The sequence below is a fragment of the Rhinolophus sinicus genome, linkage group LG02 (genome assembly GCF_036562045.2).
Source record: "Rhinolophus sinicus isolate RSC01 linkage group LG02, ASM3656204v1, whole genome shotgun sequence".
NCBI classification, from domain to species: domain Eukaryota; kingdom Metazoa; phylum Chordata; class Mammalia; order Chiroptera; family Rhinolophidae; genus Rhinolophus; species Rhinolophus sinicus.
In genome coordinates this window covers 6,143,556-6,215,644 of record NC_133752.1, presented here as the reverse complement: position 1 = coordinate 6,215,644, position 72,089 = coordinate 6,143,556, and the positions used below count along the sequence as shown (strand labels likewise).

At 45.1% G+C, this 72,089-nt stretch overlaps 1 protein-coding gene across 3 annotated transcripts; it reads left to right on the top strand.

Annotated features, from left to right (window-relative positions):
- Positions 1 to 17,715: 17,715 nt before the first annotated feature.
- On the top strand, positions 17,716 to 48,443 carry HS3ST1 (heparan sulfate-glucosamine 3-sulfotransferase 1). Of its 3 annotated transcripts, none has more exons than XM_019740863.2 (2): positions 17,716 to 18,369; positions 46,458 to 48,443. In XM_019740863.2, exon 2 carries the CDS (start codon positions 46,567 to 46,569, stop codon positions 47,503 to 47,505), a length of 939 nt encoding a protein of 312 aa, XP_019596422.1. In that variant the 5' UTR covers positions 17,716 to 18,369; positions 46,458 to 46,566; the 3' UTR covers positions 47,506 to 48,443. The 3 variants fall into 3 exon arrangements, with proteins under 3 accessions (XP_019596422.1, XP_074177504.1, XP_074177502.1); XM_074321403.1 differs by having other exon boundaries at positions 18,161 to 18,482; XM_074321401.1 differs by lacking the exon at positions 17,716 to 18,369 and adding an exon at positions 18,514 to 18,958.
- The last annotated feature ends 23,646 nt before the right edge of the window (positions 48,444 to 72,089 follow it).

The following is a 72,089-nucleotide window of genomic DNA, read 5'->3' as shown; positions in this document are numbered from 1 at the left end:
TGGGCAAATGCTACAAAAAATCTCTATTGTGTGAAGTTCAATATTAGGTGGCCTTTTAACATGCTGGTATTGTGGTACATGAGACTCATCTGAGGTTCTATAAGTCGACCCAACCTGCCAAAAAGAGGCAATGGGGGTGTGTTTTCTGGGCTTCATGATATCACTGGCTTCCAACTAAATTTGGTTCCTACCGCCTAATTTCATGGACTATTAGCTCCACATTGTTGAGTAACAGTTTACAAGAAACTCAGCAGCTTAAAAAAACACACGTTTATTAAAGCCCAGGTTATGTGCCTCAGGAGTCCAGGCCTGACTCTGTTGGGCTCTCTGCTTCAGAGTCTCCTCTGACAGCTGCAATCAAGGGATTAGTCGGGGCTGCAGCCTCACTCCAAGGTGTGACTGGGGAAGGATCCCCTCCAGGCCCACGTGACTGTTGACAGCATCCATTGCTTTCAGGTTGTGGGACTGCGGACTTCCGTTTCTTGTTGACTGTCATTTAGAAACTACCCTCAGTTCCTTGCCACGTGGCTTCCTCATAGCCAGCAAGGGAGAGTCGCTTAACAAGACAACGTTATAATGTCATGTAATATAACCGTGTAGGTGCTGTCACATATAGCCTATCACCTTTGTCATACTCTAGTGGTTTCAAGCAAGGTAGTGGACACATCCACACTCAAGCAAAGGAAATTATGCAATGGCATGAATCGTAGGAGGTGGAGATCGTGGGAGCCACCTTAGAATCTGTCACATAAATAAAGCTGCTTGTTAGGACTAGATCTCAAAGTTGCTCTTCTGTTCTCCCTGGGAAATTAAACAAAGACACCATGGTGTGTGATGTAGTTCGATACGGGCTCCTGGACCAGACAATGGGGCTTGCTACTCATGCCAGAGTTGATGGACCAGATGATTTCTCCTATCTGTTGTCTAGTAGCTGAATTTCCACTCCCAGAAATAAAACCCTCCTTTTTCCAAATTAACAGGACCCATGGACCAGGTGAGATGAGGTGGAGAATTTAACAAGGAAAAAATAGCATCTGCATTTGGGTTCCCCAAACCTATCGTGCAAGTTGAGGCAGAGCCTGGTGATAAAGGCTTGTAAATAAGGCTTATGGGATTTGGTTGACTTGATATGAGTCGGCAGCGAGAAGCGGCTGCCAAAAATAGCCAAGGCTGTATTGTTAGTCAGTGTAATTAGTCCAGATGGAGGACTAATCCAAAGGAAGTGACCCTTCCTCACTTGTGCTGCCCTGACAGCACATGGAAGCTGGTGTTAACTTCAGATCCCACATTATAGGAGGGCCAGGGGTAAATCAGAGCCCCTGCAAAGGAGAATCCCCAGGTGGTTGAGGAGGCTGAAACTATGGAAGGCATCAAAAAGAATGAGGACTGGGAATATGTCATCTGTAAAGGCAAACTCCTGAGGCAGATAGTAGCATTGCTTAAAACACTCGAGAGATGTTTTGCAGATGAAATATCAGATGGTTTTATATGAGCCCCAGGAACAGAACCAATACCCAGAGTGGAAGCCCTGGCATCAGATTTCTGTTTATGGTGAAAAACACCTTCCAGTAGGCACAGCTGCCACAGCAAAGGATAGACACTTACCATTAGCACCAAACTATGCAGATACCCCCCAAAGAAGATGCATTCTCTGTCTGCAAGGAATGTCCCCTGAATAACACAAGTAAACACATTCAATGAAAGACTGGAAATAACCTACACGCCCCAAGCCTCAGACATTTATTTCTTGCTCATGTCACATGTAGGAAGTCACAGCTGCTTCTTGTGCCTACACATGCGTTCTCATTCTGGGAACCAGGATGAAGGAAGTAGGGACAGGAGAAGAGAAATAAAGCCAGTGGGAATGTGTAATGCCTTCGAAAGCTTCCCCTCTGGTGAGGTTAATCAGATCACCTTCCATTGGCTGAAGCATGTCACATTGCCAGCCCCAACATGAATGGATAAAAAAGTAGTCTTCCCACAGTGGGCAGTACACAGCAACAGGCGTGGGTGTATAGCCGTATACAGGAAAGCGGAATCAAATGACCAGGAAGATAACACTGTTTACTATAATGCCCTCAGGGACATTCTGTGGGGGTTAAGAAGACAACATTTTGTGAAAGACATAGTTGTTTCAAAGGGGCTTCAATGATGGAGAAGACCATTTTCTTGACAGTCTTAGGCCAATCAGTCTTCCTTTCTAAAATCACTCTACTCTATTCACACATATGCTTATTATATGGGATAATACATTTCAGTGTGAAGGTTTATAAATTAGTTAGCTCTGGTTTAAATGGGATAGTGTTCTTGCCTAGGGAGAGACATGAAAAAATAAACAAACTTTCCACTCCGGGAATAAAATCTATAGACATTTAAATAAGTTAAATGAAATTTAACAGTTGAGAAATTGCAACTACGAAGAACTAGGTTAATCCAGGAAGGAAAGGGAGTGAATCAAGAGAAAAATATAAGAAACTGAATTTAATTAAAGGACCTAGAAGGAAGATATTAGTAGCTGTTCTCCACGAGGAATAATAAATGAAAGACTGCCTGTCATTTTTGGTTGTAAAGGCCTAAATTATGGTTCTCCTCACGCTTCCCTTCTCAGAAAAGAATTTATTTAATCTATCTGTGAAAATTTCACAGATGGAAGGAGCAGAAGCAGGCTGATTACAGTTTGTTTATTTGTTTGTTTATAAGAAACTCTTACTTCCTTTGGCCACTGGGAGCAAAACAATTCCCAACAGAGCAAAAGAGAAAAATGGTCCTCTTTTTCCTAAGTGTGGCTGGTGAACCAAGGGAAGTCGGATGAGGCAGAAATGAGCACTTAGCCTAAAACACTTCATTGCTCACACGGCACGTCCTTTAATTTTTAATACATTTTACTTTTGTGTTTGGGGAGGTTTTGTGTTTGTTAACCTCCCGGTACAACAGTATTCTGTTAAAACTTTTGGAATTAACATGCCAAATGCCAGCTGCACAGTGCAGTGGCTGTGGGGTGAATGCTTCTTCGGTTATTTTGAATTTGAATACCACCTTGCTCTGCTCAGAGGAAAAACACAATTTTAATGTTTTAGAACTAGTGTGGTGATGGTAAGAAAATCACAACAGCATTTCTCTCTAAAGCTCCCACTGGAGCCCTGGGTGGCACAATTAGGGTGACAATGGTGAGGTCCTGTCCTTCTGAATGTGTAAAGTTGCCGCTGTGCAAGCAGAGTCTGGTGAAGGGACCTTAGAAGGTGTCATTGGAGTGTCATGTACACAACCTGTGAGCAGTGTGCTCTTGGCTAATAAGAGTAAATGTTTATTGAGCACTTACTATGTGCCACCTATGGTTCTAAGCTTTTCCACGTGTTAACTCATATAATCCTTGTAACAACATTATGTGAGATAGGCATTGTTATTCTTCCCCTTTTATAGATAAGGAAACAGGAGCACAGGAACTGGCCCCAGTATAGGGAGATCTTCTATAATTCCATAACACAAAGATAAACAACACAACAGAAAAATGGACAAAAGACATAAATAGGCACTTCACAAAAGAGGATGTCTGAATAGTCATTAAACATGGGAAAATGCACTCAACCTCATTTGCACAAAAGTCCAAATTAAAACCAAAATAACATACCACTGCATACTTAACAGAGTGTCTAAAATTAAACAGACTGACTCTACCAAGTGCTGGAGGAGAAGCACAGCAATGAAAACTCATGGGCTACTGGTGGGAAAGAGTGGGCCCAACGTCTCTGGAAAATAGTTTGGCATTAACCACTCAGGCTGGGCACTTATTTGCAAGTCCTATGAGGTGGCAATCCCACTTCCACATGTAGAGCAAACATAAATATCTGCACCCATGCCCCAAAAAACACGTACAAGGGTGTGTCCAGAAGCATGAATTGGGAAAGCCCTAAGCTGGAAATACCCCCAATACTATCAACAGTAGGATGCTTGAGAACATTCAGGATACTCCTGCTATGTAATGCTTGGGAATAACAATAAACTTCAGCTCCACGCGAGGACATGGCTGGATTTCATAAGCAATGTTACAAAAGGACTGAGACAGAGGGATACTATATGATTGCATTTAAATAGAGAACCAGAGTTTGCAAAATAAAACTCTAGTTTTAAAAGTCAGGAGAATGGTAGATTTCCAGTCAAGATGGCAGAGTAGGCAAACACTGTGCTCACCTCCTCTCAAGACCACATCAATCACAACTAAACCACAGAACAACCATCATGGAGAATCTCCTGAAGTCTAGCTGAATGAAGTCCTACAACTACAGACACACAGAAGCCACCTCAAGACTGGTAGGAAGGGCAGAGATGTGGAACGGGCTGGTCACACACCTGCATGTGACCATTAAAAATCAGAAGGGATATCTTGGCTGCGGAAGTCCCCCGCCCCAGGAGTGAGAGTTCCCAACTCCTCCTCAGCCTAGGGTTCCAGTGCCAGGGACAGAAGTCCCCATAACTTCTGGCTATGAAAACCAGCAAAGATGGTGGCTGAGACAGAGGGCGCTACACTCGCAGGTGTTCCTCTGGAAAGGGACCGCGCATAGACTTACCAACAGAATCACCAGCTCTGAGCTCCAGTGCTGGGGCAGCAACTCGAAAGGCACCAGGGACACACAGGGAGGAACTGAGTTGTCTGGCTTCAGTGTCAGCGCTGGAGGGGCAGCTTTCTCCCAGATGGAGGACCTGGCGGAAGTCATTGTTTCTTGGTTGATCCCTGCCCCTCCCTGCGTGCAGACGCACAAAGATGCCAATCTGAGTCTTCATCAAACTGTCTATCACCTTTTGTCTGCCCCGCCCTACTGGTTCCCTGAAACCATGCCCACATCCAGGCCTCTTCCAGTGGCTTTTTGGTATAAACGGCCTGCATTGGCTCACGCTGTGGACTTTCTCCTAAAATCTCTCAAAGATTCACAAAACCCAAATAAGCAGCATCTGGCTTCAGCATGTTCCATAACTCTGGCTGAGCAGCCCTACGCCCGGCACTAGCAATGGCTGGCCTTTGTTCATGGCTTAGCCTATCAAGGCACCTGCAAGCACAGCATGGGTGGCAGCCACCTCTGGAATGCTTTGTGGCTCATGCCAGGTGGCCCTGGGCAGGGGACAGACTGTGACTGAACTTGCCCTGCAGCAGGTTCCCAGTCAGGAGGCTCCAGGGCTGGTAAGCCCAGTGGCCAGCTTTGGACTGGGCCAGAGTGTCACCTGGCCACCTCCAAAAATGACACACCCAAAGGGCAAACAGGGCAGACACCAGAGCCCTGCTAAAGTGAACCCTGCTTCATAGGGTCACCCCTGCACCGCAGCTCCTCCATTGGAGTCACAGCCAGTCCTCACATCCAATCAGCATGATGGTCAAGCCCTCAATGGACATGCAAACTGCAATCAAGTCTCAACTACAACAGGAGGGCACACATAACCCACACAAGGGCCACACCTGGAGCATCGGCTCTGGTGACCAGGGAGACTGCACCATTGGGTTCCACAGGACACCTATTACACTCTACTAAGACTGGGAGGCACAGCAGCTCTACATAGAAACAAACACAGGGAGGCAGCCAAAAGGGGGAGACAAAGAAATATTTCCCAAATAAAAGAATAGAACAAAGCTCCAGAAAAGAAACAAAACAAACAAACAAACAAAATAACTAAACAAAATGGAGACAAGCAATCTACCAGATGTAGAGTTCCAAATACTAAAGATGTTCAGGGGTCTCAGGGAGAACTTCAACAAAGAGATAGGAAAGATTAAAAATGGAGATAGAAAACATAAAACAGAACCACTCAGAAATGAAGACTGAAATCAAGAATATGTTAGAGGGAATCAACAGTAAATTAATGAAGCAGAGGATCAAATCAGTGATTTAAAAGATAAGGTAGCAGAAAGCATCCAATCAGAACAGCAAAAAGAATCCAAAAAAATAAGAATAGTTTAAGTGGCCTCTGGGACAACATCAAGCATACCAACATTTGCATCATAGGGGTACCAGAAGAAGAGACAGAGCAATAAACTGAAAACCTATTTAAAGAAATAATGATTGAAAACTTCCCTAACCTGGTGAAGGAAATAGATCTACAAGAAGCCCAGGAAGTGCAGAGTCCCAAATAAGATGAACCCAAAGAGGCCCACACCAAGACACATCATAATTAAAATGTCAAAGGTTAAAGACAAAGAGAGAATCTTATAAGCAGTAAGAGAACAGCAACTAATTACCTACAGAGGAGCTCCCATAAGACTATCAGCTGATTTCTCAACAGAAACTTTGCAGGCCGGAAGGAATTGGCCAGAAATTTTCAAAGTGATGAAAAGTTAGGACCCACAACTACGATTACTCTACCCAGCAATGCTATCATTTAGAATCGAAGGACAGATAAAGAGAATCCCAGACAAGAAAAAGCTAAAGGAGATCCTCACCACAAAACCAGTACTACAATGAATATTAGAGGGACCATATATATGGTCTTAAAGAAATCCCTCTAACTTTCCTTGTTAGGAAGGAGGGTGTGGTGACCAGGAAGAGGTCGGGGGCCTTTGGCGTGACCTCAGTGTTCTTCGCCTCCCCTGGGTGGTAAGCCAAAACCTATTCCTAAATCTTGAACCCATTTCTTTATTCTTGGTTCAAGAACTGGGTAAAAGTGAATTATTTTATTTCTGACCCTTCTTCAGAATTCCATGTATAATCACACAATAATTTATTCATTCCTTTTTTCTTTACAAAGTAATTGCTGAAATATATATATATGTGCGTGTGTGTGTGTGTAAATATATATACATATACATGTGTATATATACACATATATATATATATATATATATATATATATACACATATATAAAATAAAATGGTAATAACTGAATATCTATCAACAATTACTTTGAATGCAAATGGGTTAAATACTCCAATCAAAATAAAGAATGGCTGAATGGATAAGAAAATAAGACCCTTATATATGCTGTCTAAAAGAGACTCACTTCAGATCAAAAGACAAACACAGACTAAAAGTAATGTGATGGAAAAACGATATTTCATGAAAATAGAAACAAACAAAAATTTCTGTGGTAGCAAGACTTATATCAGACAAAACAGACTTTAAAACAAAGGCTGTAACAAGTGACAAAGAGCCCAGTAAGCCCACTTCTGGGTAATTATCTGAAGAAATCCAAACACTACTTTGAGGGGACATGTATATCCACATGTCCATTGCAGCATTGTTTATAATGGCCAAGATGTGGAGGCAGTCTAGATGTCCATCAATGGATAAATGCGTAAAGAAGAGATGGTACATATATACAATGGAATATTGCTTGGTCGTGGAAGGGAATGGTTTCTTGCCATCTACAGCAGCATGGATGGACCTGGAGGGTATTGTGCTGAGTGGAGTATGTCAGAGAGAGAAAGGCAGCTGCAATATGATTTCCCTTATATGTGCAATCTAAAGAAAAAACTTAACAAACAAAACAGAAACTAACTCACAGATACAGAAAATATTTTGATGCCAGACAGGGGGTGTGTTGGGAATGGGTGAAAACGGGAAAAGATGAGGAAGTACAAATTGGTTGTTACAAAGTAGGTATGGGGATGTAGGATTTAGCATAAGGAATAGTCAATAATATTGTAACAACTGTATGGTGTCAGATGAGCACTAGAGTTGTTGGTGATAGATGGGAGGGGGATGGGGGGGCAGGGTGAAAAGGGGAAGGGATTAAGAAGTACAGATTGGTAGTTACAAAATAGTTACGGGGATATAAAGTAAAGCACAGGGAATAGAGTCAATGATATGGTAATAACCATGTATAGTGCCAGGTGGGTACTAGTTGAGTCAGGGGGATCTTCTCATAATGTCTAACCATAAGCTGTATACCTGAAGTTAATATAAAGTCATATTTAGTGTCAACTGTAAATTTAAACATTAACAAATGGGGGCAAAGGTGAAGGGAAACAAGAGGTCTAAATGTCCAGGTATAAAACAAGTAGGTCATGGGGATGTAATGTACAGCATAGGGAATATGGTCAATAATATTGTGATAGCCTGGTACGGTGTCAGATGGTTGCTGGGCTTACCATGGTGATCACTTCTTTAGGTATATAAACATTGAATAACTATGGCGTACACCTCAAACTAATATGATATTGTATGGTAGCTGTATTTTAACAAAAATCTTCAAAAAAAAAGAAAGAAAGTCAGGAGAACAATGACTTTGGGGAAGGAGGGACGGTGGGGTGACCAGGAAGAGGTCGGGGGCCTTTGGCGTGACCTCAGTGTTCTTCGCCTCCCCTGGGTGGTAAGCCAAAACCTATGCCTAAATCTTGAACCCATTTCTTTAGTCTTGGTTCAAGAACTGGGTAAAAGTGAGAGTTATTCTATTTCTGGCCCTTCTTCAGAATTCCATGTATAATCACACAAAATATTTCTTCCTTTTTTCTTTACAAAGTAATTGCTGAAGTATTACACACTCATGGCTTTTTTTTCTTTTCAGATCAAAGACCCTGCCCCTGCTTGCACCTGTTCCTGAGAAACTGGGAATCCAAATACACAATAAATGTTATGTTTAATTAAGTTAAACATAACTAACTTTAAATGTTAAAGACTTGGAAGTATTCTAGTACAACAATCTGGCAGTTTCAATTTTGTTTTTTATTTCACCTATTATTTACTCAGTCTTAATTAAGAAATTGCCTCCCCCCCTTCTTTCTAATGTTGTGTGATTTTCCAAAATAGCTGTAATGAACATGTATCACTGTGTGTATAATGAAACAAATACAAAAATACACTTGAACATTTAGGTTAACCTTTGAATACTGGGATGTGGAGGTTTAAAAGTAACACACAGGGCCTGCCCGGTGGCTCAGGCGGTTAGCGCTCCATGCTCCTAACTCCAAAGGCTGCCAGTTTGATTCCCACATGGGCCAGTGGGCTCTCAACCACAAGGTTGCCGGTTCAACTCCCTCAAGGGATGGTGGGCTCTGTCCCCTGCAACTAAGATTGAACACGGCACCTTGAGCTGAGCTGCCACTGAGCTCCCAAATGGCTCGGTTGGAGCGCATCTTCTCAACCACAAGGTTGCCGGTTCAACTCCTGCAAGGGATGGTGGGCTCTGTCCCCTGCAACTAGCAATGGCAACTGGACCTGGAGCTGAGCTGCGCCCTCCACAACTAAGATTGAAAGGACAACAACTTGACTTGGAAAAAAGTCCTGGAAGTACACACTGTTCCCCAATAAAGTCCTGTTCCCCTCCCCCAATAAAATCTTAAAAAAAAAAAAAAAGTAACACATAGTCCTCTCTCATGTATTGCTCTGCGCCTGCAAATGCTTCTTTCTCTCCTCAAGTGTTCCGTAAATTCCGTACAGAATTTTGCCATTTGAATCTCCTCTACTGAAGCCATGCTCAAGCTTTCTGTCCATGGCTCAGGTCCCACCTCTGTATGACGCCTTCCTTCCGCGGCCAGTTGAAAGCACAGTCCCCTTGACCATCAAGTTAAAATGACCCATTTTCTCTGAATACACCAAACATTTTGAGAGTCAGTTCAAATTCCCAGGACATTAATAGCATCCATCTCTTGGCTGATGAAGGAAGTGGTTTCCTAATTGACAAGCCTTGAAATTTGATTCCATGCTTTTTACTGTCTTTCATCTCTATTATAACATCAAAGGGGAATGTGAAAATTACAGGGAAAACAAATGTTATAAAACATGATTTAAGGGTGATGTTTCAAAGATTTTAAGATATAACATAGTGTATTTCATTGACTTTAAGGTGATTCTCTTTTACATTCTATGTTTATGGAACGGATTATCTCATGGTCGATGGCATTTTACCATCATTGTTGGCCAAGCCAGCACCATGACACTGATGGCATTCCCTGTGCACCGATGGACTTACTGGCCCAGGTAGGCAGCTTCTAGGTGGGCCTTCATGATCCCCACCACCTAGAACTCATGCTTTCGAGTATCCTCATCTTCTTGACTGTGGGCTGGACCTGGTGACTTGCTTCTAACAAACAGAGTTTGACAAAGGTGACAGAATGTCGTTTCTGAGATGAGATTATACAACTGCTGTGGCTTCTGTTTGGGTGCCTCTTTTGCTGCCTCGCTTGTTCACTTTGAAGAAGCCAACTACCATGTGATAGACTGCCCTATGGAGAGGTCACATGGCAAGGGACTGAGGGACGTCTCTGGAAGAGCCACCAAGAAACTGGGCCCTCAGTCCAACAACCTGCAAGAACTGAATCCTGCCAGCCGCTGGATACGTGAGGCGGGAAGCACACCCTCCTCCATCAAGCCTTGCTATGCCTGCAGCCCAGGCCAAACCGTGGTTAGAACCTGGGCTACCCTGAGCCAGAGGACCGGCTAAGCTGTGCCTGCATTCCCACTCCACAGAAACCCAGGGATAATAACTGTGTTGTGTTCAGGCACTCACATTAGTGTTAATCAGTTATGGAGCAATCTACAGCTAATACACCCACTGCCATCACTTCTACTAAGACCTTAGCATTTTTTGAAGTACATGTGGTAAGTAACATTGTTCTTAAATGTCTTTAAAAATATACTGAAAATTAGCATTGGAATGGAGAGATAGGATGCATGCCCAGAAAACAGAAACAGATCACGGAGGTACAAATAGGACTTTATGAAGTCAATGTCCCTTGTTTGCAGGAATTCTATATTCTCTTGCAAAATAACAACCAAGTGTTTATGTGACTGAAAACTTTACTGGCAAACTTGGGAAATTCCTTCTCCCTAGGCAGGCAGTGACCCTGTTAACCAGCACAGCTTCCAGAAGGAGGGGAATGCATAAAGGCAGGCTGACTCTAGACAAGGAACAAGAGCTGGGAAGGCCATCATAGCCACAAAAGCATTCAGCAACACCTTTCTGATTTTCAGATCCTTGAAGACAGGGGGCGCTGTCTCCAGCTCACTGCTATATCTCCAGGGCCCACTCCCGGGCCCCACAGAGAGTAAGAGCTCAAGTTCCAGGTGATGCTGGAATGAATGAACGACCATGGACACCAGAGCTGAGATCTGAAGCACCACACAAAAATCAAAGACCTAAAGTGAGATAAAGTTTGCCTGGCCAAAAACTGTATCTCCATAACTTATTTTATATTTAAGGCTGGTCCAATGTGGGGAGAGAAAAACAATTACAACAAGAATTGAGCTTTTAAGCCTAGCATTTTATTTTGTCAATTAGTTTACTAAATGTAATTGTAATAATATCATGAATATTGGATTTAAATACCTAATGGATACTTAAGATTCCTAGAACTTAAGTACATTTCAAAGCATGAAGAAGAACCCAGATGTCTTCTCCTTTGTTTGGAGATATAACATAAAATACGCTGGCGGCACCTTTCTAAATTTATAAAGTGATGACACGCAGTTAAGAAGGGAAGGAAAGAATTGTCATGAAACAGGAAGAAAGCATAGGACTTGATTTTCACCGGGTTCCAAACCCAGCATTGCTGGTAACATGACCCTCAGGAAGTTACTTTTCTATATTTATATGTAAAATAGGGATGAAAGGAGAATGTGTTCCAATTTCCTAGCATAAAACTAATCAATCAATGCCATGATTTTCATTGATTTCTACATACATCTTCCCTGTTTCCCATAGTATCCAATGGATTTTCCTGACTTTGTTTAAATTAGCCATAGTCACATTAGTTTAGAGTAAATGTTGATATAAACATAGTGAAATATGCTAATTTGATCATTTTAAATATTTTTGTTTCATGTAAGAGCTAAATTGTCTGAGTTTCAAAGTATTCTGTGAAATATTGATTACTGCCATAAAGGAGAAAAAAAATATATACTATATAGCCAACTCATGAATGTCATTATAAATGCTTTCATAAGACAAGTGTATAAAAATGGGGAAAGAGAACTTGCATCTTTCAACAGACTTCTCAGAGCTTTGGCTGTATTTTAAATCTGGAATCAAAATGAGTCTTAGAAGGGAGAAGGTAGCACTGTCAATTTCAAGGACAAAAGAGCCACACCCTCAGAGGACCGCAGTGGGGACTCCAAGAGCAGAGAGCTGCTGGAAAAATCACATGCGGCTTGAAGCAGGAGTTTGGGGTAGTATGTGAGAGTGAGAACCCCAGGCCAAATGCTCCTTTGACCTTCCTAGTATACAGAGAACCAGGACCTCATGATTGAATTGTAATTTTACAATTCAAAAACTACAATGCATTTACCAAATTCAATTGTGATTTTTCTGTTCATGCATGTCTGTGAGCTCCTTCAGGGAAGGGATTCCATTTTATAAAATTTAACAAAATAAATCATTTTATTTTTACACATCTCCACCCATATACATACCTACCACAGGGCTGCTATATAAGATGCACCCAGTAAATATTTCAACTAACATGATGGAACTGGAGAGAGGAAAATTTTTTTTTTTTTCTCCAAAGAGTTTGAACCACCCAGTATCCTTGAAGAAAGCCTAAAGGAGAAAATCAGCAAGACTTGCTCATCAAAGCATCAGTCAGCTTGGGTTCCAGCAAAACTAAAATCAAAGACAGTGCTACAATTTCCCATTGTCCTGAAGGCATTCCAGCACTCAGCAGGGTCTAATAATTTGAACAAGGGGACTACTTCAGGCCTGCAATATCGCATTCTTGCAGCACTGATGTGTGTAATTTGGGGCAACAGGATCAGAAATAAAAAGCAATATGTTGTTTATCCAACACAACAAATGGACTATAAGCTGTGTGCATGAGGTTGCATTTATCATACATACTTTACCTGCATCAGTTAAGCATTCATCCCCTGTATCATCATCTTTTTCATGGAACCAACCGCCCCATCAGATGTCACAGGATCCCAAGGTACTTTCTGGGCCTCTCAAAAATGTTTTAATCTCTTTTGAAATCAGAAAAAAAAAAAATTAGCTTCTAGGTCTCAGGAAAATATTTAAATAAACAGATAAATAAATAAGAATAATATGTTCCTCTTTCCACCAATGCTGTCATGACATGTAATATTTAATTAGGTAATTTATTTACTTGGGTAAAGGATAGGTCCCACCAAGGCAAAAGTTACAACTCCACCCTGTAACCACACGTGCCAAGAGTAGACTTGGTGTCATGAAGGGGATAAAAATCCTGTTTTTAGAAAAACATCGGACAATTTATCCATCTTAGATGGCTGGATTGTTTTCAAAGACATACAGGTAAAGTCGGGAAAGGTGGGACGGGCTGGTGGAGGGGACACACGTCATGGGTGAGATGAGTTGGGAGGAACCATAATGTTTTGGGGATATAACCTTCATTTTTTTTCTCTCAGAAGTCCACTGCTCTAGCTAATTAACAAATCAAAAGAAACAAAGGATTCTAGACCTCAGTACAATCAAATTAGTGGAGCTATTTGAGGATACCATTTTCATACAGCATAATCATGCTTTGTTTTAGTCAAAAGAGTGAAAATCATCTTCCCAACCCTAAACCCTGCCCTCTACCCAACCAGCTCTGTGGATAGCGGCATTTCATATCTGCTCTCATCAGTTTTACACCATCTCTTCTGCGGAGAGACGGATGAGCAATGTACAATTAAACAATACCCATCAAGTTTCCCATACAACAAGGACCTTTTAAAAATGCTTTTGACTTTTCAGATGATTCAGCAGTAAGAGCCATTAGTGCACCATGTACATCAGGAATTGGAAAGTTTATTAAAATTGGATTTTTAACCTGATCCCAATTTCCTCTGCTTATAAAGAATCCCACTGGCCTATTTAATATTCATGCTATTAACTTGAAAGATTCCAACAGCCATTATGGGAGGAAAGGCTTTGCAGGGCAGGCCCCTTAGACAGGAGTTACAGGTAAAATCACCGTGCGCCCAGGCAGGTAGAGTGACCGTGGACCCTGGACATCTGCCGAAGGAGCAAGCTCTTTCTCTGTCCCTTCCCACCTCCCCTTTTCCTGGCCTCCCTCTTCTATCACATATTTGGGGAAAAGAAAACAACAAGAAGTAACACAAGCAAACCACTGAATTACAGAGAGCACTGGACCAAGGAGCCTAGTTTTTACTGGATACTTTGGATAAATCCCCTCCTCTTCTGGTGCCCTAATTACTCCCACACATTTATGTCAGGATTTTCCATTTTTTTGCCTTTTTTTTTTTTTTTTTAATGAGGAAATCATAGTTTCTAAGATGGTTGGTGCAAGGACAAAAACATGCAACTCACGTAACTCATTCTGTGCAATACCTGGCACAAAAGCCTCAAATACATTTCCACTGGTGTTATTACTGATTGTTGACCAGTCGTACTAGGTCAGTTGCCTGTTTCTATTTCCCTCCTTCAGCCTCTGTCCTCTGTGGAACACAGTTTTCAGCTTAACTGATATCGGTGAGTTTGGGTAAAGACAGGTTGTGGGTACTAGTCTTATTTCTTTTTGAGATAAGATTTTCTGGTCCCTCGAGCAGTGGCAATGTCTTAACTTTCCATAGTAGTTGGTATAGTGTCAAACACACTAGTAGGTATTCAATAAAGACTTTGGTGTCTTAGAACATAAACAGCTTAGAGACCATCTACTAAAACCCTCTCATTTTCCAGTTGATGACAGAGTAAGAGGGTCTTACGCCACACATCAAAAAGCGATGGACACTTTTCCAGGTGACTACCACTATGTCTCCTGCAAGCCCCCATTCTGACACTGACAGCTTTGAAATGGACACACGTCTCATCTAAATCATGACTCCTGGAGGGACGTACAGTTGACAAATCTACTTTTTTGTGTGTGTTTTTTTGTTTTTTGAGAGTATGAAAGTATACTGTGTTTCAGACACCATGCAAGACTCTGGGAGAGAAACACAATTATGGTCCTCGTTTTCAAAGCCCTTCTAATCTAGCAGGAAAGAGATCTCTAAACAGATATTTTCAACACAATTTTCATGTTATAACAAAGCTGAGTTGTGAATGCCTATTAGGAAACCTAACTCATGCTCAGAAGAGGTCAAGGAAGGGTGTTTAGGAGAAACTGAGATATGTCTTGGCCGAGACATAAAGCTAAATAAGAACAAAAGAGCCAATTTTCACTTTCTTATTTATCTCAACGTAAGAACATCGCTCATCGATCGATGAATGTTGGTTGACATTCAAAAATGAGACAAGTTAAATTTCTAGCCCTCAAATTCTTGTCACTTTCCAAATCTGCCCGGAGTCACATCCTGCATGGAAGCTTCTCACGGAGGCTCAGGGCTGGAGTCTGGGTTCTAGTTCTTTTCTAGGACTTCGGTGGGGAAGTAAGTTGATCAGTTAACCTGCCTTTGGCTCCCAGGGTACAAATGGAATCATGCTGCCAGTCCCTTTGCATCATACAAATGAGTTGTGAGATTCAGACTATGGGCACAAAAGCACTTTGAACTCTTATGGAGAAGTAACCATATCAACTTAGAACATCAAAGCTCCCTATTTTGAAGAACTGGTGATCTGCAGGGGCTTAGCTTCTGGTAGGAGCAGAAGGACCCCAGTAGGTGGCATCCATCTCTGGAGGCTCACTGGGGTGTCCAAGAGAGCACTCAACCCGGAGCAGTGGTGACTGGGCTCTTGTTTCCCACCAAGAAAGAATTCAGGAGTGAGACAGATGCAGGAAAGTGAAAGTGATTTAATGAAAAGTACACACTTGAGAGGAAAGTGCAGGTGTACTCAAAGAACAAGTGGCATGAAAGAAGTCATGATCAGGGGTATCTATCCTACCCAGGTGGGAATTGGTGGATATCTCATTGATGTTCATTCATCTCCTCCCCCTGGGAGGGACCCTCTTTTCCTGCCTTTTCTTCCTTATTTGGTTCCTCTGGAATTGTCATGGTGTCAGATGCATGATGGGAGTCTAGTAACCACAATGTAAATGAGATTATAATGACATTATAATTAGCTGAAGGTCAGGTCTCAGTTACAGGGATCAGCTTACCTGGAAAACTGGTTCTTGTTTTTCTCCACATATAGGTACTGGATATATTCACTTTGTTACTTGTCTAACCACTGAAGCACCTCACATTGTACCTGGAGGGGGTTGTCAATTTCCTAGGCTACATGTCCTGCCTCAGTTTGACCCACACAACTCATACATGATTTCACACAGCTTCATGGGGGAAAACACTTCTTTTAAAGCTAAAGTACATTTAAATGCTAAGGCCTTTCAAATACACACACACTTGAGGTCTGACAATTAAGTGTGAACTTGTTGCAATGATGCTGATAACCTTTTTTGATATCAGAGGGATTATTCATTACAAATCTGTACCAAGGGAAAAACAGTTAACCAAGTTTACTATTTGGAAGTGCTGAAAAGGGTGTGTGAAAAGTTAGACCTGAACTTTTCACCAACAATTCATGGCTCTTGCATCACGACAATGTATCAGCTCACAGGGCTCTGTCTGTGAGGGAGTTTTTAGCAAGTAAACAAATAACTGTATTGGAACACACTCCCCGCTCACCTGATCTGGCCCCCAATGACTGCTTTCTTTATCCAAAGATAAAGGAAATATTGGAAGGAAGACATTTTGATGACATTCAGGACATCAAGGGTAATATGATGACAGCTCTGATGGCCATTCCAGGAAGAGTTCCCAAATTGCTTTGAAGGGTGGACAAGGCACTGGCGTTGGTGCATAGCTTCTCAAGGGGAGTACGTCGAAGGTGACCTTGGTGATATTCAGCAATGACTTATGTAGTACTTTTTATAGGATGAGTTTGGGAACTTAATTGTCAGACCTCTTGTGTGTGTGTGTGTGTGTGTGTGTGTCTGTGTGTAAAATAGTCATGTCAACATTAGTCTGGCTCAAAGAAGTAGCCAGGGTCTTTACAATCCCTAGAAGCTTATTTTTCAAAATAAGTCTTGGTCTTGGCCTCCCAGATGATACTGGCTTTGGCTTTATCAGATAGTCAAAATGCTAGTCATTGCTTTGCTTTCTAAAAGAGGCATTCAGTAATATTACAAGAGTAAAGAGGTTAATTTCCTGTAGGAACCATTCCTTAAATGGGAGAGTGTTTTCAAACTAAGCCAAGTTAATGAAAGATTTTTAAAACTTACATGACAAATTCAAATTCTTACATTTAACTTCCAATATTTAAGATATGGAAGAGCTACTGACATCTCATCTGAAAAAATTACTCTACTTTGAGGTTCATTTGGCTTTTTTTCTTTTCTTTTCAACACATTTGTTGACCTGCCTTTAAGGTGACTTGTTTTGGTTCGGGCGGGTAAGCGGGCAGCACAGCTTCTCCAAGGAGATGATAACCCCACGCCCCTCGAAATCCTAAATCTGCTGTTAAACTACGAAATGCTGAATGAGTTTACCCACAAAACCTGCCACCTACCAGAAATGGGGAAGAGGAGGGAGCAGGGAGACCCTGCTTCATTTCAGAGCTGACGTTTGCAATGCCCCGGCACTAGCAAAAGCAGAGTGAGCTCTCCCCGCTCTTCTGGCAAATCGTCATCCACTCCTGGACGCGAAACCGAAGGGAGAGGGAGCGTTCAACGGCGACAGGGAGTGCTAGGCAGCCCGCTCCTCGCGCGGATTCCGCCTCGGGCTGCCTTTCCGCTGGCCTCCCAGCTCGGCTGTGGTGCGCGCTCAAGGGGATGGCTCCCCCTGCTTCCCGGGCGGCGCAAGGAGAATCAGAGCCTAAGGTGAGTCACCTGCCGGGAAGGGAACACGCGGTGCGGACGCAAGAGGGCGGAGCGCAAGTCCCAGGGACCTCGTGGGACTGAAGAGTGAAGGAAGACGGGCTTGGGGCTTGGACCTGCCCTTTCCTAGCAGGGGTGAGCGAGTAGACCGGTTGTCCCAGGTTTGCAGCGAAGGCCGTCACCCAACCCACAGCCGGCCCCACCCTCCCAGCCGCGCGGGTTCCCTCCCCCCTTGGACTGAAACCCGAGGAGCCGCCGCGCCGGGTGGACGAGACAGACTCTTCCTGTACCTGTCAGCGGGAGCCGAGAGCCGGGCCGGGCCGGGCAGCCCTGATCGCAGAGCCGCTAGCCAGGCACCTAGCGGGCTCGACTCCGCGCCGCACCAGAGCGGGCCGGGCAGCAGTGGGCGCTCGCGATCCTCCTCTGCCCCACGCGCTGTCCCTCAGGGCCCGGCCTCCTGCGTCCCCTCCTCCTGCCCCTCCTCCTGCTCCTCCCCTCCGCGGGGCTCGTCGCGGAGCCTCCCGCCTGCAAAGTCCCTGGCGCGCGGGCAGCCACGAGCCGCCAGCACTGCCGGGTCCTGGGTTGCTCGCGCCCCTTCGTCTCGCCTGTCCCCGGACGTCCCGAAGCTCACTCCGCCGGCTGCCGTTGCTCGGAGGCGCTGCCCATGGCCCAGCCCGAGAGCCGACTTCGGACGCCGGACCCGCTGGACCGCGGCGCCCCTCAGGTGAGTGCAGAGCGTGTGGGGCGGGGGCAGCCAGGCTCGGGAGTGGCAAGACGTGGGGCGTTCGAGGTGCCCGGACCTGGCGTCCCGGACTTAAGACCAGCGCAGAGCCCAAGGTGAGTCGGAGCTGGAGCAGGTGGAGTGGAGAACAAGGAAGGAGAGACCCGGGGTTTTCCCATCCTCCTCGCCTCCTGCCTCGGCCCCTCGGTTCTGCAAGTCCCGAGACTGTTTTTGTTGTTGGTTTGTTTCTTTCTTTCTTTTTCTGGCCGGCAGTTATGCGGCTTTCTGACGCTTAGTAGGCTGGATTTTTTTTCCCCCCTAGCAGAGTCGGAGGTTCGCTCCTGCCTACCGCTTCTCCCTAGGACCGTGCGTGGCATTAGGAGCGCAGCGGGCAGCGGAGCCAGGGTACCACTTGGGCTGGGAACTGGGGAGGGAATACAGTCAGCAAAAAGTCACTTGGTCGAGGCAGCATACAGGCTGGGGAGACCTTGGTGTGATTTGCCTATGCATTTAGTTGGAGTAGAGAAGAGATGGGGCATCTGCCGAGGGGCCGGGATGCTCGGGATGAGAGATTGAGGCGACAGGCCAAACAGTAAGTAGCCTCTTTCCCCAAAAACCAATTCTACACGGTCCTCATTTTTCCTGTTACTTTTTACCTTTTTCATTTTTGCCTCTGTTTCTATTTCGAGCGCCGCAGATGTTTGAGGGTGTGGGGCGGCGGGGCGCCAACCCGCGGTAGCAGCCGGTAGCCCCTAGCTCAGAACAAGCGGCACCCACAAGGAGCCTGACGTCTCCAGGTGCGCTTTCTGAGCCAGGAGGCAGACCGCGCGCTGTTGCTGTTCCTTCTTCGGGCCCCACCTGCCCCTGGAGCCGGGGCGCCGGCTTCTAGAGCCCTGGCTGGGATGGAGAAGCAGCGGGAGCCGGAGCCGGGACGCAGGGCGCGGTGTGCAGGGTGTGCTGAGCTCCTCGGTGGTCGCGGCGCTGTGCGTCTTACACCCGGCAGGAGTCCGCGCTGCCTCGCATACCCAGCCCCTCTCTCGGGAGAAGGGTTGCATCCTTCCCCCCTCGGCACCCCACTTTGCAGGACCAGTCGTATCCTTGCCTTCCCTTGCGCGAGTCTCGCTCCTCCCCCAGCGTTATCCGCCGGCTATTTTTATCCATTACTTGTACCAAGATGCTTTTGGGGGGATTCTGGAGAGGCAAGTCCAAATCCACTGTCTTCGCGCTGCGCTCCCAGAAGCGGTCCCTTGCTAGCAGGGAGCAGCAGCAAGGAGCAGCCGAGGGATCCAGCAGGAGCGCAGTGCGCCCCCTCCTCCTCTGGAAGCCAGGGGTCTGGAAACTTGGGTACCGACGGCTCGACTGCGCCGCCCGCCGCTCGCCGGGGGAGCCAGTCCCCGGACGAGTTCCCAGCACCCGGGCGCCGGTACTCCGCCGGCTTCTGTGGCTGCAGCCTGTGCGCTCGCAGGATCCATTCGGTCCCACCCGTGCGTTCTCCCTTTGCAGGCAAATCTCACCTTGTTTTGTTGAAACGCAGTTACCAACTTCCACTCAAGGGTTAATTCCAGGAATTCTATCTTAAAAAAAAAAAAAAAAGAGGGGGAAATAACCCAACTTCTGCCTCCCTGCATTTCTATAGCCCATCTTCTGGCGTTGGGAATTCTGATTTTGCTTTCTGCGTTTTCAGTAACAATTGGGAACAATTGCAATAAGCCTGAAATGCCAGGAGACGAACGCTTCAGCTGCAAATCCCCTAGTTACTCTTCCTATTTCCAGTGCTTAGATGTTTTCTTCCCCTAGGATTGCAGAAATAACGTATTGAAATGGACCGTTGTGTTATGTAAGGTTTTCTCCAGCTCTAGGCAGAGAAAGATCAGCTTCCAAAGGAGCCTTTCCCAGAGGCAGTGGGTCCCTCTAACTCAGCCAAGTTTGACAAGGGTGACAACTTTGTGACTATTCTTAATTGGAAACAATGAAGACAGTAGCATCCAATGAGGATTCCTTCGTGAGGCTTCTTGAGCCTTTTCCTGGCTGCAGATCCAGGCGGACGCTGCCTAGTGTGCAATGCATTGTAACTTTAAGATGGGAGGTCTTTTTCTTTGCTGTTTTTTTTTGCTTGGGAAACTGGTGAGAAAGTGGTACTTTGAACTTGAAAATGAGATCAGGAAAAACCCAGGGCTCTTAGCCCAGTTGTTGGTGTCCCTAGTATGAAACTGCACGTCCTGTGGTCTAAAGTAGTGCTTTGAACAGTGCAGACGTCCAGAAACCTTTTACTTGGGCTCTATAATATAGTTGGGGCTTGTGCTTTTGTTGTCCAAAGGAGAAATTCTCTTCCTGGAAAAGTCCCCAGAGCTCTTTGAAAGGAAAAGCAAAGTGGAAGCTTTCCTTGAATTAAAAGTTGATAGTGACTATTAAGGGGCTAGGAAAATGGACTGGCTGGTGTCTGAGTGTGTGGTCGGTGCCCACTGCCTTTCCCAGCCCACGGTTTCCACCCCCACTGGCACATACCTGCCGTGAGTACTGACTGACTCATGTTCTTTCTATTGAGGCTAGATTTTGAGGGGAGGGACAGTAAAACACACTGATGTCCTGATGGAACTGAGTCTGTCGCAGGGTCAGGGCATAGACACCGCGTTCTGGGGTGTACCTTTAAACCAGTGTCTGCGTGAGAGAGTCTTGGAGGTAGGTGGGAAATGTAGTCTCTTTCCAGCTATTGTGGAAAGCCGTCATTTTCCAGCTGGTGTTGGAAAAGACCCGGTTGTTCCCCATCACTCTGGCATAAATATCTTCCTTCAAACCCCACTAGTGACCCAGTGCTTTCTAGCTTGGCTGCCCCTTTCCAGTGGGGCAATGGCAAGAGTGCTAGCTGGATGTGGAGACAGCTTCTTTCCCCAGCACCTTAGACAAATGATTTCCCCTGTCTGAGCATCCTAGTCTTCCTCTGCAACATAGAAACTGAAAGATTATCATGAGAAAGTGAGAAAGTGTATGTGAAGAGCATTTTGGCAATTCTAAAACACTGATGAGAATGTACAGGGTTACTTAATTTGCCTTTCCTGCAAATTTTACTTTGTCTATTTTAATGTTAATTGAAATTATAGTCTGTGTGTGTCTGTGTGAATTACATAGGCTGGACATCTGACGAGGGAGAGAATTTCATGTAGTGGATCTCCTTGTGATCACTCCACCTAAAATCCACCAGCATCAGGCCTCACTGCTCAGAATCATTCGTTTCTTCTTTTTAGAGTTAACTTTTTGCAGAGTTAAATATTTCAGAGTTGTTGTTTTTTGTTTGTTTGTTTGTTTGTTTTTTCTTTTGAGCTTAATGCAGTTCATATGTTTTAAGACAATATGTTTTTGGAGGAAGGGCCCTGCTAATTGGTTAATCAAAAAAGAAGGAAAGTTGCAGATGATGTATCAGTTGGGGAGAAGTGATACATGATAGTTTCAGGAGACAACCTGGGTCTCCCTTGTCTAAATCCATCCTCAGCATAAAGCACTGGCTCTCTCTTGCATTTCTGTCATTGCTCAAAATTTGTTCCCAGAACATAACTAAGTGCCTGGCACTTAATAGATGCTTATCATTGTTTCTGAAATCACGAACGAATGATTGAACTGAATCTTCACAGCCCTATGCTGTGCACAGGCAGATGGCACCCTTTCTATTTTAAAGAGTTGGAATATGCAGATGAGAAAAGTTAATGAATTGTCTGAAGGTACAAAGGATTCCTGATTGGAGTTCAGGTCCGTCTGTTCTCATTCCACTCTGCCGTGCTGGTCCTCTCCCTCCCACCACCACTGAGAATCCTCCGAACCCACGTGGACTCTTTCATTTTGAAAGGCAACCAGTAACCAAACAGCCTACTTATGCTGCGGGACAACCTTTCTGTCACGGAGGGACTGTGTTTTTTGGGGGGGCTCCTTCTCCCTGTCTATATCTCTGAGCATCGAACTAGAGCTCAGTCGATGATAGATGATCCCACCTGAGACCGAGCTAAAGGACACAAGGACAGTGGAGAGTTCACTTAGCACCACGGGTCATGAAGCCAGAGGCATGTGCAGCAGCATGGTTGTCCCAGGAGGCCCCAGGGGTGCAGTTCCCATGGCGTGATTCTGACGTGTTCTCTGCTGCCTAGGTTCCCATTAGTCCTTCTCATGTCCCAAGCCTGGCCTTTCAGCTTCTCATCAGTTCCTAGCGGTAACCCATAATCTCCAGGTAAATCCCCTTTCTCTCCCAGTTAGTCTGAACTGTAACCAGCTGGTGCACAGCCTCTCAAGATTCATCCCCGGGCCTGCCTCCGGCATGAAGCATTCTCAGATTCCTCTACCCACAGGGGATTACGCGCATCGCTTTTTTAGGCCGTTAGAATAATACTTTCTGGGCCATAATTTGTCAATAGTTATGTGGAACCATGAGAGTTCTAGAAAAATGAATCCATTCTTCTTCCAAGGAATAGCCTGAACATAACAGAAATAGATCGCAATGGGCATCTTTTCTTTACTTTTTTTTTTTTTTTCCCCCCTCCAGGTTGCATGCTTTTTGGTAGCTTTCCAGCAGGGGTCGCAAACTCAAATGGGTTCAGTAGCCGGGCAAGTTACTGCCTTGGAAACAGGCCCTGGGCCTGTGCCTGGTGCAGGGAGCCCTGTAGCTCTGACCTAGCACAGGAGTTGCCAATGGGACCTCAGGCCCAGTCTAGCGAGATCTGGGGTTTTTTTTCTTGTTTTTCTTTTTCAAGATAGACTGTAAGTTTACAATTTTGTATAGAATCTACTGACTTTTAAGTGCCAGCAGCTAATTCAGTGTTTGTAAGTCGTACCACATGGGCCAAACAAAACACTTCTGTGGGTAGGCCTCATAGCTGCCCCACAGGCCTGCAGTTTATGATCTCTGGGAACAGAAACGAAATTGACTGCGATATGACAGGCAATGATATCAGTTACCCAGAGTTTTGAGGCAAGGGCCTATCTGCAGCCGAGGGTAGACATCGTCCGGTGAATGAACCGTCGCGTGTGCGGAATATTTGCTTGTGCTGTTCCTTTCCCTGGTCGTCACGAGTGGTTACAATGTGCACAGGTGTTCTTTTAGCCCATTTCTTGAGTTCCACGTGACGCTGTGCTCACTGGTGACGTGAAACGGAGTGCAGCAGATGGAAGTCCCTAGGCCTGCGCTTGTCTTCTAGTGGAGGAGACAGATAAAAGGGACACAGATAAGTGAACGCTATCCTGGGATAGATGGTGGTGCCAAGGATCATAATAAGTCAGAGGAAACTCACATGCAATGCCGGGTGCCGGGAGAAAACCCTCGCGAGCTAGCCAGGGACCTGCACGTTCAGTCTGGGGTTCAACATGACCAAAGTCAAGTTTCATTGTCCAACGTAAAAGCTTTATGGATGTTGGAGTTTGGACCCTTGATTATATTCTGGGTATTGCTATTGTGGGTAAAGCCCTGATAACAGACCACACTCTTAATTTTAATGAAACTGACGATTGAGCACGGTTAGTGGGTGCCCACCATGTGCCAGGTACTAGATTAAGTGCTAGAATATATTAATGAGCAAAAACCAGTCGAGGGCCAGTCCTCGAGGAAATGATAGACCAGCATGGTAGACATTAATGCATGATCATGAAAGAGTAGATAATTAAAGTGAGCAAGGAGAGTGGGAAGGATGTTTTAATTGTTGAGACTTGACTCTCAGAACTCTGACATTCAACATCTTTTTAATCGAGCATCTGACATGTGCCCGGAACAGTTTAAGTCTGCTGGACCCACTTGAAGCTGGGACCCCCATCCTCAGTGAAGAATTTTTGAAGCTTTAATTTCTTTGCCTGGCAAAGACGTTGAGTAGTACTACAAAGTTTCATTTTTGTATTGCAAAAACCAAGTATTTTAAAACTGTGTTCTGTGTGTGAAATGTCCTTGTGCCCTTGAAACTCTAATGCATCTTGTGTCAGATCTACCCCAGCTTTGCTATTGAGTGCTGTGGGGGGCAGTTGTGCAGAAGAAAACAATAGTTCTTGTTCTTGGGGAACTTACAGTGTAGTACGGCAGTCAGATAAATTGGCATGGTTTCCCATGCGAGGGGATAGAAGCATCGTGTTTGGTCCTCTGCCTGTGTCATTAGGCTGGCCTTCCCTTGAGAACACATCTCGTCCAATCTCCCATTTCTTTCTTCCATTGCAGTACTTTCTTATCCCACAGCGTGGTTTTGTAGCAATAACATCTACGAGTGCCCAGAGTCATCTTGTTACTTCCTGGGCTCCCTTCCTTCTATTTCTCACTCCCCCATCAGACCGTGTGCCCTAAGAGACAGAAGGCATTTGGAGGCAGATGTTTGCTTCTCCCACCAGTTTCTGGAACGCTGGGTCTGGTGCCAAATAGTTGCTCAGAAAATAAACAAGAGGCAGCATTTCTGCCTGGAGGGCATGTGGGAAGGCTTCACGGGGGAGAAATATTCAAGGAAAGAGCGAGGCAAGGAAAGAAGAGCCCACAAAGCAGGGTCACGCATAGTGGAACTCTGTGCAGCCCCCAAGCCCTTATCGCGAAGTCACTTGCCTGTTTTAGGGATTCCCAGTGTGGATGGCCCAGGTGAATAACTGGCAGGTTAAGGACCACAAACCCTTCCCTAAGTAGATCCTGGGCCGTGCAAATGCACCCTGCTATGAAAAGAGTGAAACCAATTAAAGAAGAATATACATATAAAGGGAAACATAGGGGCAACAAAAATAATGAAAATGATGATTCCTTACTTTTATGTTGTGCAATCATACCCACTGCGTCCTTTTTCTCCTGTACCCAGTCCTTCAAGGAAGATGGGAGCTCTGCATCTTCATTTTACCTTTAAGGACACTGAGGTCTGGACGTGAGCATCATTGCTTAGACCCTAAGAATGGAGGCGCAGGCCTGGGGTGGGGTCCTGGCCTGATTCTCCACCTGCACGGAGCGATGGTTCAAGGTGGAGACTTCATGCGTCCCTGAAGGGCTGAGTGGCCCACATTTTCTATAAGCAAAGGAATATATTTAGATTGAAAACATTTACGTCTGTCTCCTTTTGTTCGTCAAGAATGTCCATTTCAGCACTTTCCGGGATGCATTTTGTGTCTTGTTGAATTTCCCCTAGAATTCCTGCAGATGAGGTTCACTGTGCAGTAGGTGCTTTTATGTAAATGTCCTCACTCTCTAGTTTAGGAGAGTAAATCAGAGTCCTGTATCAGGAGTTAAAATACAGACGGAGAAAGGTGATTGCAGACGCAGCTGAACTGAAAAGCCAAGCTCGCCTAGCTGTGCTCAGAAAAATAAATGCTTCAGTGGCACGGAGGGAAGTGGCTGGGCGCCTGCTCTGCAAAACTGGCTCGCACTTTGCTTAAATTACGTCTTAAACCAGATTTTCCCCAGCGTCCTGGATAGGAAGGAAGGAGAAGGTGTCAATTACAGATTTCCGGGATTAGATTTTGGAGTTATTCTTGTGGTGGAAAGAGCAAGGCTTTTGAAGTCACATCTGTTTGAATTTCTGATCTCCTGCTTACTGATTGTATCGTCCTGAGAAATAGACAATTTTTCTGGGCCTCAGGTTTTTTTCCTACATTCTAATGAGGATTAAAGGAACTTGCCAGTATAAAATGCCTAGCATGATGCTCGAAAAACCGTGTCTTCTTCTTGTGTGGAGTTGCTGGATTTACCCAATAAAAATACAGGACACCCAGTTAAATCTGAATTTCAGATAAACAGCATAGACTATTTTAATATAGGTATATCCCAGACACTACATATTAAAAATTTATTTGTTTCTCTGAAGTTTAAATTTAACTGGAAGTCCTATATTTTATTAAACATCCCTATTTTTGTGGTGACAGTTCTGAGCGATTATTTGGGTGAAAGTTCTAGAAAGCTAGGAAGTTACGGAAGGGAGAGTCCAGTAATCTTGAAGGTGAAATGACTTAGCCAGGGTGTGGTACACGGAGCAAAGGAAGGGTGGTTTGCTCTGCTGAGCAAAGTAACGGATCACACCGAGGCAAGCTTGCTCGTTTGCTGAAAGAAGCAAAAGAATTGTGGACCAGTGCATTTAATAAGTGAGCCACATTCTCTCCCATGCTGCAAAGGCAGGCAGAGATTATTCCTAACACCCTTTGGGAGGAAGGTATTTCAAACCCAGGAGGCCACCAGGTCAGTGGTCAGCCCGCTAACAGTGCGCCTTATTCAACACCAGTGGACCTCGGAGCTCGTTGCTGTAGGGCTGGGCTTGGAAAGACTCCGCTCACACAAGGGCTCCACTGAGTACACTGAAGGGGCACCTTGTGCTCTGAAAACTCACACCTGCAATGGCTCCCTCCTCCAAGGCCAGTAAAACTGTTAGAGAGCCTTTCAGACTCCCTCCTCCCAAGGAGATGACCTCACATTATAAACTGAGTCCCAGACCTCCCCTCGGATGGCTGGAGGGTGTTGTTCTGAAGAAATGTCCCATTTCCATTTCAGGTAATAACCTGGTGAGGAACTAAATTAATAATGCCTTTGTTGCATGTGGACTTTCCAAAGCAGGGTTTTACGCTTTCTTCCATAGTGAGATATGGCTCATGCCAAAGTAACCAGTTTCTGTTGCATATAATATTACTAGCTCCTCGCTTAACGTGAGCTACTTCTAGCAGTGTATTTGTACAGAATATGGACCAGAAATAAGGTGAAACTGCCTAGTGGTTGGCATGCAGGCTTAACCAGCCAGAGAGTCCACTTTGCTACTTCTCAGCCAGGCAGGAGGAGGTGAGTTGCTTCTCATTGCTGAGCCTCAGTTTCCACATCTGCAACATGGGCATAATTAAAATTATAACAGAGGACTGCCTAATGCACATTAAACCAAATAAGTTATGTCCAGCATTTACACAATGCCTCCCTCATAATCAGCATTTAAAAAAAATGATCCTATTAATAAGATGACTAAAGAAAGCAATGCAGCCTTCTAGATTACAAACTCAACGTCATGTCTCAGAGACCATAGACTGAATCTCATGCTGCATATTTCTGGGAGGGTGTCTAAGTCTTTTGCCCTTTGTTTCTTGAGTCCTACATCATATAATTCAAGCAAACCTTATGATTTCATTTTCTGGGCCAACAGATTAGAAGCGGCGATATAGAAAAGATATGGCAGGAGCTGGTAGGGAAAGACACAGAAAAAGTACAGAGAGAGAAAAGGAGAGATGGAGAGAACCCAGGGAAGAGAAGAAAACAGAAAAGAAGACAGAGCAGGAAAACTTAAAAGCAGGCCGAAGGATTTGAAGAACGTGACCATCCTGTGACATTCTGTAGCGGGGTCATCTCCCAGAGTCCCTGGTTAAATCCCGATGCTGGCATTTAGGTACATGCCACACCCTCTCCCTTTGCCATGGCTTCTCGGGAACCCAACTCAATGCCCATGACCTTGAAGGAAGGACACAAAGACAGCAATGGTGCATCTGAAAGAATATGGAATGTGATATAAACAGTGTTCTTGGATGGCACAAAATCACAGATAAAAACTGAAGACGAGGGAACCGAGTGCCATCTTGTGGAGGGATCGGTTATGGTGCCCTTCCTCCTCCTCCTCCTCCTCCCAGGAGTTTGTTTCTTCTGATTTGGTTTTACATTTCCATTTATTGATCGTCGACTCTTACTTCAGAAAGTTTCGGGGTGCCACCTCTTCTGCCCACCCCGGTCTCTAAGCCCCATCTTCACGCACAGGAACCCACCATTTGTGGGGGGATGGCTCCACTGCCGCAGCCTTCCTTCCAGGCTGGAGCATCCTTGGGACCAGGACAGTTTGCAGTTCCTGGTGACTCAGCACAGAGCATGTGCCCTGCTCTAAAAGGCACTGTATTATTTGAGGTATTTGATGTGGGGGAGGCGATTTTGTTTTTCCGGATCTTGGTGAATTTACCTGTTAAATGGAATTATACTTCCTTGTGAACATTTACAGTGAGAATCACATTGTATAATGTACATCAAACACCTATTTGAGAGCCTGGGACTGAGTGCGTGTCTGTAACGGGGCACTTAGTGGTAATCATTAGTGTTTCTTCCTGACAAGCCTGATTTTGTTTGAAAAGCAGATCAAGACTGCCATTGAGGTCCTGCCATTGAGGTATCGTCATCCAGCCCTCCCGGCCCACCTGACTGATGCCCGCCCAGGCGGTGAGAGGGCCCTGGTGACCCACGCAGCCTCCCTTCTCTCTGCTCTCACTTAGGTCAGGGTCTCTTTTTTCTTTAATCAGGAAAGGAAATCTTTCTCAAAAGCCTGCACGATATTCCCCTGTGAGCCCCATTAGCCCAAAATGTGGTCACATGCCCACAGCCCAAAACTACAGAAAAGGAAACTGAGTCACACGGGTAGTTGAAACAGTGGAAGAGGGTGATTAATACAGTCACCCTGAATTGATTTCTCTTGCCTTTAAGGAACTATTTCCACGCGTTTCACCACTACATTTGGTGATTGATCCCGTCCGCTTCATATGGTCTCTTTTATTGCTGTCTTCAGCTAAACTCCAAATCTGGCATTCTTCTGGTTTTGCTTTTTTTTTTTTTTCCCTTTCCCAGTTTCGTGATTTTTGCAGTCATTTGCAATCTGCAGTATTTCTCTATTTTAATCTCTCCCCCTGACCTGAGCAAACTTTGCAAAACATAATCAGGTCTCTGCCCTGTCCCCTGGTGCAGGTGTCCCACGGATCTCCATTATTTACAGAATTAGCGGTAAGTGCAGGGTTTTCGACCCAGGAATAGATCTAGGCCCAGATACGTCACTTCAGATCTCAGGAAACCTCGTGTACTCTTCATGGTTCTTAGTTATGTATTTTATACACTTATTAATTTAATGTTTAATCTGTTGTGGTAGGTTACATTGTAGGAGGATGGGACGTAGTCTAGAGTGCCCAAACCTGGATCAAACCTGAAGAATGCCTGGCGGACAGTTGGCACCCAAGAAATAATTGTTGAATGAAATAAACTAAGGACCCGGTATTCTCTGTTTCATAGGATTAAATGTGGTGGGGCATACAGAGCATTTAACACACGTGGGGGTGCTCAAAGCTGGCTCTTCTTTGGCTGTTTGGTTTTTCAGGTCCTTCGGGCTGGCAGCCACATTCTCATCTTTCCGTCCCCATCCTCTGTTCTGTACACACACGTCATGGTCTGACCTCACGCCCGCCGCCCAGTGTTCCTCAGATAAACCAGCAATGTGGACAGTGCCATCCTGGGCACATGCCGTTCCCTTCGCCTTGACTCCCTGCCATCCTGTTCCCTTTCTCATCAGGTTTAGACTGTGTCATTCTTCCAGGGTTTTCTGGGATGCTCTCCCAGTACCTCCTCCCATCCCATAATAAATGCTCGTGTGTGTGGTGGCGCCATGGATCTCTCTCTTCCGGGCAGTAATGGGGTGGTACTTTCCTTCCTATGTGAAGGACAGCCTGGCCCTGTGACTTGCTGCGGGCTGTGAAAGTGAAAGTGTGGCCCATGTGGCCTGGAGCTGTAAGAGCCACTTCTGCTTTGTGCATTCTCTCTTCCCCTCCGGCCTGGTGTCCTGCACTATCCCAGACAGCAGGTGTTCGGTTCTGTCTCTGAGGGACTCAAGTGAGCAGAGTCCTGCCACCAACCCATGTGGGACAGGCAGCCAAGGGGAGGAGGCACTGGATGTGTGTGTGTAGCTCAGCTGAGCCCAGCCTGGCTGGGGTGAGACACTGCTCCTGCAGTTGTCCTGGAGTGCTCCTTACCGCACAGGTGACATTGTTGGGGTTGCTTGCTGGCTTGGCTACATCCCTCAGGAAACAACTCCCCCGAGAGTAGGACAAACCACTGCTCCGGGAGCTTCCCCGGGCCTGATTCAGGATATTAGAGCACGACTGCCCAGTGAAATGTGGATTTAGGTGGTGAGAGGGGCAGAGGGTCTCCCTATAAATCTAAGCATTTGAAGGAAAATTATGGAAAGCTGACCCAGAAATCTCCCACAATTCTGGGAGCTGGGAAGTGAAACTCCCATTATTATAAATAGAAATATCAGTGTTTGATGGGAGGAGAATGATTTGTTTCAGGTTTCTTGAGCTCAGATGTGCAGGTGTCCTTTGTCACCCCACAAAAGAATGAAAGGGACCTGAGAAAATATCCTCTGGGTCAAGTCAAAGCCACCTGGCACTCTGCTTTCCAAACTCGTGGCGGCCCTGTGAGCACCAGTTCCCCCCACCCCGCAGGCCCCTGTGCCAGGGACACGGCCAGACTGGTCATCTCAGAGGGGGGCCTGCCTTGGCTGCTTCTGATCCCCAGGCCCTGTTCCGTGCCACTCAGGTTCTAGCTGAAGCAGCGGGAGGGCTCTGCTTGGCGTGCAGCCACGTGTGGGGTTCTGGTTCCACAGGCCACCAGGCCCTGCTGAGTTAAGCAGTCCCGAGTGTTCAGAATTGCTTTCACCTGCTGCCTTTTCGTACTTGAATAGTTCTTTACGATCCTCTGCTAACGATGGTACAAAGGCTAATTATCGCGTAAGAGTTGTCTTCCGAAAATACTCGATGCAGAGCCACTTTGTGCTATGCATTCTGCTTTCTTTTTTTTTCTTTTTCTTTTTTTATTTGTCATCTAGCTCTCTGCATAACTCTGATACTCAAAATGTTCTGCTTTCTATGAAGAATGCTTTTTTTCTTACTCATCAGTGTTTGGAATGGTGCAGTTTCTTTCTTATCACAATTATTTAAGCAGGCTAGTTGTTATGAAATCTAAATCATTGCTGTGATTGTCCTTTTATTTTTCTCCTAAAGATAATAAAATCAGGTTGATTGAGCTAATATTATTGAGCTCCTATTGTGTCAGGTGGGCTGAGGTTTTTGTGTTGCTGTTTTTCTTGTACTATTTAATTAATTCCTACAGCCACTAACATGGTAGGAAGCGTTCCCTTTCTTTGGATGGGGAAACTGAGGCTCAGAGAGGAAAGCAGCTTTTTTATGGGCAAGTAACTAAGCCAAGATTTAAACCCCAGGAGAGCTGAACTCACTTGCTTTAATCTCCCCACACCATTCCATTGATTTCTGTGTTTTCCTGTCTATATACTATATATAGGCTGGACTTCAGTGAAGAGTGTTGAACTTGGCTTTTGTCCTCACCAGACCTCTGAATGTTTCTCAAGCGTCTTCTCCGTGAAGTATGTCGCTAACTTCCTCTTCTGGCCTTGTTTAAGTTGCTAAAATAGTGTTTATTCCATAGCCTCCTTCAACTCATCAGGCAGGAAGTATTTGCTTCCACATCCACCTTTCCCCTTCCACAGGAGGCCCCATGGGGGCTGTAAGGGGGCCGTCTTCTTCCTGCATCTCTGGATAGTGCTTGGAAGAGGACCTGCACACAGGCGGTCTGGTGTCTGCCCTGGGCGAACGACACATACTCCTGGGTGGTGCCTGAGGGGTGAAGGCAGACAATAATTACAAGAAGAAATCTTCTTGGAATTCAATTTAATGACTCACAGTACTGAACATCTTTCTCCCTATAAATCTAAGCATTTGAAGGAAAATTATGGAAAGCTGACCCACAAATCTCAGTGCTGTCTTCAAAGCCTCATTTAAATTGAAGCATCATTCGTTGGCCAAACCTGCTCCTTTTCCGTGGCTGGACACTAAGGAGCCGGCTGGGGTAGGTCTGGGGCCAGTCTGGAGTACAAAGCCCAGCTGTGTGTTCACACCCGCTGCTGGGGGAGTGACAGTAGTTGGCAAAGGACAAAAACAGTGTAACTGCAGTCAGTTTTATTCTTTATACCTCAGGAAGCTCATCATCATGGAAGCGTCATATGAGCTGACAAATTGCAGGACCTCAAGGTGTGTGTGAGCTTCATTAGTGTGTCAGTGACCTTGAGAGGGTATGAGAGTAGCAGGAAGTCTGGAAAACTTACTTCAGCATCAGAGCTATCACACACGTGCACCCACAGACACGTGTGCTCCCACACGTTTTATGCGACAGTTTCCTTTCTGGAGGAACTGGAAAGGGTCCTACATAAGTGAACTCGACTAAGGTCCCATCCCGACCCAACTGATACCACAAGAGAAGTAGCAATGCAGAAAATGATGTGCAGACTTGTTTGTCCTTCACTTCCTCCCCCAGCGCCTTTGCTTTTCCCTCTTGTTCCCTCAGAGTTGGAGGAAGAAATACAGTTATGGGGACATGATAACTCATTCCCATACCACTTTTCTTCGATTTCCAAACACAAATCGTTTCTAAATATAGCTCTGTTACAATTCTTCTTATCTCTTGACAGGTTAATATGACCAAAACAACTTTGTATGGTGTATGTATATTGTGAGCTATGTATGGATATCCGTATATGTCTTACCTATGACTCTTTCTGCCCTGCTAATAAGCAGCCTTCCCTTACTCTCTCACAGCCCTAACTCCAGCTCAGTCATCACAGTTTTTAGCCTCCCCCACTTCATTTGCCCCCAATACACCCTGCACCCCTGTGTATACCTAAGATGTTTGACGGAGGGGACAGAATGCCAGCTTTTTCCTCCAATTTCCCAGTGCTTGATATACAGCAAATCTATTTAGGTCTTGGCTGACTTGTGGGGACTCTGGGCAGACTGAAAATCTGGTTACTAGTCTTTAAAGACACCCTGCTAGTCTTTAAAGCCAGAGTCTTCATTTATTTAGGGAGAGGCTGAGTGTTACGTTTTTTAAAAATCAAGAAGCTGGTCCCCTGGGGCAGCTCTCTGTCCTTCTCTGTTGTTTTGAGCAATTCTGCTCCCTCCCAAACTTACATACCTCATTGAATCAAGCAAAAACCCTAGAGCAAACTGCCTCCATCCAGCCTAGAAGGTCATTAAGGGGACCCTTTCAGGTCGGGCAAGAGGAAGTCAATTGTATCCCACCACATACAACCTCTCTGCCCCCACCCCAGACGGAAAGTCATCTTCCAATTGTACATGTTACTGTTAACGGAGAAGCTTTGTACAAAATGCTGTGTGTCTTCCTCTTGTTTTGTTCCAGTGATGACTCAGCATCTTTAATAGATTGTTCCCTATTCTAGCCAGTCTACTTCTTAATCAGGTCCTAGGTTCAATTAATAGTCATTGAACGAACGCTGGCTACTCACCTTAATAGAACCAGAGTAGAAAGTGCAGTTGGGAGACCTGACTCAAAGGAACTGCCTTTCCTATAGAAGCTGTTTTATTTCCCCTTGTCAGAAAGACCTCAGCTGTGTAGAGATGCTGTATATTATGCTACCTTTAACCCATGAAATGTTAGACTGAGGCTGGCACAAGTGAAAAAATTGTATGGCTTACTTTTCACAGTAATGGTTTTGTTTGGAATTTTGGATAATGGTATCTTGCCATGACAAATAAGGGTGTTTCTTAATTCTTTAAAGCCTTCACATTTTAGATATGAGGGCAAGTGATGTTAGCATGTATGACGCAGTTGTTTCCCTTTGTAAAGGCAGCTTAGAGCATTTCTGCAGCTTGGCCAAGGTCACACAGAAGTCAGGGCAGGACTCGGGACTAGACCCCAGCTCCCGTCTCCCAGCTTAGCAGCCTGTTCACTCTTATGCACTGGCCCTTCCCAGCAAAAAAAACTGTGGAGATGCAGTGCATGTACTGAAATGACCTGTGTTAGCGGTACCGGTTACCTGAATGCAACCTTTATCAGCTACAACAAAAGACGGAGACCCGACAGTGATGATGACGGTGGGTGTTTTCTATACGCCAGGCCCTTTTTTTAGCACCTCATGTAGTCATAGCTCCTTTAATTCTCATAACAATCCTATGAAGTCGGTACTATTACCATCCCTACATTTTAGGTGCATAAGCAAGGCACACGGAGGTCACATGACTTGCTAGAGGGAATAAGAGATGGAGCCAGGATCCAAGTTCATGTTCTTCACCAGCCCCCCACTGAGCTCTTGTTATTCATCTTTATGATTCCTGAATGTGGCCCCCTGCTGCCTGGTTGTTTCAAATATTTTAAGTAATAATAAATAAATAATATTGTAAAAGTATAAAATATAAATCGTTTGGCATCGGCACTCACAAAGAATGAATGGTCAGGTTGGAGATGCTGTCGCTCAACATACAGTAACGTATTTAATCTGAAGATACTGCAGTTATAACATGAGTTAACAAGGGATCACAGAGAAGGTTGATCTAGATGTTATTCTGAACAGATTTAGGAGCATTGAAAGATTTTAAGGCGTGAGACAATAAGGCAGGCACTCCCTGTTTAAAGTCAATCCATTATAGATAAGTTAAAGGTCAAATCAGGGGGAAGTGAAATACTAATTCGTTTCTGGAACCTGGAGCTAAAGAATAAAGGAATCTTCAACTTAGTGTTTTTAATTTTTTTCAAGTAAGGGACTAGGGAAATCACCCTCCGGTGTGTATGTGTGTGGGGTGGGGAAAAGCTGCTGCTTTGCCCGGTGCTGTCACATGAACAGTGACAGTTTAATTCAGAAAAGGAAAAAATATGGGCAATGTGAAATCAAAACCAGCCATGGCACCACATTGTTTCCATGGCTGTTTCCTGTCAGCTCCCTGCAGGCAGGGACGTGTTAGTCGCTGTCCCACCCCTGGTGTGTTTCACGCTGCGTGTCAGTGCTAAGTGCTTACTTAAATGTCTGTTTTTAAATGATCAGGTTAAACCAAGGACATGCATAACGAAAAGGAAAAGCGAAAACAAGCTCTTAGGCCAAACCCTAGCAGTGGTTCCACGATTTTCCATTGACTTGCCCCGATTTGGAGCCTATAAGTGGTGAGGCTGGGATTCAAGTTCAGTAGTTTATGCTTCATCCCATTGCTATGGGTCCTTTCCCTCCGCTGTGTTTCTTTTCCTTTTTTTTTTTTTTCTTTTCAGCCATCCCCCGTGCCCCTCCCCTTTGACAATCATCAGCTTGTTTTCTGTATCTATGGGTCTGTTTTTGTTTTATTTAGTTTATTCATGTGTTTTGTTTTTTCAGATTCCACATATAAGTGAGATCAGATGGTATTTGTCTTTGTCTGACTCATTTCACTTAGCATAATACCATCTAGATCCATCCATGTTCTCGCAAATGGGAAGATTTCATTCTTTCTTATGGCAGAGTAATATTCCATTGTATAAATGTACCACATCTTCTCAATCCAGTCATCTATAGATGGGCACTTAGGTTGTTTCCATATCTTGGCTATTGTAAATAATGCCACAATGAACATAGGGGTGCATGCACATGTCTTTTCAAATTAGTGTTTTTGTTTTCTTCGGATAGATACCCAGAAGTGGTATTGCTGGTTTGTGTGGTAGATCTATTTTGAATTTTTTGAGTAATCTCCGTGTTATTTTCCACAGTGGCTGCACCAATTAACAATTTCACCAACACTGTGTGAGGGTTCCCTTTTCTCCACATCCTGCCAGCACTTGTTACTGGTTGATTTTTTGATAACAGCCATTCTGACAGGCTACTGTGTACCTGAATCCCAAGTCCTGTCCCTGCTGGCCCGTGCAGCCTCATGTGCTCTGCAGTGTCCCATAGACTCTACTCCAGCGCCAAGTCTCCACACCCGCACAGCCTTTCTCCTGCTGCAGACTCTACCAGCATGTACGCCCCTGTGGGACTTCCTGCCCCAAAGACCCCACGTCTCCTCTACATCATGCCCAAACATGGATGGCCTGTTCCAGAGAATCGCCCCAGGCCCTCTGTGCTCCTCTACCAGCTCCATTTCTCTCCCCCGGGCTCTCCTGCAGCTGTGGCTGCATCTGTGCTCCCCATAAACATGGGGGTCGGTTCTCTCCCACGTGTGTCTTGGACTTCACAGAGTGCCCCCAGGGACAGTGACCGGATTATTTCTGCAACCCCAGGAACTCAGTGCAATCTTAGAATCATCAACTTGTAAAAATTGAAGTGATCACCTGTGGGCAAAGTGTGGACCTTACACATCAGTCTGTGTGGACTTGCCCTGCAGTCTTTTTACCCCTCAAGTTTACCTCACAGGGCAACGAATATCCAATTATTACATTCATAAAAAATCAGGAGTTGTCACTTAAATATCCATGGTCAAATCTTGAAAAAGCCAAAGATCAGGCCACACTGGACCCTCGTCTCCAACACTGTCTGCGAAGTTGGCAGCAGCTGGCTCTTTAGACAAACCACGTCCACAGCCACTGGCTGCAGTCCCCACTGGCAAACCAACTGCATGTGTTGCTGTCACCTGCCAGGATCCAGGAAAGAGTTACACCCCTTGAAAGACTTACATAGCAGATGCAATCCAGGCAAAACCCTTTTCTTTACTATTTCTTGTAAGGGCTATGTATTACCCTGTTCAGGCAGCTGTAACAAAATACCACAGACTGGGTGGCTTAAACAACACCCAACATTTATTTTTCACAGTTCTGGAGTCTGGGAAGTCCAAGATCAAGGTGCCAATGGTTTCATTTCCTGCTAGGAGTTCTCTCCTGGCTTGCAGATGGTTGCCATCTCCTTGTATGTTCCCGAGGCAGAGAGAGCGCTCTGGTCTGTCTTCCTAGTCTTAGAAGGACATTAATCCCATCATGGGGACCCACGTGACCTCATCTAACACTAATCACCTCCCAAAGTCCCCACCTCCAAGTACCATCACACTGGGCATTGAATATACGAATTTGGAAGATCGCAAACCTTTGTCCCTAACAGGCTGGCTTAAGAAATGAGATGAATCCTCCCTCCACCATTGCCCATCCAGGGGAAGGATTCCCTTTGGTTTATACATATTTATTTTCAGCTGCAAACTAGTTACAGTTTTCTACCCCAACACAAAAGAAGTACTGATTTTCATGTGTTTGGGGTTCAGTGGATTGGGCATCAGGAGACCTCAGTTTTCCATTCAGCTCAGCAAACCCTGCTACTTGACCTTGGGGTTCCCATTCTCTGTCTACCTCAGTTTCCCTTCTGTAGGGGTCAAGACAGGACAAGATGATGGTGGACGGCCCTTTGGTCTCTGATGCCCCGCGTGTCTTTCCTGACCAATTGTGGGGAATGCATGGGATTTATGGGTGCTCACCTCCCATGAGGTGCTGTCAACTGTCCATCCCAGCCAGGAGGCCCCCACAATCAGATGGCACCTATGGGGAGCTTGGGGTACATCGGGAGCAGGGACTGAATCCACGCACACTGGAACGCACCGAGGCAGCCGGCTCCTGTCTGCAAGCACAGCCCCCTTTTCCACTCAGCTGCACCGAGTAATAAGAGAGGCCCCGTCCACCCTCCTGTCACGGAGCTCCGCCCTGCGCTGCCTGTGCAGGGGCGTCTCTGCTTCTAATGAAGGATTTATTTAGGTCACCACCACCTTCTGTGCACAGCTGCGCAGATTAAACACGTTAGGAAGAAGCAGCTCCTCCCCCTTCCTTCGTGGGGGCCCGCACACGCGGGGCTGCCCATCATTCATGCAGCGGCGGTCACGAGGGACCCACTGCATGCCCCTTCACAGCCCGAGACGCCGGATCCTTTCTCTGCGCCACTGTCCTTTCTTCCTTCAGCCTCTGTCTGGTTGAGTAGCCACAGTACTGTGGATCAAATGTGTTTGACTACTGATCGTCGCTGGGTCCCATTTATAATGCACAGCCTTATTTTTTAAGGGACGAAAATACCTCCCTGATCTGAGGACTTGCCATGGGCCAGGCGACATGGTAATAACGCCTTCAGCATCCACGGAGACTATTGTATTGAGCCCTCACACTCGGTGGGTAGGGCCAGCGCATTCCATATAAGGCCCCCAGTTTCACTGCTGTCTGGGGGATTTGAAGTGTAGAGCTGAGATTTGGGCCCGGGTTTTCAGCTATAAATCCTGTGTGGATTTTAGCATCTCCCCTCCATCCCTTTCTACAGATAATACCATCTCTGTGGCCAGACTGATCCCTCTCTATTTTGTCTACTACAATTGTTTCCATCCTGGAATTAAAAACCAACTGCCCAGACAACAGTAAGAAACAAACACTAAAAGAACATTGGTCACGCCGGCTTAAGGCCAAGGCAGTGAGTCCAAATCCCAATGGGCACAGACGTTGCAGCTCACAGGTTCTGGCCTTCCAAGGGCTGAGGGTGCACAGCCAGTTTCCCCAGGAGCTTGTTAGAAACACAGACACGCAGGCCTCTCCAGGACCTCCTGGGTCAGAATCTACATTTTGAAGACAGCGCCCGGGGGACCGGTGAGCAAGGTGTACACATCTGAGTTTGGAAAGCACGAGGCTGGGTGATTGTAACTGGGGAGTCAGAGGTCCTGGGAGGGAAGCTTCCGTCACCTCCCACCTCCCACCTGCAGCTCCTTATCCTGGTCCATCTGCCTGATCTCTCACCTGATGTGGGGAAGGATGTTATGTGGGTTGACTTCAGACTACCTATGGGATGGGCTGCATTTTTCAGCCCCGTTGTATCATGTAGTACGCAGAGGCTCAGCATCAACATAGCGATGTATTTCTTCTGGCCACAAGTCCATACGCTTGTCACCACAGCATGCAGCCCTCCCTGGCTTGCCCAGGTACCTCCTTCCTTCAATCCTGGAAAGCTTTGTTCGGTATCCAGCCTTTTATAACTATGGAACTTCCCTGCGTAGCTGTGGATGTAAGGTGGGCTGGAATGCTGGAATAGCTCGAAGAGAGCGTTCAGAGTCCTCCTCTTTTCCAAGGGAAAATGGGGCCAATTACATTTCCTTGTCCCAGACAGTGCATGAGGCCCAGGGAACCATTAACATTTTGTGGATTGACCTTGGGTCCTCTCCACCCTGAACTCTTTCCACCTCCTTCCAACCCATAGCGATTACCATAAGAAAATCCAAATAAAAGCGAATGTCAATATTGGTTGACAAGTGTCCTGTGTGGGCAATTTCAAGACAATAAATATTTATGCGAGTCTTGAGACATCACTGTCCTTTCTTAGACTGACAGGCTCAAGCTCAATCTGTTTCCTTTCTTGGTTTCCAAGAGGACCTGCCAGGAGGGAAACCTGACACCACTGCAGAGTGCACTTAAGTAGTTGTGCAAAGATCAAAGTGAAGACATGCTTGACTCCTAAAGATGAACAAACGATCTTATACTGGTGATTGCTGAGAAGTTGGTAGTTGGATGCGGAAATGACAGCTGTGTTGTTCAAACTGTGTTTACCCAGGTTTCAGCTCATTCCAGAACATTAAATCGTTCAGCGCCCTGGGAAGCTGGGAGAGAAGCCATTCCTGTGTTGCAGTGGGATGGCTCTCATCCTTTCTGCTGGTTTGTCATTCTCTTGTGTGAGCTCTCTCTGCCTGGGGTGTACTTCTCACTGCCCATGGTGGGGTGGGAGGGGCACCAGTCCAAGGAGAGAAGCACAGCACACTTTAGAGATGGCCTATGGAATTTTAGCTTTCACACTTCCTGGGTCTGTGACCTTCAGAAGGTCATTTAACCTGAAAAGTGTGTTTCCATATTTGTCATGGGGAGAAAGGCAGACCGTTAATATTTGTTGAATGGCTACTGTGTGCTAGGCACTGAGCTGTATATCTGGCGTGGGTAATCTTACATAATCATGATGGCATCCATAAGAAGTGGGTTTTAGCCCATTTTGCAGAAGGGCACATTGAGCCCAGTCCGGTAAGAGGCTTATCTGAGGTCAGTTATCTCTAAGAATCCTAGTCTGGACCTGTCCAATTACAAAAGCTTCTTTGCTTTTCCACTACTGCATACTATGTTTTCATTTCTTAAATATATATATATATATATATATATATATATATATATATATATTACTATATATATATATATATATATATATATTACAATGAGAATAACCACCTGTGAGTATTGTAAGTATTACAGGGATAATTTACGCACAAGTGCTTACCCGACACACAGTGGGAGCTCAGTAAGTAATCTTTTCCTTTCCAACACTTTTATTAAATCTCTTCAGGGACTTGCGGGCCAGGGCTTTGATCATCCCTGGTCTCCCAGTGGACACGGTTGCCTGTGCTAGCTGTGTCGCTATCTTGTGTTGAGGGGCGGGGAAGGTGTCCTGCAGCTGGATCACAGACACCACTGTTCCTGCTGCACTAAATTGCTCCCTTGCAAAATATTCTAGTTATTTCATTGTATCCATGAATCTGTTCCATGGGTCGGACCAGGAGAATATAGTGTCCTTAATTACATTTGAAATCTAGGTCATGATGTGAACCATGTACGTGTAATAAGACTTACGGAGAAAATTAAAATATTTTTGAAGGGTTACTTCCCTGTCTCCCCTCCTTTTTTTAATTAAAATATTTGCTAGACTCTCAGGTAACCTTGTCCTATTACCCTGAGAAATTTTGAGCCCCTCCCCCCCTTTCAACATCTGGTTTCTGCCTGACTCTCAAGAGATGGATGGAAAACTACATTTTGAGGTGCTCTTTTTCACAGACAAACTGTTGAGTCTGTCTTTCTATTGAATTAAAATTCTTTCTCAGTACCTTCAGCCATTTGCCTACCTTCCAACTGTTATACATTCGACAAGTCCACTCTGCAAATAGGATCTCTAGCTCCTAGTCTGTACTGGAAATCATGCCAGGCCCTGGGGGGTGCAGCAGAGAGAGACAGGATACTGGCGAGGGGGCTCTGAATTGACATTGTCAGCAACAAGCAAATATAACTTTGGAGAGTATATGCGGAATATAAAGCGGGATGATGTGAAAGAAAGTGATTAAAATGGAGCGGGCGGGCTCCTGTTACAAGGAAAGACGGTGCTTGAAATAAAATCTGAATGACGAGAAACAGCCAGCCTCAGAAAGCCTGAGGCCTGGCGTCCTGGAAAGAGGGCGGGAGCAGCCAAGGCCCAGAGCTGGCATGAGCTGGGCGTGTCCAAAGGAAAAGAAAGGTCAGGGAGGCTAGCAGAAAGGCGGGTCCCATGCCAGGGGCCTTCTGGACCTGGAAAGGAGTTTGGATTTATTCCAACTGCAAAGGAACCTCCGCCTGGAACATCCCATGGCCCCTCCCTTGTGTTTCCCATACCTGGCATGTAGTCTACATCTTCATGGTGGGGCTCAAGGAAGCCTAGTGTTGCTGATGGGAAAGACTGGTCTTTTGAGTTCTTGAAACTCAAGGCTTGTTTATCACTGCAAAATGAAAACAGCCTCCCTGATAAAGGGGAGAAAACAGAGAGGGGTCTGGATCTCTCTTTGGGGCCTCTTAACTCATCTACAGAGGGAAGGAGAGGTTCAGTTTGCTCATCTTAGCAAGTCTGGGGCTTTCCAAGACATCCTGCCCCTCGTCAAAGAACCAGTGGCAGGCGTGAAGGGTCAGTAGGACCAGCGGCCCACAGCAAGGAGTCCAGTACCGACTGGTACACTAACTCAGCATCGCCAAGGAGTTAAGCCAGAAGCCAGGCTTTGCCTGCCCAGACTGAGTTTGAATCCTGGTTCTGCCTTGAACTTTCTGGATAAACCACTTCATTTCTCTTAAGCCTTACATTCTTGTAATGGTATCAGTTCTCTTGAGGACTCTCAGCGAGCATCACAGGGGCCATATGAGCAAAGTTGGCAGCCTAGTGTCTGCTCTGTAGCAAGCAAGTGACACAGATGACAACCGCCATCATTGCTTCTGGCGAGGGACATGGCTGCCCAGTACTCTGTCCGCGACCTTGCCGGCTCAGGACTCCAGACCTTCAGAAGGTTCCGTTTGTTCAGTGTTACCTGGTTTGCTTCCAGAGACAGAGAGTGATGGATTCATCTCTGTGCTGTCTGCAAGTTCAGATTTCCCTCCTGGTCCTTCTCCTGTTTAGGAAGCTCCTGATTTGTGAGTAGAGTAGGGGGACTTGCTTGTAAGAGAGCGTTTTCATACTCCAAGAGCGTTCAGGTTAAGAATTAAAACTCTGCTCAGTGGTCTCTATCTCTGTGCTGCTCACCTCACTTGCCATAAGCCGCATGCAGCCTTGAGATGTGCTAGAAGAGTAAATTAATATATCCCGGATTTTGAGGACTTCATACAAAAATTTTTAAATATCCTGTTATTTTTATGTAGTGACTTATGTGTTGGAGTGATGACATTTTAGATGTAGTAGGTGACATAAAATATTTGTGTGTGTTTTTAGTGTGGCTCCTGGAAAATGTTAAAGTGCATGTGTGAGTCATTTTAACATTTATGATAAAATTAATAATAATACATGATTTGACTAAGCACCAGAGACGTCTAAATAAATAGTTGCTGTCATTTTTGGGAGGGGTTACCGTCACTTACCTTCATGCACATCTCCTGATTGCCTGTGAAGACTTGACTTTTTCTGAGCATGTAGTAAAACTGTGTGTTACATTTTTATTTATACAACTCACCTGCTGTATAACTGCTGTGAGGGGAAGGCGCTGTAGTTGGTGTTATGGAGGGGAGAAAGCATTGGTGAAAATGGGGAATTCATCTCATGCTTTAGCTAAAATGTTAGCGATGTGGCATACATTCAATAAATACTTGTTTGATGAGTGACAAAAGGACATATGTGGGTCACATTATATTTCTGTTGGCCAGTGCTTATTGATACACCTTATGCCATTTCAGTCTCAAAGTAACCATTTGCAGTGGGTTGCAATTATTGCTGTTTTACAGATGAAGAAACCAAGGCTAGGAGAGGTTAAGCCACTTTGAAGTCAAAACCGGAGAGGGGATTCCTGGCTCCATAGCCTGTGTAATTCTTTCGACTCTTCTACTGAATAGAAGAGGTGAATGAGTTGGCCCTGTGCTGTATGTACCCTGCATGGCAGCTGATTCAGGCGTTGGTGGCCAGTGGGTTTTCACTGCAGGGTAGATTTGGGGGAAGGGCAGCTTTCTTCTTTAGGAGGCCAAAAACATTGTCATTAGTTTATGTTAAGACCACACGCCAGGGAGACCGCAGTATAGCAGGCAGAGTATGGAGCCGGAATTCGGGAGCCGCAAGTTCTAGGCCTGGATTCTCTATGTCACCTTGGGCAGGTCATCTCGGGGCCTCCTCACCTGTAAAATGAAAGGCAGGGACTCGACTCTCACTTTGATGGTCACAATCCCATTGTCAAAATCCCTGTGGCTCAGGTGTCCTGTTTATAGGTTCACCTGAGCTTAGAGGTTGTTTCTTTTCTGAGAGTATTACTAAAAGGCTCAGAAATTCTGGCTATGCCACTTAGAAAATCAAATTATCCAACTATCACAGGAAGAAGTTGGCTCTGAATGGCCAGTGTGTGTGTATGATACATATAGATAGATAGATAGATAGATAGATAGATAGATAGATAGATATAGATATAGATATAGATATAGATATAGATATAGATATAGATATAGATATAGATAGATATATGTACATATATAAATATATATAACTTGGGTAAAGTTTCCTCATCTACAAAATGGTAATAATAAGTTTCATACATGCACCTGCTATATATATATCTGTATAGCTCTCTCTGTCTCTCTCTTTAAATGTATATATACAGATATATATGGCATGTGTGTGTAAGAGACATTAGCTAAGCTTTTTATTTTTTTCATATACCTCAAATACATTTGGAATGTAGCAGATTTAGAGTAGGTAAATGCATTTTTAGAAAGTTCTCAAGTAGAAACGAGGAGCTTTTGCACCACTAAATGCCCAGTTTATTTTTGTTTATTTTTATGGAAAGGACAACCTATATTCAGTCTCCTCCCTCTGCTGACTGCTGGTAATTCCCCCGGAGGTAAAAGAGCTCAGACATGCAGTGTGCTAACCAGGGTGCTCATAATAGAGTGGGAAGAATAGTCAGACAATATGCCTTTCAGACCCGGCCTCTGACTCGACCAGGTACCTGTGGGAGGACGGGGCCTGTAGTTGTTTGCTGAGTCTGAATACAGAGCTGTAAGGTGGAGACAGCAACTGTCACCACAAAGGAGGTAGGATACAGTGTGGAGTAGCTATTCTCTCTCTCACTTCACCCCCCCAAAACCCCTGTACACGTGCACACATGCACCCATATGCACACTCATGCACAAACCCGTACAAGCATGCACATGTACACACACACACGCATGAAAGGCAAGCATAGCTGGTCCATTCAGTCAACTCACATGGGCAGTTGAGAAGGAAATGAAATTTGCCTGAAACATACTGAAACGTTCACTTGACTAAAGCAAATGGCCCATTCAATTGAGCTCATCCAATCAGTAGAACCAACCCTGAACCACATCTTGTTTGGCCAATGCTCCTTAAACATTTTCTTTTTTTTTCCTAAACAATTATGCCAGCTGATCTTGCAAGTGCCTTCTCCAGCATCTGCAATCCTCTAAAGATTTACAGCTTTTTAATTCCTTGTTCTTTCATACATATTTTTCCAAACAGCTAATGTAGTTGAGATCTGAAGGAGGTAGATCAGTTGCTTTGATCACAAAAATGGAAACCCTGGATGTGGTTCTTTGCTTCCACATTCTGGACAAGTTTTAAACTAATTAAGTGAATTTTAAGCCTGGTGTAAAGACGATGATGGGCCCTCTTAGTGGAGAACATTTTTATCGGCTCTCTAAGTCCCACAGTCCCCAAACCTGACCTGTCTCCAACCCATCGCTAAGTGTGTTTACGTAGAGATTACTTAAAAGACAGCTCCCCACCGCCTCTTTCTGGGAGAGGGTCAGACACAGACTGTGTTTATCAGCTCCCTAAAAACATTAACCATGACGGTCTGCCTTTGGGGACGCCATGCCATCCTGCCCGGCAGGGCCTGTGTCTTAGAGGGTCTCAATTGCCTAAATGTGATAAATCTCAGATGGGTAGAGAAGAAAAGGTATAAAGGAGGCAGTGTTTGGAAAGAGAGCCCTGAGTTTAGAGTTTTGAATCCGGGCTCTGAATTTTGAAATGGACTGAATTTTTGTGTCCTTGGGCCAGGCTCTCATCTATAACTGTCCTGCCTTCCAACCTTATGCTGTAGGGTTGTGGTGACAACTGACTGAGCAGACAGCAAGACCACTTTATAAATAGTAAGGCTTTGCATGCATGCAGACTTTTTGCTCTTTCCAGTAACCTCAACTGTTTATCCCTCTAGCCCCACTGCAAGTATTTCCCCTACTGTGAAGCCATTCCAAATTGTTTCAGGCAAACCAAATGAGCATATGCCCTCCCAGTGCCCTGCCTAAACAAAATCTTAACATACATCATGCCGATACCTGTGGTCAGGTGGCATCAGTTAACCTTTCCCAATTTTGTGCTGAAATACAAGACACACCAAAACTCAATGGCTACAGACCACAAGGATGCATTGTCACTCATGAATGGGGATGACTGTGCTGCAAACAGTGGTCTTGTGGGGTGATTCTGCTGCACCTCGCTTATCTTTCTCCTGGGACCAGTGGCTGGCCAGGACACATTATTTTCATGGTGATGGCGAAAGTGCAAGAAGGCAAGTAGTAACACACAAGACCTCTTAATGCCTAGGCTGGCAACTGGCACATTGTCAGTTCTGTCCACATGCCATTGGCCAAACCCAAATCACATTGTCGGTAAACACACTCTCCCACAATGGAGCCATGGCAAGAATTGGATGAAGGGACGGGTGAAGAATTGGGACTAAACAATCAATCTTCCATATAGGTTCACCTGCCTCTCTGCCTGGGGTTGGCGGGTACTTAGTAAATATTCCAGTGATGTTTGCTGAGATCTAAAAGAGCTTTCCCACACTTTTCTATATATTAGGTCGGTGCAAACGTAATTGAGGTTTTTGCGATTTTAACCTTTTAAACTGCAGTTACTTTTGCACCAACCTAATAGCAGAGTTTGGTAAACTACAGCTGTGGGGCCAAATCTCTGATTTTGTGCAGAGAACTAAACATAAATTGTTGAAAAAGAAAAAAATATTTAACAATGCATGAAATTCTATGAAATACAGATTTCCGTGTTCACAAATAAAGTTTTGAGACACAACCACACACCCTCATTCCTTTGTGTATTGTCTGTGGCTGCTTTAGAGCAGAACAGCAAGCGTGGTTGGAGTTGGCATAGAGACGGCATGTCCTGCGAAGCCTGAAACATTACTGCCCGGCCCTGCACAGAAGCTGTTTGCCATCCCCTGCTCTGTAGTATCAAGAACAGAGAGCCGCAGGGAGGCGAAGGCCTTCCCAAGACTGCAGAGTTATCAGCTCCATTAAGTCTGTGTGGATTTGGGGTTAATATTGTCCCCTCTTTGTTTCCTAGTAATTGGCAGCCCGTGACACCCATGTGCCACTGATCAGGAGGCATTTCCTGCGGCAGCGCTTCATGACCCAGCGACGTCCGGCCCAGTGAAGCCAGCGTGGTGTCCGGCATGGCCGCGCTACTCCTGGGCGCGGTGCTGCTGGCGGCCCAGTTGCAGCTCGTGCCTTCCCGTCCCGCCGCCTCTGCAGGGGCTGAGCCGGGCCAGCAGGAACTTGTGCAGAAAGCGGCCCCCCTCCAGGACAAGGGCCCCGACGGCGCGGCCGCCAACGGCTCGGCCCAGCAGCTGCCGCAGACCATCATCATCGGGGTGCGCAAGGGCGGCACCCGCGCGCTGCTGGAGATGCTCAGCCTGCACCCCGACGTGGCTGCCGCGGAGAACGAGGTCCACTTCTTCGACTGGGAGGAGCACTACAGCCAGGGCCTGGGCTGGTACCTCAGCCAGATGCCCCTGTCCGTCCCGCACCAGCTCACGGTGGAGAAGACCCCCGCGTACTTCACGTCGCCCAAAGTGCCTGCGCGCGTCCACAGCATGAACCCGGCCATCCGGCTGCTGCTCATCCTGCGCGACCCGTCGGAGCGCGTGCTGTCCGACTACACGCAAGTGCTGTACAACCACCTGCAGAAGCGCAAGCCCTACCCGTCCATCGAGCAGTTCCTGGTGCGCGACGGCCGGTTCAACGTGGACTACAAGGCGCTCAACCGCAGCCTCTACCACGTGCACATGCGCAACTGGCTGCGCTTCTTCCCGCGGCGCCACATTCACATCGTGGACGGCGACCGCCTCATCAGGGACCCTTTCCCCGAGATCCAGAAGGTCGAGAGGTTCCTGAAGCTGTCGCCGCAGATCAACGCCTCGAACTTCTACTTCAACAAGACCAAGGGCTTTTACTGCCTGCGGGACAGCGGCCGGGACCGCTGCTTGCACGAGTCCAAGGGCCGCGCGCACCCCCACGTGGACCCCAAACTCCTCCACAAACTGCACGAGTATTTTCACGAGCCAAATAAGAAATTCTTCGAGCTTGTCGGCAGAACATTCGACTGGCACTGACTGGCAGTAAGCTAGGCTGGGAACCTTTCCTCTTGTAAGTTCTGGTGTACATCTAGGGGGGAAAAAGAGAATTTTAAAAGGGCATTTAAGCTATAATTTATTTGTAAAATCCATAAATTACTTCTGTACAGTATTAGATTCACAATTGCCATATATACTAGTTATATTTTTCTACTTGTTAAATTGAGGGCATTTTGTATTGTTTTTCATGGTTGTTAACATTGTGTAATATGTCTCTATATGAAGGAACTAAAAGATTTCACTGCAAACAAAACAAAACAAATTCTGGAGACGCTATCTTTTGGAATATAATTAACTTGCCCCCAACTCAAAATAGCTGTCTGTATTGCTCTCATTGGAGAATCTATATTCGTTTGTTACTTAAAAAAAAAAAAAAAGAAAAAAAAAATTTCATGGCTATTATGTTTGTTTTTCCCCCTCTCCTTTCTTCATTGCTCTTTTTAATTTTTAATGTCTTGCTGTGGTCATCAGATTTCTTTTTCACTTGCATTGTAAGATTTATCTTCACTGAGATCCCCTACTATTCTTGGAGGAGGCAGTTTCACCCACTCCTGACTTCAGGTGCCTGGGTGTGAGTTAACCCCATGTAAACTCAAAGTGGACAAAGCAATATTAAGCCTGGGGACATAGTTACTAACTAAGCAAGAGGTTCCCTGCCATGCATCTTTGCATCAGAGTGCTTGCATATATTTCTGACCTCTGCAATGGGCAAAACCTACAATAAAGGCACACTAATCGTGCAATAAAGGGGATTAAAGCATTGGCCTTAAGAATGACCTTGGGACTGTGTACTTTGCCCCAGGTGGCAATGGATCTCTGCAGATCCACTTAGAATAGAAAAGAGGAATTGAAAATGTATGTGTCCCTATCTTGTAGATTCTGTGAAAAGCTGAGTAAAGGGGTAGGCTTTTGCTTGGGTTCCTGTCTATCTATTTCCTGAGAGCTCAATATGCATTGATATACATATATTCCCTAGGCTTTGAGACATAGATATGTACATGTTTAAAAATCAGCTCTGAGTTTGGAGTCCTGAAGGTGGAAGAAAATTTAAAGTCCCCAGCGTTCAAGTCAAAAGGAGAAAAGCACAGAGCACAGAGAAGTACAGGTACCTGTGCCTACAAGTGAGAGGCCGAGTTCAGTTTCCCTTCTGCCCGTGAGAGGCTGGATTGTTGGAGGAGCCTCAGGTTCCTCATGCTGTCTTTCTTCAGTCAGCCTTTTGCAGGATTAAATAAATTGGATTATTTTTTTTTCTGATGAAATCAAAGCATATTCATTATGGTAAAATGAAAAATACAAACAAGTGAAATAACGCCGTTCCCTGACATACTTTGTACTTAAGGCAGAGGAGTGAAATGGACATTATTGACCGTCTACGTACAAGAGCTCATTGAAATTTTTCCCCAAGCAACCTTAGGAAGCGGGAATTATTATGGCAAGTTCAAAGCAGAGGAAATCAGCACGAAGACGATAAGGAACTCCTCAAGTTCGTATTGACTCTAAGCCAGAGCTCAGAGTCCACATAGAGCTGAAGCCCAGGTTTGGGGTTGTTTTTCTGTTTTTGTTTTTGTTTTCTACCCAACTCTTTCCCAACTCAAAAGGAAAGGCGCAGCCTCAGAAACAGTTCTTGTCTGCTTAACCTGACAGATCCCTTCCCTGGTGCCAAAGGTCTTCCATCCCAAGGGGTGTGCCTGAGCTGGAGGAAAGAGACAAGAATGAGCCTGCATTCTTCTCAGCAGTGCTATCAGGGAAGTGAGTCACCTTGGTCCTGTTTCAGCAGCTGCAGCCCAGCCTGACCTTAGCATGGCCCACGCCCCACCCCAGGCCCTGCATTGACACTCTTCCTCCTCAGAACCCATTAAGGTTGTCATTAACAAACAGCTCCCCAGAGGGCATGGCAGAAGTCCTCGTAGCAGCCTTGCCCTTGACACGGTAGGTTGCAAGCTGCAGAGTGCTTCCCTCTGCAGCAACGCTGGATCTTGCTTTTATCACCCCCATTGAAGAGCTGAAGAAACGGGAGGCCCAGAAAGGTTAAATCGAGTTTCCTAGGCCACCCAAGTACTTGGTGGCTGAGCAGAGACTCCAATGCGAGTTTTCTGACTCCCAAGAGGATGGTCTTTGCAAAACCCCGATGAATGCCTGTGGCCTCATGGGGATGGTACGCTCGAGGCATTGACAGTTGGGGCAAGAGGTGGTGGGTAGGAATGGAGGAAGGAAGGAGCAAGCACTAGGGACATGGTCCAGCTGCTGGGGCTGGCACCGTTGATGATGGGGGGTGGTCCACTGTAAAATAATCAGTGAGTGTAAATTCAGTAATTGTTCATTTAGGGATTCAGGGTCTTGACTAAGGATGTATTCATGGATGTCTACCATGGGCAAAGGATTGGGGTCCTAGTGGCTACATCTATCTTTCCACCTATGGTTCAATTCCAGCCTGCCATTTGGAAGGTACAAGGACTAAGAACCCATCACTCCAGACCTAGCCCAGGCACTTAGAGCTCATCTGAACACTGTCCAATTCAGAGGAAGCCCTGCAGGTGAGCTATACCACCTTCATAGGAGCCAAACACCATGACTCAGGAGCCAGATGGGCACCTGGGCCCTCCCCAAACACACCTAACACTGATTCTATTCACAAATAAAAAGATGCCAACTGGAGGGAGTGAGGCTCCTGCCCCAACCAGCCCAGGCCCAGGGGCAACCCTGGGGCCTTTGGAGAGGAGCTGAGAGCAGCTGAGCAGAGCCTCAGCTTTTGCATTTAGAATATTTATTGCTACTTGATGCTTCTGAGTCAGGACAGCCCCTTCCTCCAGGAATCAGACAGTACTGAACTGTCAACACTGGTTACCAGCTCACAGTCTGAAATGTTTCTAGTTCAGCAAGAATGATGATGTATCTCTGAGCATAGGGTCCCTTTTCTTCATATCCTGGGAGACTAAAGGGAGAAATAGGGCAGAAGAGCCCAATGCCCAGGATGCCTGCTACTTACAGGGGTGGAATCAGAGACCACGGCCAACTGTTCAGATAGTCATTAAAATTGTATTTTTCTTTTGAGCCCCTACTCTGTGCTTAGCATGTTATTAAGCCCTCAGGAGTGTAAAAGAAAATGTAACAAGAACTAATAATTATTATTTTTAACCTTTTAAACCTCAATTACTTTTGCACCAACCTAACTGTTCTGGGTTTAAATAAAAAAACACAGAGGGTCTAGGAAGGTTAGGGCAATGGCATTTTTTAACCTTGTGAACTGGCCCGGGCAGTCTGCTCTCATTTAATTCAGGAATATCCCTGGGAGGAATCAACTAGCCCCGTTATAGAGACGGGGAAACAGAGGTATAGCAAATCGACACATGGACCTGCCCTCATTACTTTAGAAGAAAGAGAGGACTATGACTCAGGCTGGCGGGGTAGTTGTCGTGGAGACGGGGAATACTAGCATTGAAGATCGTAAACAGGTGAGAGATGACAGAGATGTCACTCAAAATGCCATTAGTTAGGAGCAGTAACAGATAAAGCATCTTCCCAAAGGAAGAGTATGACCCAGCTCACTTAATTGATGGGCCTCAGGGACCCTCCTCTTCCCACAGGGAGGCTTCCTGGAGGATGTGCTCTGGAGCTGGGACACAAAGGGCAATGGATGCAACGAGAGCATGGCATTCTGGGCAAGGAGGGCTTGAGGAATTGAGATAGTGGTGATGGGCAGGGGAAGGACGCAGGGGACCTTCAGCCAAAAGACTGGTCTACAGGGCATGTGAATGGGTTAAACACACTGAGAACTCACTAGGTGTCAGACACTTGGGGCCTTGACATCTATTTTCCAAGTGCCGGGAGCTTACTTAGCAGGCACCCGTGCATCTCTGTCTGCTATGCAGGTGTGTCTGTCACATAAAAAAAACTATCATTTATTGCACACCAGTTATGTGCTTGGCATTTTAAATATGCTGCTTCTAATCCACATGGCAATTCTAAATAGGAAATGCCATAGCACTAATTTTACAGAGGCAGAAACTCAAACTCAGACATCAAAGGTCCGTGCATGATGGCAGAGCCACGGATTGTTACAACAGAGATTCAGTCCCCACATCCTTGCCTGGCTACTTTTCAGTCCATGCAGTCGTGGGGAAGGGGAGGAAGAAGTGTTGCCTAAGCATGTATTAGGCAGAGCCCGTAAGGGAAATGATGGGCTTCCAGGATGCTCAGAGTGATACCAGATGGTCTTCACACAAAAGACTGGCTGAGATGTGATACAACAGGCACATGACAACGCATGGTCCTCACTGACCAAAGTTCACGGAGGAAATCTGAGCTTGAGCTAAAGACCAGAGCAACACAACGGAGCTCTCCAAATCCCCAATATGGAGTGAATACCAAGCTACAGACACTCTGATTGGGTGGCTTGACTGTAGGACATGATGTGGGACGTGGCCTTGGTTCTTCCGTTCACCCTGATGCCAAGGTCTTGACTCTGTTTCCCCCAATGACCCAGTGAGGTACCCTGAGAGAAAAAGCAATTAGAGCCAGGACACCTGGGTGTAGATCCCAATTCCATGGGTTGACCATTGGCCGTGCAGCTTTAGGCCACATTCTCAGAATCTCCGTCTCCTCAATCTAAATGGGCTGATATTTACTTAACTCTGTTTTGTGGGAAAATTGATGAGATAAGATAGGTCCAAACTAGGAGCTCATCGGGTATGTGGCTTAGTGGTTAAGAATGTTTAGGACTGTGGGAGACAGACCAAACTGGTTTTGAACAAGACCGCTGGCACCCATTGCCTTAGTTTCCCCATCTGCTTCCCACCTAGGAGACTGTAGCCATTGCTGTTAGTGTCCCATCCAGATCCTATTCACCAGGGACGTGCTCTCCTGCCACCCCCTCCTCGCCACACACACACCACAAAAGTTGACATCTACTGGCTCACCCTCTACTATTTTCTGTAGAAAATAGTAGAAATTCTGTAGTAGAATTTCTCTTAGCTGCCTTACCTGGAGGTACCCGGGAAGTTAGGCCTGCCATGTTCTCCACTTTCCTTGGGGTTGCCTGTGACTAATGACTGAGTGATCTGAGATGGAGGGTGGTTGGGGTTGTGGGGTCGCAGCCCAGCCTCCTGGCCTCGGCAGGACAACCTCTATAGTAGAACCCAGGCTCCAACGCTGCTCGTGGGTCAGGCTGAGGCCAGAGCTCTCCTGAAACCACACTTTTGCTGTTTCTTCCCCTCCCTTATCCTGTGCCCCTCTCTGCCTTCCTCTTTTCTTCTGTAATCTCAGCAAATGACTCGCCCAAGAATATAAGGATCGCATCTCAGGCTTTGCTTCTAGCGCACCTGATCAAAGACAGTCAACCTGCATGAATATCTTATTCTCTCTGAATTTTAGATGGATAATGTGACCAACCCACAAGGTTATCATAATTCTTCCAATTAAACAAGAGACAGTAGGAAATAAGTCTGTTTTATTGGCTAACCCACAAAAATGCTAAATACAATAGTAGATACATTTCTTACCAAGGAGTAGTTTCTTTTTTGGCTTATTAGACTGTCAACTAAGTATTAATAGATAGATATTAAACGTCAACTCCACCTTCATGAAGTCTTTCTGGTTCCCATAAATATGAAGGCATTGCTCCATCTTACTTATGTTATAGGGTATTGTATCTGTGTTGTTTGACAAGTATTTTATTTAGAGCCAATAGATGAATGTTTCTTCCTCTTAATTGCAACACCTGGCACCTAGTGCAGTGCCTGGCACATGGCAGATAGGAAGTACTTGTTTGTGGATTGAACCATAACTTTAGTCCAGTTGTCAGTCTGATGTGAAAAGCCTTTTTACTATATCCCATCCTTGTGATCTGTCTGGTTTCCTGGGAAAACCTTCTCTGGACCACACACTGCTAGCATTTTACATTGTACTGTCTTATTGAATCCTTATGAATCCCTAGGGAAATATTCAATCTAAGCTCCATGTTTCTGCTTACCATCATATCCCCAGAAAATGAAATGATGCTTCTCATAGGAGGTACAAATATTTAGTAGCTAAATGAGTCATTCTAATGCCCAAGGTGGTTCCACTCTGCCATACTATTCAACCGCTTCCTAAATACTGCGCTAATGGAGAATCCATATTCTTCAAGGCAACCCATTATATCTCTAAACTGTCTATTAAAATTCATACTTCCTGTACCTAAACCTGCATCCTTCTAGCTTCCTCCCATGCATATGAGTTCTACCTCAGGGTGTAGGGAAGAACAAGTCTCATACCACCTTCTCACACTGGCACAGTAGACAGCCCTGGCCTCGGATTTGAAGATCCAAACTTAAAGGTATAGCTCAGCCTTTGCCATAGCTGTGTGACCTTGGGCAATTGTCTTACCTCTCTGAACTTCTGGTACCTTTCTGGACAACAGGATAAATGATGCCTTTTCACAGGGATTCTATGAGTATTACATGGCTAGTGGACAATGTACAAAGATGAGATCATAGTTGTATAAACAGTCTTCTAATATGGAAAAGTAACCCCGCTTTAATAACCGAAGTCATCCTCTAGGGGGTAATGGGATGATAGTGAGTATTTGCTGAAAGCTAAATGTGTATTATCTCTTGTAACCTTCACATCAACCTAGGAGGCAAGTCCTACTATTCACCTTGCTTTTCGAATGTGGAATCCAAGGCACAGAGATATGAAGTAATTTCCCCAAAGTCTCATGTCTAGTAAATGGGACAGCGAGCTCCATGTCCTGGGCAGTGGGTCTTCATGGCTAGCATGCTTCACCTCCACGCTACACTGCCTTTCAACACAAAAGAGAACTACTTCTCCAACACATCTGCTCATGGAAGGAGCTAGAGCACAAAGCAGGTAAAACCAGAAATCAGGAACTTAAGGCAAATATCAGCCACAAGACTATAGTAGGCAGAATTCACGAAAGACCCCTCAAGGTTCCCAGCCCTGGTGTGCACACCCTATATAATTCTCTCCCATTAAATGTGGACAGGACTTGTAAATAAGATGGGATGCTTATTCTCTTGACTAGGTTACTTTACACATATATGGCAAAGGTGATGGGATGTGACTACGGGTGACCCTTGAACAATGCAGGTTTAGGGGCGCTGACCCCCTGCACGGTAGAAAAATCTACATATAACTTTTGACTCCCCAAAAACGTAACTACTAAAGCCTACTGTTGACTGGAAGCCATAAACAGTCACTTAACATGTATTTTGTATGTCATGAGTATTATATACTGTATTCTTACAATAAAGTAACCCAGAGACAAGAAAATGTTATTAAGAAAATCATAAGGACGAGAAAACACAGTTATAACATTTTTTGAAATAAAAGTCCACATATAAGTGGACCGCACAGTTCAAACCCATGTTGTTCAAGGGTCAAAAGCATGCTATGTTATATAAGACTAACGGAGCAGCCTGCAGAGAGAATCTCCTTCTGATTTGAAGAAGTCATCTGCTGTGTTGTGAGATGCTTAGGAGGGGCCAAGTAGCGAGGGACTGCAGTGGCCAGTAGTGCTGAGAGAAGCCTTTGGCCAACATCCACCAAGAAAGCAAAGCTCACCGTCTTACAGTTGCAAAGACCTCAATTTTTCCAGCACCCTGTGAGCTTGGAAGAAGGCCCAAAACTCCAGATGAGAAAGCAGTCTGGTGGAAACCTTCATTGCTGTCCAGTGAGCTCAGGCAAAGCTAGGGCTTGCCTGGATTCCTGTCCCATGCAGACTGGGATGATGGATACTGGTTTAAGCTGCTAAGTCTGTGGCAGTTTGTTACACATAGATAACTAATACAAAGCCAAGCCTACTTTCTAGCCATTCATCTCAGCTTATACTCACTTTTTATACTCTCTCTTGAAAACAAACGAAATGCATGTCTTTTAGCCACCCAGGGAATACACGTGGGATAACAAGATCCTACAAGTAAGATCATTCAGAGATAATCACTGTCAACATTTTAGTTTGTCTAGTTCAAGATTTTTCTAACACACGAATGTGTGTGTGTGTGTGTTTGTATGTATCTTTGTATGTACATTAATAATAAATTAAATCTTTTTTAACTTATCCAATGACCCGAGGAACAAGTTCAGTTGATATCTACACGTTAATAGAGTTGAAAGATAGCTTAAAAATTATTGAAGCCAGTCATCTTATTTTATGGAAGAAGGATGTGAGGCCTGGAGAATAACATCCCTCGTCATGCTTACATAGCTAGTCAATTGCAGACTCAAGATAAGAACTGAGAACTTACTTCCTAATACTTTCCATACTGTATATTTGTCATCTAATCACTTGTCACTCCCCAGATAAGAACCAATGACTCACACAACTCTTTGTGTGTAGCAGATACCCAGTGGATAGAAGTTACATTCCTCATTTACTAGTGTTTTTAGTGCCATGGGAACAACAATAAAAGCTAGATAGACCTGGTGTTCCAGTTACCCATGGCTGTGTAACAAACTACCCCAAAACTTAGTGGTTTAATGCAACAATCCATGATCTTTCATAGTTCTGGCGGGGCTGGGAACAGTGAGGCCAGCCTTGCTTTGGGTTTTCACCTGGTTGTTGTTGGATAGTGGTTAAGACTTTAGTTGTCAGAAGGCTGGACTGGGTTGGATGTTTGATGCTTACTTAGGATGACTGAAATACCTGAGGGCTACCTAGGCATTTCCTGAGAGGCATCATTCTCTCTTTCCCTTTGCATGTGCTCAAGTTGGGCTTCCTCACAGTATGGCAGACTTAGGGTCAACTCTATTAATGAGATTTTGAATATGGTTGTTGGCTTTCCCCAGAGTGAGTGTTTCAAAAGAGCAAAGCAGAAGTTGCAAAGGTTACATAAAGAAACTTCTGCTTCATTCTATTGTTTCGAAAGGACCAGCCCAGATTCAGTGCGGAAAAGACATACATGAGAGCTGAGTAATAGGACGTGTGGTTCCCTGGGGGCCCCCTTTGGAGACTCGCTACCATATTTGGTTGTTCCTTGACAATAAAATGGAGAGAACGCCCACCTAATGGATAGTCGGTCATACTTAAAAGGGAGGTTAATGTAGGTGTAAGCTTTCATGAGTCCATTATTCTAATGAAAGCTATCATTATTATTAATCCTTGGGCCTGCTATGTAATTTCAACTATTTTGACCTAGAGCATTTGACTATATTCAGTCCAATCATTTGATCACAGGCAATGGTGATTCAATGATTTTTCATAAATCTTTTGTCCTATAAATAGAATGAAGACATGTATACCATGTTGCTTTCACTGTCTTTTGTTACAGCCCATCCAAACCATATGAGAAAAAAATCCACTTACAACAAACTGTGGACTGGGGTTAGCTTGGAAAACGTAGTCTGATGTAGGCACACACCTTTGCAGACCTACAGAACCTTTTAGGTAATTTGTCAAACATGAAAGAATGTTTGAGACATTTAACAGTGCATATTAAAAGCTGTACACAGCCGTGGAAAAAGAATGCATGGCAGATTCCACTTCCACTTTCTGTAATTTGGAAGTTCTATCTTTAGCAGCAATTTGCATTTTCCACACAATTAAAGATTGTACCTAGTTCTAATTTGCACTTCCAAGTATCCAATTCAGCTGTGATTTACATTTTTTTTTCTATTTATCTGTTTATCTGCTTCCCAGTAAGAAAACTGGGTTTCAAATCTTGACATTTTCACTTAAAATGTGGGTAACACCGAATGAATTTGATTAATCATTTCAGAGGGTCAGTTGGCCTGTATGTTAAATGGGGATAAGACTTTATTTAAGGAATTCTTGTACACCATAAAGTCTGTGGCACAGCCGGCACACGGACACACACTACACGTGCATTCATTGCTCTTTTAACACACTCTTTGTGGACACATGCAAATGGTCTGTGAATACCAAACTCAGTATTGGTAATAGAACAGCCCTTTAGATATTACTGCCCACAATGAAAGTCAAGGCCAACACATTCAAAGTCGGTGAGATGTTTTTGTTCCTCTAAAGATAAACATTCATACAAATCCAACCCACTGGCAAACAAATACAATTTTTGAGACATTATCTGGATAAAGATATTCAGTTTTCCTGAATACAATGAAATAGTAGCCATCCGTGAAAAGGAATGGCATTCTGACCCATCCTGTAACATGCTTGCATCTTGAATACATTATGCTAACTGAAATAAACCAGACACAAAAGGACGGATATTGTATGATTCCAATTATAAGGAATATCTAGCTAGAATGGGCAAATTCATAGAGACAAAAGGTAAATCAGAGGTTATCAGAGGCTAGAGAGGGAAGCCTTACTGTTTAATAAGTACAAAGTTTCTGCTTGGGTAATGACAAAGTTTTAGAAATAGACAGTGGTGACAGATGTATCACATTTTGAATGTAGTTAATATTCCTAAATTCTACACTTAAAAATGTTTAAAATGTATGTTATATATATTTTTTACCACAAGAAAATATATATACATATGATATACATATAATGTACATATCAAAAGAGGACAAAATCCAATCTTAGGCTCTATATCAACTGCATTTAATTTCAAGCAAGTCAACCATGTTCCTGATTCATTTGCACAAGGGTTTGCATCAAAGGGCTCACTCTGTGTGTCATCATCGCATGACAATTCCAGTATCCAATTGCTGCATTATTTATCAGTTTATAGATGGAAACTCAACATGATACCCAATGGGCCGCAGACCTAATTACACCCACTTTCCATGTGCCTAACTGTGACTTAGCATCAAGCTAAATAAATCGTTTAGTTATAATTTGAGCTACTATACATAGTTTTCAATTTCTCCCATCATTTGCAGAGTTCATGATTGCCTCTGTAAATATCCTGTTGTTTCCAATCTACCTGTGAGATGTTCGATAGCACCTCGGAGTAAATGCATCGTCAGTCATTTCTTTCCAGGGCAAAAATTAACCCATGGCCCTGTCAGTTCTGTTTGATAAAAATTCCCCATCAGCTGACCAACCTGTTTGAAATAAATGCTAAAGAGATAAGCTCCCTAGTAAACAAAAGCAGATGAAATAGTTAATCACCATTAAAAGTAACCCAAAGAATAAACTGATGAAGGGGTGCTTTAAAATAGATTTTGTTTTGTTTACATCCATCAGGGATATAGGCTCCCTGACTGAGTAGGTATCCTAATGTCTCATATACCAATTTCCTGCTAGATAACAAGTGGGAAAAAGTTATATAACAGGAAATAAGCCTGCTGTATATTTAATGTCATGCATAGAGTTAATGGTACAAATACATATATTCATTTTTTTTATATTAGCCTAGTTTTTTTTTTTTTTTAATTTATTGCACGTGTGCTCCAGTGTTCATTGCAGCTTTGTTTACGGTGGCCAAGACATGGAAACAACCAAAATGTCCTTCGATAGATGAATGGATAAAGAAGTTGTGGTATATATACACAATGGAATACTATTCGGCGGTAAGAAAAGATGAAATAGGACCATTTGTGACAACATGGATGGATCTTGAGAGTGTAATGCTGAGCGAAATAAGTCAGACAGAAAAAGCAGAGAACCATGTGATTTCACTGATATGTGGTATATAAACCAAAAATAACAAAAGAACAAGACAAACAAATGAGAAGCAGAAACTCATAGACACAGACAATAGTTTAGTGGTTGCCAGAGGGTAAGGGGGGTGGGGGGTGGGGGGTGGGAGATGAGGGTAAGGGGGATCGAATATATGGTGATGGAAGGAGAACTGACTCTGGGTGATGAACACACAATGGGATTTATAGATGATGTAATACAGAATTGTACACCTGAAATCTATGTAACTTTACTAACAATTGGGATTTATAGGTGATATAATACAGAATTGTACACCTGAAATCTATGTAATTTTACTAACAATTGAGAATTTGACACCTTAGATTTAACTCTGATTCCCTCACTAGTTTAGTGGTTTAAAAGAATCCTGAGCAGGAAGGAATTTCTCCTAGGAGGAGCTTGTAAGTATAGGGAGTTTGAGGAATTTAGGGCTGGTAAAGAGACAACCACAGGCTCCAAACTGCATCACTTGGGCTAAAGCCCATGATGCCAAACCTAGATTTCATACCTGATTGAATTACAGTTTCAATGTCTCCCAGAAACAGAATCTGAATCAACCAGTCTGACATTTTCTGGTCAAGCACCAGCAGTGTAATCTGTCACATGGGCCCTCTCCATCCCCCTAAGAAAGAAGAGGCAATCCGCATGATGAAACCCTTGCCATACCTGTCTCCCTATAAAGAAGTTGTCCTGGTCTAAGGATAACCATCTTCTTTTTCTTTTTATTAATAACTCCCCCGCTGCATCCTTCTTCCTATAAGAACCTTTCTTTTTGTACAGCCCCTCCGAGCACCCTTCTGCTTCCTAGAGCAGATGCTGCCTGATTCACGAATTGCTTAATAAAGCCGATTAGATATCCAAATTCGCTCAGTTGAGCTTTATTTTTTAACAAGGCTGATCAAAGAAAAAGATATGCCCAAGAGAGGCAAAAACAAACAGTAAGCTTTATTGGGCAGAGCTTGGACAGGGTAACATGACAGACAGAGTCTGCACAGCAAGAGACTTTCCAGAGGCTTAGAATGAGGGCACCACCGTCCAGAAGGGCAGGAAGGTGAGAGGGGAACCCAAAAGGGGTTTACAGGGAGGAGGATGTCATATGACACCATGACCTGGAGTCTCAGGTCAGACGACAAAGGAGGCTTGTCACTGACTGTTGCAGGTGGGATTAACCTGGATGCACAAAGCAGGCAGTCTCCACATGGCTGAAAATCTGCTTGTTTGGGGTACCTTTAAAATAACTGGATGTATGAACATATGAGTTTGGGGTCAGTGGGCTTTTGAGCTAAGGGGTCTCAGCCCACCAGGAAGAAGTGAACGACACTGGTGCCAACACATGCTGTCCATCTTTGGTTCCTATTTATAACAATAGGGACCCAGAATGCCTGCCTCATGTAGGAATGGGTTTTCACCTACAAGCGGGCTCTGTCAACCCAGAAGGTCCATCAAGTCACTTGTATTTGTTTCTTATCACCATTGCAACACATTACCATAAACTTAATTGAGGCTTACGACAAGGCAAATTTATGATGTGACAGTTCTGGAACTCGGAAGTCCCAAGTCCATCTCAGCGAGCTCAGACCAAAGTGTTGGCACGGCTCTGTTCCTTCTGGAGGTCCGAGGGGGAAATCTGTTCAGCTGGCTCTTCCAGCTTCTGAAGGCTGTTCTCATTCCGTACTGAGCGGTCGGTCCCACATCACCTCACCTGCTTCCCTTTGTACCCTGTGGGCCTGTGTGATTCCATTGGGCCCTCCCAGCTAACCCCGCGTGATTTCCCCATCTTAAAGTCATTACCTTAATCACATCAGTAAAGTCCCTTTGCCATGTAAGGTGACATAGTCCCAGGTTCCAGGGGATTACCGTGTGGACGTCACATTGATGTCATTGGGGGCCATTATTCAGCTTTTCTCCGGGCTCTAGGCAGAGCCTGTTGTGCCCCAAGATACAGACGCCTGGGATTTGAGGAGCTTAAGGTTTAGGACACAGGACAAATGGAGGGATTAACAGGGTCCTTTCAAGGAAGCCCCGTAGCCACAATCAGGGACACCTGGAAAGGAGTGCAGCGGTTTTGCAAATGGAGGTGGTGAGGAGAGAATTTGTGGTTTTAAGACTCTGAGTTCTTCTAGCACAAAGCTTCTTTCTCACTCTCAGCCCCGGGGTCGGCAAGCTCAGGTTGTCTTCACTCCGTTTCTTGTCTCCCCAGGCCATTCTGTCCTGTCTTCCCTTTGCATAGCTTGTGTCTTTCACTCTGCACCCCAAAACCCCAGCGCACACACTCCTGGACATCCTTTCAATACATACATTGAAGCCTCTAATATATGCAAATTGGAGACCAGTGGCTCAGACACAGTCCCCATGCCGGAGGCGCCCACAGCCCAGTGGAGGGGACAGAGATGTGACTGGAGATTGCTACTCAACCTACAATCCCCTATAGAGTGGTGAACAAAGGGAGGAGAGACAAAGATGGCTGGGCAATCACCTAGATGGGGCAAAGCATCACAGGACAGGGGACATTTGACCGGAGTCTTGACGAATGATCCTGTGTTTGCCTCCATCCCAATACTGGCCACAACCCCCATTCTTCAGTAGATTCTTGAGTACATAAGGTTTTCTCAAATTCATCCCACCCTCAATCAGGGTTCCCAGTGATGACTATATATCCAAAGCTGGGTCTCAGGTTATCTGGCACACAGAATGGTTGAGCTTTTGTTCTGTAGTTTGGATCTGAGGGGTCCAAGGCTCGGGAATGTAGACACTATATCCCCACTTGATGGGATTGAGGCAGTGCCCCATCGTGGTTGAGTACACAGATCAGAGTCAGGCGACTGGGCTCAGATCTCAGCCTAGTAGCTTCTTTCTATCTGTGTGACCAGGCACACGTTGCTTGACTCCCAGCACCTCCTGTCATCAACAGCAAAATGGCAGCGACAATGGCACCTCCTCACCGGGCGATGTCAGAGCTGATCAATGGAACACATGAAAAACTTGAAGAGCTACGCGTGCTTGATTACGTGGTTAACTAATGTCCCCATGATCGCTACCGCACTTTAATGTACAGCTCGACTCAAATATCTACTCCTTAGCTGGGGCTGCCTCCACCCTGTAACTTCCTGTAACTTTCTATTTCCTTTACTCTACTTTTCTTTATAGAACTGATCCTTAATGGTTACAGATAAGGACAGATATAGATGTAGATATATTTACAGGTTAAATATATTCAAACATTCTTCTCCCTTGTTCCAATTTTCTTGTGTCAAATGTAACGTGTTCAACCATTCTATGGCTATTAACTGAATACCTACTGTGTGCCAGCCACTGTTCACAGGACTGAGAATGGGACAGTCAATGAAAAGACAAAGTCCCTTCCATCCTGAAGCGTTTCTTCTGGTGTGGCCGTGTCGATCTTCCCTACTAGAGTCCCATCTCCATGAGGAGAGCAATGTGTCTTCAGCTCCTTCGGCAATCCTCAGGGCCTACCACAGTGCCTGGCCCGCTCTGCCCTTACTTAGTGAATACATGAATAAATCCCCTTTTTATGTGGCACACAGCCATTGGTGCCAGGTAGAAAAGGAGGGCAAACTTGGCAGTGCTCTGACTGGCAGAGAACTGGGTGATGGACTGCATCTCATATGTCACCCGCATGATTTCCTGTGGCCTTGCTTTGTCCCTGTGGCCAGCTGTGGAAAGTGAGATGCAAATAGCTTCCGCAAGGACACACAGCCAGAGAGGGAGGGACAGAGCCTGGATCCTAATCCAGGTCTGTTTGACCCCCAGCTCCATGCTCCGTCTGTGATATTTGTTCAGAACAGCACACACTTATTGATTAGTGGTTAGAAGGAACAATGAAGGATTCGCAGAGACCTCCATTACCTTCAATGTCTGTCTACACTGTTGGCACCCACACACAGTCCATGTGAAATAGAGGCTGGGATGTCTAAACACCTAGGGTTTAGGTACCTGAACACAAGAAATCACACAAGGGTTTATAAAAGGAAGAGAAGGGGCATGGAGAAGAAGAGAGGAACACATTTAATGGATTTTTATTCACATCAGTATTTTATCCTTGGCCAGCAGTCAGCACTTGCACTAGAGGGATTTTGCAATAGTGTCTAACTGTGGAGGATCCCTATGCATTCCTAGGTGGAGACCCAAGATCTCCTCCCAGCGGGGAGCCTCCTCCCCTTCAGTGCAGGCCCCCTAATCCTTTCCAGAGCCCCACTTCTCTGGCAGGTGGCCAGGAACTCAAACAAGCCCTGTTCTCTCCTCACAGAGATGAAGTAATATTATACAAATGGGCGGAGGCCGGATTCTCTGGTTCAATGTTGGGAGAGATAATGGCCCAGCAAGATCTTCCTGTCAGCTAAGCTGCTGTTGTTTATCCAGACAACACAGGGCTGTGGAAAGGCTGCACAAACTTGAGCTCCTCTGTTCCCTAGCTGTGCGGTTTCAGACAAACCCCTTCACCTCTCTGAGCCTCAGAGACCCTTTTATGGTGAAGGCCGTAGACCTAGGTGATCTTACATTCCTGGCAAGTTCCAAAATGTTGTAACCTCTCCTACGGAGGCAAAAGGGGAAAGTTTTCCCTTTTCTCCTCGCATCTTTCCTCCTTTCCCTCCCCACCTTCCTTCATGTTTCTTTTTTATTCCTTTTTCTCCCTTTCTTTTTTCCCCCTCTTTTTAATGTGCCAAGATTTGAAGTAACAGCTTGTTCTAATTGAAATGAATACCTTGAATATTTGAAATTTTTCTGGGTAGAAGCCAGAAAAATAATCTGTTCTGAGCTGTAACCGTTTTGTTGTATTCTTAGGCAAAAAGACTTAAGCGTTCCTTTGTACCACCTTTCCTCTGTCTCGAGAGCCATCTGTGTACAAGTCCCATTTCTCGAAAAGTCACCCCCTCCCTCCAGATGGTTTAGGTAAAGGAGTTCAGCGATGGCATGGAAATGCAGACCCATTTTTCCACTTCATATGTCACGCTGGCTGGTCGTTTGTGTGGTGGGAGTGGCTGAGTCAGCATCTAGAGTTGGGGCCTGGCAAGGGACTGGTGAGACGAAATGGACTGAGACTGTCCTGCACCCTGTACCTTATCATTGTAGAAATGGAGAGAGTGTTTGAGTTTATTTTCTGAGACTTGACTACAGGACAGAAGACATGGAAGAGGGTCACTGATGGAGCTGATTTCATGAGAGATTTTGTGGAATTCTGGGAGAAGCAAAGGTTCTTTGGGGTCCGGTGGAAAAGTTATTCCCAGTTGAGGGGAGAGCCAGGGTCCACATCCCGGCCCCTTTCCTTCCCAGCTATACAGACAGTGAGAAAAAGTGGCATGGGGACAACTGTGCTGAAGTCACCTTTTCTCTCAGTGGATTTTGTGTGAGCTAGATATAAATTTGGGGGTACAAGCCTTTGTGATTCTGGGGTGTTGCTATTGTGGAAACCTTAGGTTGTATGACTCAACCTAAACAAAACCAGATTAACAACCCAAAGGGCAGTAACAATGAGTAGATAATTGTGAGTGTATGATGTATGACTTTTAGGGCCTGAAAAAAGAATTGGAACTGAGAGGCTGAGAGGAACTGAGACCCTGCAATCAATCTAGCAGGGTTCGATGGCACTATCATTTTGGATGAAATGTAATGCAATCTTGCTTAGATCCAGAGTTAATGTATTTGATGCAGTCTGTCTCGTTGGACCTAGACAATGAATCCTTAGAGGAGAGGAAACTGAGGTTGGGGTTTGAGCCCAGGACTGCCTCGCACTCTAGCCAGTGTTCTCCCCAGGACACAACCCTGGCTCTGTCTGCCATTTTGCTCCTTTGGTCCCTGGGCCGCATTGTAATATATGCATCATTATATCCATCACTAGAGACAATGGACCTCGCCTGCTGAAAACCTTGACATATTCATAGTTTACAAAACAACTAACAATTTGAACTACTTCAGGTTTTCTTCCTCTTCTGATGAAAAATGCTTGGAGTTTAAACACCCTTGAGCTCTTGTTCACAAGCCATGGGGGCTGGTAGGCTTGAAAGGGTTTCAAATGTGGGGGAGATTTTTTTGTCTCTGGCAATCTCATAATTCAAACAACCTCAAGTTTTTAAATGTCACACTTGCAATGTGTCACAGACAGCCATTAATAAACATGAATGGGTTTTTGAGGTTAAGATAAATGGTGGTTAATAAAGAGATGGGAACATGAACGCAGAAAACAGGTGGATGGCACAGGTTGGGAGCTTGGCTTCTGTGGCTGGCTGGTATTTGCATGGAGTTCAGGTGTTGGGTGTTGGCTGTCATCTTCACAGGACAGTCATTCCCCACTTACCTGCCTTGATGGCCACCCATTGACGAAACGCAAATTTGTTTTTGCAAGATTGGCCCAACTTTACTTTCCTGTCCTCTTTCTCTACTCCTCTCTGACCTTGGCCACATTCCAAGCCACAAAAGTGTCAGACACAATAGTGTGAATTCTCAGACAGGCCATAAACCTGTATGCATCTCTGACCTGCTGAAAACATTCCCTCCATTGGCTACCCAGCAGTTGCCTACATGACTTTCAGAGCTTCACTGTACCACCTCTTGGATTTAACGTCCCCTGGGCCTCACAGGTAGAAGAATTAAGCACTTCCATGAATCCCCAAAGCACTGTATAAAAACATCTTCGGGGGGGCAGGCCTTACCATTCAGTGTCATGGTCGCTCTTGGGTCCGAGTCCCAAACCAGACACCAAGCCTGTGCCTCACACAGCACTGGGCTCATGGCAGGTGCTCAAGAGCGTTGGTTGAAAGACTATTTGCATCGTTAATTGATACTCCATAGATACTGGAGTTCTTCTACCTTCAGGTGACATTTTCTCTCTCCACATTGAGCAGAGGACTTGCTTCTGAATCCAGTGGCCAACCAAGAACAGGGCAGAGGGAGCCGTCTGCCTCGGGCACCAGCGCAGAGGGCATGTTGTACAGCGTTTAGCCACAGTAATGAAAGCAATTAAAGGTAGTCTGCTTTGTATCACTGCCATGCACTGGTAACGCTAATCAATGTCGGTGACAGAACCTTCCCACAGACACGCTTCCCCCCTCCCACACTCTGTCGGCCACCATCTGGGTCACTCACGACTTCCTCCCTATGCAGCGTGTTTCCGCTGCGTCCTGTGTCCCTGGGACTTCCTCCCAGGGTCCATTCACTGCTTTACTCCTTTGACAACTGTTTATATGGCTACCATGAGATGGAAGCTCTCGATGCACAGTGATGAACGAGAGAGAGGAGCTCCCGCTCTCTTGGGGCATGAATTCTAGTTGGGGACAGAAAATGACACATATTGACTTTAGTGACCGCTGCTTTGAGGACAGTATCCAGGATGATGTGGTCCTGGTGGAGGAGGGGACCTCAGACAGGGTTATCAGTGACAGCGATGGTATATATCTGGGTGGAGTGAACTGAGCTGAGGGTTCAGTGATGGGAAGGGACCAGAGATGACAAGGGCAGGCAAGTGTGCACAGAGCAGAGAAAAAAGCAAGTGGGAAGCCCTGAGGTGGGAGAAAGATGTGACAGGACAGCATGTGCAAAGTCCTGAGGAAGGCCATGGCTGCTATTCTTCTCTGTCTTCTAAGTCTAGTACTTGGCCCTATCTCTTCAGGCCAGCTGTGCTCTGCACACACTCCTGATTTTTTTTTTTTTTTTTTTTTTTTTTTTTTTTTTAAATCTGGGAGCAGAGCACAGGCTGGCAAAGAAATAGAATGTGTTTTGTCCCAGTGCCATGCCTCTGTGGCTAGTTCTTGTGGGTGGTAGACCTGGGGTGGTGAACCCAGACAGAGGGCTCATGTGTCTCCACTCTCTCAAGCACCATCTCTTCCTCCCCATATGGCTCAGATGAGCAAATGATATGGGGCCAATATCTCCTCTCCTCTCCAATCTGTGCCGCATTCCTGGAGTTATGCTTTGTATATTTGGTCTTCATGCAGTCACAGAGATCTCCAACATCGTCTCATCAGGCACCTTAATGTAATACATAAAGTAATTGAGGCTCAGAGAGGTTGAGTTACTTACTTACAGTCACACAGCTATTCAGTAGCAATGCTCAAGCTAATATATGTGTTACCCTTCCCTAAGCTTCCTATAAATGCTAAACAGTGTGAGTCACTTCGCGTAGACTGTCTTTTCTCAACAGTCCTAGATATTAAAGAAAAGGAAATGAAGTGGGGGGGGGACGGTAAATAAGTGGCTTTTAACAGAAATTTTTGAGGGGAAAATCTCTTTCTCTTTTCTGCATCTTTCATTGTCTGTGGATGGACATGCCTTTCAAAATATATAGGCCCTCTTTTCCTAGGCACTTTTGGGGATCCTTATTGATATATGTTAGATTTGGCTTGAATATTTTGCAAGTATGGGATCCATCTGCATATCTGGCACAGTGAGCTACACGTCCAACTTGAACCTCTGGGTCAGTAAACGTTTGTGTAACTGATTCAGCATCAGCCAACTCCACAAACGGTGCCAGAGGGGGCGGGACAGCAGTAGCATCAGGACGTGCTCAATAAACACGGGCCAGCTGCAAGCTGGGCAGCCCCTTCTGTGGCCCCCATGCTATTCGTTCTCTCCATTTTGAAAAGTGGGAGATTGAGGGGCACTGTGGTTAAATTTAAGATATGTCCATAGTTCTAGGAACTGAAGGGGAAAATGTATACTCTCAAAAGGTAAAATAATTATTAAGCAAAAAATAAGGATAATTGTTCAGACCCTCTAGGAATATTTTAAGTTAATCCAACAAATATGAATGACTGCTTCACTTATCCAGTTATTAAATATTTAAGTATCTCTACATAATGTGTATGTATGGAATGCTTAAGACTGATAAGAATCTATTAATCCATTAGGCCATGATCATACAATCACAAGTTCAAATGGTAAACACATTCCAGAAAGCAATCGAACATTAAGTATCAAGGTCCTTGACAGTGACTAGAGTCTTTTGTCGACTAATCTGAACCAATAAATCTCTTTTAAGGAAATAGAAATACCCGAAGCAAAGACTTATGACCAAATATTGCATTACAGTAATATTATAGTAGTAATATCATAAAAGTGATATTGAAAGCAACTAAACTGTTTATTAAGACATATATATGCTATATTTGTATACATAAAATAAAAAAGTATTTATTAAAAATATATAGAGTGAGAGATCTTCCTTGAATATTTTACAAGCATCAGCCCATCTGGCATAAGGTCTGGAACAAATTCTGGTCTGGGAAAAACACTTTCCAGCCGTTAATATCCAAGCTTCTGCATCAGTAACCATTTGTGTAACTGATTCAGCATCCGCCAAGACCACAGACAACGCCAGAGGGGGCGGGACTGCAGCATTACCAAGTTTGCATGGATGACAACATCTTGCTGGCCAAGACATGGTTATGCAGAAACTCTTGCACATGTCAATACTAGAAATAGAAGATTGTTTAAATGATTTGACACCTAGAGTTAATTCTGAGAATGAAACCTAAGGGAGGAAAATTTTTAAAAAAGGGCAACAAGGGAAAGTCTTACTTCCAAAGATACTCATTGTAACATTATATATAATAGTCCAAAGTTATAAACAAATCAAATAGGAACGATCTACATATCAAATGACAGGATATAGTTAAGTAACCTGGGACATAGACACACAGTGGTGTATAAGGTGTATGGTGGTGGAGTCTTCCCATAGGAGTTGACAGAAAGCTACATGAAAATATGAGAAAATGCTTACAACGTTAATTGGAAAATGCAAGATAAAAAAGAGTATATAATTACCGTATGTTAAAAAAATATGCTTCTGTACACTAACATGACTATAAATTATTCATAAAACTGTCTAAGTGGGTGGTTTGCGTAGATTTCTGTGTTCCCTTTCCCCCCTGTTTTCTCCTTTCTCCATCTCCTGGCTCCCTGGCTCTTTTACTGTGTTTAAAATAAAAAATATAATAACATTAGAGATGTACAGTTTGTCTTCAGGGGAAGCTCGAGCACAGTCAATTGAGGACGAATTAAAGGCTGTAATACTTCACTCAACACACTCAGAGCTTCTGGCATCGTAATAAAATGCACACAGGGAGTGTGTTTTTCTAAGCAGTGGTGAGGACTAAAAATATAAGTAGATTATTAAAGGACTTGGAGAATTTTTTGAATGGGAGGTATACAAAGGGTTATTGGGCTCGGTAGAATATTTAGGGAAAACACACCTTTTGAATTTGATTGTGCACAAAATGCCTCTCAAATTTGTTGTCCCAAAAGCTTCAGCCATATAAGTGGCATTGTCCAGATTTTTAGGTTTCTATTAAGATCTCCCTTGTGGACTTGAAGGGTTACTATTTGGAGTAACCCTTCTTTCTGACTCCGAGTCTGACTCCAAGGGATGGAACGAGGGGCTCCGTAAAAGGAAGATCTTTCAATTACTTAGAAACACTCTTGTGACAGTCAGAGGACCAATAAGAAACACATGGCACACTGGAATTGGGATAACTATAGACGGGCTTATTGGTGGCACTAACTCCGAAAGCATAGATGGCCTATAGGATGGCACGAAGGATAATGCAGTCACCTGGGTTACTAATAAGATGAGACAGTCGCCAGCACCCATTGTCTTGAGAGAAGCAGTGCCTGTTATCAGGGTGCCATCTGTCCTACACAGCCCTTCGGGCGGGACCCAAGGATATCTGTTCCGTAACCTGACTTCTTTCCTGCCATCCACCCATTCATATCCGACTGGGTGTTGGCTAAACCCAACCAGAAGCAGGAATAGAGCCCATAGGGATCAGCCTCATGGAAAGAAGTGTAGGGTGGAGATGGCGCATGGATCTCGAGTTACACAGAAGATAAATGCACACAGTCCAGAGAGGCAATAGCTGACCTTATAAAACCATGGGTGTGGGTAGAGAGGCTGAAGGATGAGTTTTGGGGGAAACCCAAGTACAGCATAGTGTTTGGGCCAGACGGCTTAAATTTTTCCATTTAATTCTGAGACTTTGTCATTCTAAGGTGCTTTAACGGAACTAGAAACATATAAATAATCAGTGCAACTACAATTGTGGATTATGGCCACCAGCCTGGAGTCAGGGAAATTGAGCACTTTATCCTTTTTATAGAGCAATAACCTTTTCAAGCATCCACACTGATTACCTTTGGAAGATTTTCACAAAGCAGTAAATCCAATGGTATATTTAGTTGAAGCAAGGGTGTTGACAATCAACAAACACCACCTGGGATGAATACGTATTTAGAATTCTTTACATTTGTCACCCCAAGACCAGGGTGTAGGGCAAGTACATTTTAATAAAAGCTAATGAATACTAAGTGTTCGCATGTGTTAGACACTCAGCCATGTGCTTTCTATTCACTTATCTAATCTTGCTGAGTCTTTTGAACTATGCACCATTGCTGGTATCTTCTTATCTGTGCATAGCAGCAGCCAGGGAAATGTACTGCTCAGATCTCTTGCTGTAGGAAGCACAATTTTCTGATGGCCCCAGCTGCTGCCCCATTACCATGTTTGCCAGGACCACACTTCCGTCCTGCTGTTCCCAGCCCAGTGACTAAGTATGGCAGGGCCCCCCACTTCCACTCCTGTGAGCTGTAGGACCCCTCTCAGCTCACGGGTGACTGGCCCAGGAGCATCCATTCGCCTGGTGTGGGGACAGAGCCCCAGAAAGCAGTTTCCAGGCTCTCGGCCTCATATAGAAAGGTGCTGGCTCAGGTAGTAAATGGCCGTCAACTGTGATTGCATGGCCATCAGCTGTGGCTAGTTGGCCGTCAGCTGTAACCAGTGAACCATTGGCCACTAATATAACTGCTGTGGCTACGCTAGCAGAAAATGGGGGCTGGCAAGAAGATGGTGGCTGAGCTAGCAAGAGCGGATTGCAGAGAGGTGGATGCCGCCAGAGAGAATATAGTAATATGACTCCCCTACCTATGTCTCCGTAGGTGTTCCTTTTTGGCCTCACCATGTCCTGCATTCTTATGTGGGAAGTGGGAGCAGAGACCCCGCCTGACACCCTGCATGACAAATGGCGCAGCGAGCAGGGTCTCCCGCATGACACCTGGCCAAGCCTTTCCTGAAAATGTGCTGCAGGGAAAGATCCGGCTTCCTCAACTCTGCTTCCTCCCTTGTCTTCTTTTGTAGATAGAGGCCCAAGGATTGCTGAAGGCTCTCCTGCCCCCCCCACCCCCTTGCTACGGACTAAGTTGTGTCCTGCATCCCTCAAATCCACACGTTGGAGCTCTAACCCCCTTATGACTGTATCTGGGAATAGGGTCTTTAGGAGGTAATTAAGCTTAAATGAGGTCACAAGGTTGGAGCCCTAATTCCTTAAAGTTATGGCCTTATAAAAGGAGGAAGATCTCTCTGTGTCTCTGTGTCTCTGTCTCTCTCCCCCTCCCTCCCTCCCTCCCCACTCCCCTCTCCCATGTGAGAACAGTGACAAGGCAGCCATCTGAGAGCCAGTAAGCAGACTCTCACCAGAAATCCAATTGCCTTGACGTTGGACTTCCCAGCCTCCAGAATGTTGAGAAAATAAGTTTGGTTCTTTAAGGCACCCAACCTGTAGTATTTTGTTACAGCAACTCAAGCCGATACTAACCCACTCTCCCAGTAAATGTCGTATATTAACCCCACCTTGGCATCTGGTTCTCAGTGGACCCAAACTAACGCCAGCACCCTCAGGAGTTTCAAGTGTTTGCTTAAGTTCACAGGTCACAACATGGCCAAGGTGAGGTTCATACTCAGGTGGTTGGACTCAAGGACCTACCTGCTTGTCCACTAAGCTACCCTGCCTCTGGCAGGACTGACTAGCCTACCTTGCTGAGGAACACTTTTGGGAACACCTATCCTCACTGAGCCAAAGCACTTGTCCATGTTACCTGACTTGGTCAGACAATCTGTCGTATCCTCGCTGAGACTTCTGCACCCCAGCACATCTCCGGGACTTCCATTCCTCGCAATGGCACAGCACTGAGACGCTTCCTCACTCTCACG

Coding starts and splice junctions, on each gene's coding strand:
- HS3ST1 (XM_019740863.2), top strand. CDS start 46,567: ATGGCCGCGCTACTCCTGGGCGCGGTGCTGCTGGCGGCCCAGTTGCAG.